Source organism: Onychomys torridus, chromosome 20 (genome assembly GCF_903995425.1).
Source record: "Onychomys torridus chromosome 20, mOncTor1.1, whole genome shotgun sequence".
Classification (NCBI taxonomy): domain Eukaryota; kingdom Metazoa; phylum Chordata; class Mammalia; order Rodentia; family Cricetidae; genus Onychomys; species Onychomys torridus.
In genome coordinates this window covers 22,860,705-22,932,793 of record NC_050462.1, presented here as the reverse complement: position 1 = coordinate 22,932,793, position 72,089 = coordinate 22,860,705, and positions in this window count along the sequence as shown.

Here is a 72,089-nt window from a genome sequence, read left to right as displayed (position 1 = left end):
ACAATAACCACTTTGCATGTATACATTTATGATACACATATGCATTTATACATTTAGATGTATATGGGTACACTTGTTCAGGAACACCTGTGTGTGTACATGTGAAGATGGAGAGTGAGGCTGACAATGAGTGTTTTCCTCTATCATTCTTCATGTTTTTTATCCAGTCAGAATACCTTGCTGAACACGGAGCTTTCTATCTAGCCCTGGCGATCTCCCATCTTTGCCTCTAACGCACTGAGATTATAGGAGGTCACTATATCAGGCTTTTATATGAGTTCTGGGGATTCAAATTGCAGTCCTCACATTTGGACAGCAAGTACTTTATCCACTGAAACTATCCCCTCAGCGTGAACTGAATTAATTTAAGTGAAAGAAGTGGATGGACAGCACAGTCATTTATAAAACCAGAATGTTGACTCTGTGTCAAGAAATGTCTTAAAAACTGTGGCTGATGCAGAAAGGATTAGTTAGACATTACTCCTATCCTAAGTAAATTTGTAGTTCAAATATTATCGCGTAAGTTTGAAAGCCAGTCTGATGTGGTGTTAAAAAACCTGTGTTCCTGGGGATAGATCATGCTTTAATAATTCATATTCTTTTTTTTATTATCAAGGATACTCCTCATCTTTTAGAAACTTGATGTAGCTATGTAGAAACTAAAGTTTCATAAATATATGTGAGTTGTTACAGAATAACTGTTCAACACTAATAGCAGTTATTTGAAAGTAGATCTCAAAGTTGCATGTGTGTGTACTTGTGTGCATGTGTATGTCTGTGATTATATATGTGCATGTATTATGTGAAACTACTCCTGGGGAGAGATTAACAAATGACTACTCACCACAGATAAGGAGCCAATGAGGAACCAAAGTAAGACTACCACTGAAGTCTAACTTAATGAAATGATGAGTTTTATTGGTATTAATTTTAGAAGTATGGGTGAGGGTTGCTTATAGGAGCAGAAATAAGTCAGACAGTTGCATCACCAAAAGCCTATGCAAGCATGGGTGCCAGCCAGAAACAGATCACTCAGCACAATTTGCAGGCATATCAATAGACTGGAGGGATGTTATTTTCTAGGCAGCTCTGTTGGTCTGAGTCTTTTCCAGGCAGCTTGTCTGTGTGAGAGTGTCTCTTGGCCAGGCGGTGGTGGTGCACGCCTTTAATCCCAGCACTCGGGAGGCAGAAGCAGGCAGATCTCTGTGAGTTCGAGGACAGCCTGGACTACAGAGTGAGTTCCAGGAAAGAAGCAAAGCTACACAGAGGAAACACCGTCTCGGGGCGGGGGTGGGTGGGGAGAGTATCTCTCAGCAGTCCTTACTCTTATATGCTTGGAGAAGGTGGAACCTAGTGCATTTGGTTAGTTTGAATGATGTCCTGAAGCTGTTAGGTTATTTACTTCTTTAACCTTGAGGAGGCACACTGTAGAACGAATGTTTCACCTCACTACAAAATTTTCTTTGCTTTAAAGAGCTTCCCTCCAAGAAGAAATCCTTCATCTCAGAAGAAACTGTAACACAGCAGTATACTAAACTCATGCAAGGGAAAGAGAGCAGCATTATTTTGAAAGTAAAAAAAAAAATGGTCCTGCTTATTTTATGGAAACCATGATAAGGGAAAATTTTTCCAACTTGGAATAGAAATTTAACCTGTTATAATGACCTGATCTATATGCTAGTCATTCATGAAAAATACATTCAGCACGGCACCGGAACACAGTACTCTTTCTAAATGCAAAATAAATCTATTCTAATTGCAATTTTGTTTTTAATGTTATATGGCACAATCCATAGCTCATTTCTGCTTAAGACTGCTTATGACTGATACATATGCTTAAGTCACATGTTTGCTCAAAATTCTTCCATATTTTCATATACTTTGGATAAGTTATCTTTTTGCAGCATGTTTAACAATGTCTTCCATGACCTGGTACATGCTACCATCTTTAAACCTATCACCTGATGCATTAGCTGGGGTCAATTTTTTTTTGTACCATATCCTCCAAATCCTACTTTGGTTTTGAATTTTTCATCTATTATCCTTGATGAGAAAACAAATATTTTCTCACTCTCTCTAATGGTCTTTCTATCTATCAAGTTCAACTTGAAATTCAATTGTTTCATGACTCTGTGTTCACACTGACTTCTGTTGTTATGCCCAGTACCTGCCTAGTACATTTTGTCATATTATAGTATAATCACCAAAGAACATAGGGAACAGCTTTGTTTTGTTCAAAGAATATGGAATAGAGAAAAAAAGTAATGTTTTGTCTTTCCTTCTTTCATTCATATTCATATTGACAAGCACAGGGTACCACAAACTCTGGTTTTCAGTTAAAGAATAAGAAATATTCCTATATGCTGATCCTGTTTAGAATGACTCTAGAGCGTTGGTTATTAGCCTATTATTGAGGATATTGACAAATAATATAGCTCACTGCAGCCCACATCATTTCATGTTGTTCAATATCTGGACAGACAGCAAGCTCTGGCTAGTATCCTTCAGTCTCAAAGGATACTAAGAGTGAGACAAAGAGATTCTTTGAGACATCTACATTGTCAAAAGAAGCATTTTACAGCAGACACATGTGGTTTGACTGAGTGTATATCTGCCCAATCACTGGAGAGACTGTTCCACAAATGGACTGACTGCCCCCAAAAGGCCTTATGGCTAAGTGCTTACCATTGTCAAGTTAACTTTCATGGACACATATTAAATTTTAGCAATTTCGCCAAATGAAAGAAACTTAACATTACAAGTATTTATTTTACTGAGAAGTTTTCAACTATAGTAATCTTTTCACAGGTATTCCACTTAAGAGAGAAGACCTTTGCACACTTTAAGGAGAATAAAATGAAAGAAAGCAACTAATATTTGCCACAAGAACCACCCACCTGGAGATTGCATGGCCTGATATGACTCCTATCAGGTCTGAAACTAGCGCTGTACTCTGAATTACTATGCATCTTTGGAATACTACCTCAAGTGACAGACACTGTCCTTGAGTGTGACTCAAAGATGTGAAAATTTGTATTTGTACTTGACCATGAAATAGATCATCTCATAAAGTAAAAATTAATCATTGGAAATCATTTTGTATCAGACAATAAGATTTTATACAAAATGTTAAATAAGAAAATCAAGGAAGTTTCTGAAACTCAGCAATGCGCAGAGGGGACTGCTTAAGGTACTGTAATGGACAAATAGAAACGATAAGGTCAACAGGGCTGAAATAGTCTCAGTAAATACTACCACCTACTCACCTGCATAAATTAGCTGCGTTGCTCTTTTAAACATTATATAAAGAAAGAAAAATAGGAGCTTAGTATGAAATAGCTTCCCTTACATTCATGCTGTTGGCATTTTTGTTTGGTTCATTTTTGTTCAAGGTGTGCACATGCTTCTTAGTGGATGGATGCAACCAGGTTTTAGAGACATTTAATGTGGAGAATCATACCTAACAGACGGGCAAACATAACTCAGTCTTTTCTGGGTTGCAAGAAATCAAAGAAAGCATTTTAGTGATTTAGTACTGTGACCTAAGCTGCCAGCTTCTCCCTCCACTCAACCAGAATGGCAATAGTTTTGCCACCTTGTTCTTGTTGTTCTTGTTCTTGTTGTTCTTGTTCTTGTTGTTCTTGTTCTTGTTCTCCTTCTTCTTCTTCTTCTTCTTCTTCTTCTTCTTCTTCTTCTTCTTCTTCTTCTTCTTCTTCTTCTTCTTTCTGAGGTAGTTTTTCTTTTCCTCCAGTGACTTATACCCACTTCCATGCTCCCTTCTCTGAACTCTTCCTCTCCTCCTTGCTCACGCCCTGCCCACTATCTGTCAAACTTCACTCTATTTATACTCTTGGGTCCTCCAGCTTTCCACTATCCATCCCCTGCCACCTCTCCTAAATTCCCTCCCTTCTACTTACTCCAGCAGGATGCATTTTCTCCCATCTGTTTTCTCCAGAATTATTGTGGAGTAGAAACAAGAACGTGGACACTATGTCATGACCATACTCATGCCTGTCTCTTCTGAGTGCTTTGCCCTCGCCTTATGTGAGATGCAGATACACCTGCACAATAGTTCCTTATGAGTACAAATGGATGTGACTGCTTTGTGTTTCCTATTCACATAAATTACAAAAAAGCCCTTGATTTTTTTCTGACCTGACCAAGTCAGTCAAAGTGTCAAATTAGTAAGTAACTCAATGACATAATTCGTTTGTCTTGTTCACTAAAACCAGCAATGGGTTTCCTGACATTTGAGATAAACTTCAAGTTACATTTTCTTTGAAATCTGCTGCTACTCTTTAAGGAAGATATCTGTGAAATCTCCAGGTTTCACCCTGCTCCCCCACATGAATTGGAACTTGCCAGCCTCTCTAGAATGTTTCGATTACACTTTGATCATTCCCCAATTACTTCAATGCAGCACAGTCAAATGAATGCACAAATGTTCTCCCTGTTAGAATGTGCATTCTTCATAAAGTAGTTTTTGTGTTCTTTTTAGGATGTCATTGAGCTCCTTTTATTTAGTAAATGTTAATGAAAATAGTCTATACATGGTAAATGCTTGCCTCAAAATTGTAAAAAAAGAAAACAAGAAATACATGTTGAATTATCACTATGCAAAATAGACTATGACTAAGAAATGGCAGGAGAAATATGATACCTGATTTCAAACAAAAACATCCTTTGTGCTGTGAATCTTTGATTAGATTATACTAAAAGTTGGAAATAGGTCATCTTTGCTTATTCCTATTCATGACTTTATAAATTTGCAGGAAAAAAATACAGAGGAATTCTTAGGCTTATTTATAGAAAGTGTATTTTTTCATTGAATTTAAACTAATGCATGTTGTTCAGAAGCCAAAATGCTTTGAAGCTTTTACTCAGCCCCAAGCTTATGTAACTTTTAATTGGTAGCATATGCTGTGTGGATGTCCATGTAGATGACTTGTACAAAGTAGACTTCTGAATAAAGGTATAGAAATTGATAAACCTGCTTTTTTAATCTGTTTATATCATTTTAGTTTATAACGTAAAATTTACAGAACCCATATAATTACTATACTGCTCGAAAAATGAAAGCCTTCTGTAAAAATTTATCTATGCATATGTCTACCTGGATACACTTGCAGAGAGAAGAAATAAAAGAACAAGAAGAAAAGAGAGGAGAGAAGTGTGTTTGTGACCAGAGACATTTGTGATGTCACACATCTATGCTTGTGTCTCCTGAGTGAATCTGAATATGTTAGAATAGATGTAAATGGACGTAAATGCCTGTAAATAGATGTAACTACATGTGTATCTTTACACCTCACCTTATTATCTCTTTTATGATGGTTAAATGACATTTATAAAACAATGCTTTTTGTTCATATGTCTTTTTTTGGTAAATGAGTCTATTCATGCCACCCCAAATAGAAATTATTAAAATCAAAATGCCAATATTCATGATGAAAGTATGTAAGATTTAAGGTTTTGAGTTTTAGTGATGAAAGTACAGATATATTAAACAAAATGTTAGTATTAGGAGCTTTATCTCATTGATAATGAATATTTTTAAAAAAGCCACAATGCTCTTGCTATCTATAACATAGGGGTGAGGTATATTATTGGGGTAAACACTCATTTAATTTTGCCATCTGAGTTTTCTCCTTAGAGCCAGTAGGTCAGTGTTTTATGTAATTTAAACTGAATTAACAGCTTAAAGCTTGGAAATTTTTCTTACTTTTATTATTGGTAATTACTTTTGTATGATCTGATCTTATGCTTTATGTGAAAATAATAAACTTGAATATAATTTGGAATGCATAACAGTGAAACTCACTCACACCAACAAAATAGGTGAAAGTTCAAAATAATAAATTACTTAGTAATATAGTTTATTTAAGGAGAGGCCATCATCTTTCTAATTTTTTATTCTTTTTTTAATTAAGAAAAAATTTTCATTCATTTTACACAACAATGAAAGATCCCCCTCTCCCCTCCTCCTGCCCCTAATTTTTAATTCTTAACAAACCTCTGTCTCTCTTGCCAGTCACCCCAACTTGAATTTGCCCATGGAGAATGTTAAATCTCTTCTCTCATCTGGCTCTATGAAGCAGTTGTGATTCTTACAGGCATGTGAGAAAACAGAAAAAATATTTGTTTCTGTACCTATTCTAGCATAAATGATTTATTGATAATATAAATATGGATATTCCAGTTTCTGTAAATTAAATAGAAGCTGCCAGCCTTGGGAAGAGTATAAGGACAGCCTTTGTTGCAAAGAACATAGAAAAAAGGATGCCTATTCAAACCGCGCTAGGTAGCCATCAGCCTAAAACAGATTCATTGCTACAGGTTTTATTCAGATAGCATTTAATGGATGTGAAATACTATATGTCATAAAAAGATAAATAATGGCATATTTGTTTTCTGAGTTTTATTTTAAGACTCGAGAAAGCAATGTTTGACCTAGCTTCATATTGGTGAATAAATTTCTTTTAGCTTTTTCCAAACAAACAAAAAAACATATTTTCAAAAGATTTAGGCAAATAATGTCTTTAATAAACAGAGTTTCTGATGATTTTTTTATGATTTGAAAATCTTCAAGTTTTTATGTCAGGATATGCCTAGATGTAATTATAAGAAAAATATTCACAAACCATGTCCTGTATTACCTATAAGCTAACTATATACCAGCTTTTCTGAGTTTAATTTTCATAGTTTTATTGTTGATTATAATTGTACTGTTTCTTTTGCATTATTTAAATATATAAGTACATTCATTTTATTGTAGAGTCAGAAGACCCAAAGGGAACTGAAATCTGTATTTATTTATTAATTTCTTTTTCTTCCTTCTTTCTTTCCTTCCTTCCATCTTTCGTTTTTATTTTTATTTTTATTTAATATTTCTGGTGAGCAAAAACACAGGAAAATAAAGCTTTCCTTCATTAAAATAAGGAATTGGAATTTTAAAAATATTTAAAAATTTTAAAATGTCAACTAGCTAATATTGTTTACCCCTTAGACAGAATTAAGATCCCAATGAGCACACAGACATATGTAGAATTTTTACCTGCATGGATTATACGTGTATATGGTTCTCATGTCAAAATCTCTCATTCTCAGAATGAGACATCACGGCCTTCCTCACTTCTATAGACCCCTCTCCTCTCCTCCTCTCCTCCCCTCCCCACCCCTCCCCTCCTGAGTCTTCCCTTCCTTCCTTTTCCATTTCTACCCTCTCTTCTTCTTTCAAGGACAACACAGATAAAACAACAAGGATTGTAAAACAGAATAAAAGTTGTAAGGATGACAGGAAGAAAGATGGTCTTCAGAAGTGAGCGACGTGGACAACAATGTGGGACTGAAAACTATAGGAGACTTTTGCTTCATGTCTTTTACCATCACTTCCTTTCTTGAAGACTGTCTGAAATGGGAAAATAAGGATTATCTGTGAGAAGAGAACTCAGTATCTGGAAGCTTTTTTTTTTTTTTAAATGAAAGCTGAGGCATTGAAATATCTTACCATCTAATAAATTATCCCTCCTGGTGATTCATCTATGTGATTCCTTTTCTATGTCTCAATTGTGAACACATGTGATTATCTCAGTTGCTGTTGCTGGTGCATCAATGCATTTAGTTAACCGTTTCCCATTGTATGTAAACACTATACTCTCAGAAGGTATTCGGTACTAAAACATCTTCATAATTTACTTGATTGGAACCAGTAGATCATTGTTGTTGTTTTTTTTTCCCAAAAGGAAACAATGTTGAAAATGATGGCTAAGGTTTTAAGAAAATTCTCAAACTCTCCTTTAGCTTAACTCTACCACCCAGGTACATCTCCTGTGTGTGTTAACAGACACAGGACAAGAAAGAAATTCCACATTTTAGGGGACTGGACCTGCCTGTACTGAATCCACCAGGTTTAAATGAATCACCAGGGGAGTCTTGGCCCTGGAGGAAATGGGAATGGAGGGGAGGGGATGGGGGGAAGGTGAGGGTGGGCGTGGGAGGGGGGAGGACAGGGGAACCCATGGCTGATGTGTAAAATTAAAACACAAATATAATAATAATAATAATAATAATAATAATAATAATAATAACAATAACAATAACAATAACAATAAAAAGAAAAAAAGATCACTTTCTCTTCCTCTTTCCTCTTTCTCACAGCCTGCTACCCTCTCTGTCTTTTAAGATCACAGTTGTGGCCATAGACCTGCCAACACAGGAAGATGATCTTCTCACCTTGAAAAATATACAATGTTCCATAATATATGCCACTTTGTTTGGAAAGAGGTTATTTTTCTATAAATACATAAGATGGTAGAAAAGGACTAAAACTACTTCATTTTATAAATGACAGATTTGTAATGCATGATAAGAATTTTTCTTTCTCCTTGGATTTTCTCAGCAGCTGTGTGTCCTTGTATGTGTTATGTCTAATAAGAGAGCACATAGATTGAATCTGTCTCCACAGAAGGCTATTTTACTGTGTGCATGCTACTAGGCATTCAAGGAACATACGTACTGCAATCACTCAAAGCTCTGTACATTCATGGAGAAGAGGACCATAAATAATTATTCTTAGAGGGTTATTTTTGGAGGGGGAGCATTCTAAACCTGCAGACATTTTTATTCTCTCTTCTGATGCACTTTGTAATTCTTGTATGGCAATGATGATCTGTTTTATGTCTTTAAATTTTAGTCAATTGTATCCTCAATTTAGGTTTGGATACAGTCAGCACACATTTAATATCACATCTCCGATCTAGTCAAGGTTTTTTCCCCCTCAAAACTTAAAGGAAATAGTTGAAAGGAAAAACCCAGAATAAAATATCTTAGGAAGATTTAGACTTGGTCTGGCTATGTTTAGATTTCTTCCAAATTTGGCTCAGTTTTAAACTTTATTGGCAGTCTCATTCAGAACTGTGGCTTTATCCTATTTTTTTCATTTGGCTAATATGATTTGTTAAAACATTCTCTGTTTATTTCTTCTTGCTTAACATTTTTCCACACAGCGGGCATAATGAATTTTTGTTTATGATGGGCAGTGCTGCCTGAATTATGGTATGGAATCTGGGTTTGGTTTCTTTGCAAAGGTACTTTATTGCTCTTTTAGGGAATTTATGCTGCCTCTGGTATTCTATCGCATACGTTCTTCTGAAGTCGGTTGCTAAGGAGGAGTTATTACTAAGGAAAACTGGGCTGTATCTGGTAGTAAATAACCACCACAATTTATTAAAATTAGATTTGCCAGATTTCTTGGTATAAGTGTTATCATATTTCCTTCTAACATATTTTTGCATTTGAATTATGCACAATTCAACAAACACTGTGCATCTTTTAAAGTCAAGATCCTTAAAGCCCTTTAAAATGCCATATGTGTGGGGGCTATGGATGCTGATCAACAGCAGAAAACACATATTAAGATATATTCTCCCTCAAGAACTGGAGAGATCATGTTTCTTTCTACAAAGAATACCACTGTGGGCTATATCCAGAAATGAAAGTAGCTGAAGAAATGGCTATACCTCTTTGAGATGCTTCACTGTCAACTTAAATTGCATACACTCATGTCTAAAGAAACCAAACCACAATTTCCGGGTTAATGTGAAAATTTACCACCGTCTCATGTTAACTGACTTGACAGGTTGGAGCTGTAGCTAGAGCAGAAGATTGAGGAATTCTCTCACATCTTCACTCATTGTCAAACTGCACATTGTATTCTTACCAATGGATTTTTAAAATGCAATGGTTTAGTGTCATTTATTGCACTATTTTTCTTGAGATATAAAAGTTGTTGAAAGAAATCTCATTGACTAAATGGCTTTAAGTTTACTGACTAGCAACAGGACCGTTCCAGTGCCTGCTGTGCCATATAATACAGAACACAGAAATCAAAGCAAGGCTGACCTCATTTGGAAAAACCACTTTTACTTCTAAGTTGCTAACTCTATGCTGAATCTTGGTTTTCTCATCTGTGAAATAAAATTAAGAATGTGCAGTTGAATGGTTGTTGTACAGAGTCTGTGACATGAGGACAAAATGGGCAGACTTATAATATTATGTGTTTGATAGATGATGGCTGGCTCTACATTTTTATTATTATACATGCATGGTTAAGATTAAATTAAAACAGCAAAATTTAAAAAGATGGGCACTTATTACATATTTCTATAAATGCATATGTTATATTTAATAGTTGACAGACAAAATAAGGACCAGCAATGCAGAACTGGTATTTTACAAGGCATTGATTGTATAATGGTGAGGTTCCTCTTAAATTTTGGAACTAGTTGCTCATTATCAAAGAGCCTGATGAGAATTTTCATGGAACAGAAAGTGATAGAAACGAGAAAAAGAAAAACCCAAGGTAAGTGAAATACAAATAATGTTATTATGTAATTTTGTGTCCTTGGGACTAAGGTTGTCATTTTAGGACATTCTTCCTATTATAATAATTAAGAGTGTATCTTCCAGACATGACTCATATTTACTCTGGAAGCTTATAGAAGTTTCATCTATTTCCTTCATTTAATTACCTTGTGTTACCCAACTAGCCTTATTGTAATACCAGATAAAGTGCATCTACTGTTTTATGTTAACACAGAGGAGTGTTGAGAATTGTGCCTATGCATACTACATAGCCAGTTAGAACAGGTAATATACATCATGTCAAGAGAAGAGCTAAGTTTGTATCTCTTCTTGATTATACATACACAGAACAGGGCTGTAAGAAACTTTCCTCATGGAAATGAAACTTTGTCATCATATATAAATATGTTTTTTGTCTGTTTCTTTTTTTTGGGGGGGGGGGGTTTCGAGACAGGGTTTCTCTGTGTAGCTTTGTGCCTTTCCTGGAACTCACTCTGTAGACCAAGCTGGCCTCGAACTCACAGAGATCTGCCGGGCTCTGCCTCCCAAGTGCTGGGATTAAAGGCGTGCACCACCACTGCCTGGCTCTGTTTCTTATAGTGGTGATGAGAATAAAACTAAATGAGAAATTAATGTCAGTATATTCATACTCATGTTTTCTTGTTAATTTAAAAATAGCTTTTAAGATACATCCAGAATAAAAGACAAAACAAATTTTCTTTCCTTGTGTTCAAGATGGTTTCTCTTTATTTTAAATCAGCTTTTATGTAAAGTTTTCTGTTTCTGGAAACACTTTATTGCTTTAAGTTTGATATGTTTGCTCACTTCAATAATTCCAAAATCTGTATCTAAAATTTTAAAGAACATTTCACAACTAACATGGTAGTAAAGCCCAAAGTCGCCAAACTAAAGGTATTACAACATTGATATGAGATAATGTAAGTATATAAGTGTTTCGTATTCTTAATATGCCTGCTTATATATGCTTGGGCTATGATGCAATAAAAAAATGTTCCCAAGTCTAGTAGGACAATAATAAGTCTAGTATGTTTGTATAGGTAGTCAAGAAAGTAGGTTGCTAGCACATCATTCATTTCAAATACTGATGGCTTCCATGCCAGGGAGATATAGAGCCTTCTGAAGAATTTTGCATTCAAAATGAGTAATTAGGAGGCTGAAAAGATGGCTAAGAATATTTCCTGATCTTGCAGAGGACCCAAGTTTGGTTCCCTGGATCCACGTTGGGCAGCTCACAATTTCCTGATATTCATTCCCAGAGAATTTCTGGCCACTGTGGTACACATGTTCACACACACACACACACACACACACACACACACACACACACACACACAAACACACGTAAATAATAAAATAAATAATATTTGAATTGATATCAATGCCATTAGCCATGAGAACTGCTCCCATGCCTTCCTCCAAACCACATGGAGCATAATCCTCCTGTGTGCTTGCTGGGAGAGAGAACTGGAAATATTTGGTAAATGATTACCACATTATGAGTCACTGTAGAAATACTATTATGGTAATTACACGATTCAGTCTCAGAAAACCGTCTGTGCCCTTTGCATGACATATCAGATGTACTATGTTGTTTTTCTATATTCTAAAATAATTTTGGGTGCTAATAAGTCAATTAAGAATAAATAGTATGGTGAATGCTAGTTTCTGTAGAATAATGAGATATGGTTCCTATTTTTATAGCTCATAGTCCAAGACAGGAATAATAGCTGAAGGTTTTCAGTGCATATTCCATGTATTCTACTGGTCATTTGATGAGTGAGACTGTAACACAGATGAAAATGGATAGCCATGCCATGACTAAATATGTTGGTTTCAGGTAGAGATAACATCAATGATGGGAAATTACGCATGGTTATAGGCACTGAAATTATTATGTACATTTCTGATCATTTTAAAGCAGTGTTGGCTACATAAATCTCTTTTCTGATCATAAATTCTATGCACCATTTTTTTCTTTAAAAACAGAATACTTTTATAATTGTTGCAGTTGTTTACTGTTTGAGACTTTCATACATGCATACACTGTGTTTGTACCAAATTCAGTACCCCATCCCTCCTTCCATTTCTTCTCTTTTCCCCATACAACTTTTCCCTCTTAAATTCATGTATCCTTGTTTTAACTGAGTCTGCTCAGTGCTGTTTGTATATGCAAGGATGTGGTACCAAACTAATGGAACATCTGTATTATCTTATTGGACTCATTTTTTAAATAAATGGATTCCCTAGTCCCCAGTGGCCATCATTTGCCAATACTTCATCAATTAGGTATGGGATTTCATGAGCTGCTCCCTCACTCATGCTGGTGTTTTTGCTGGCTTGATCTTTTGCAGGTCTTGTGTATGTATCTCCAGATGCTGTGTGTTGTTATGTGCAATGAATGGCCCTGCCATGTCTGACATGGTGGTATGTGAATGTATGGGACACAGTAAATTTGTGTCTGGCTGTATCATAGAGAATAAGTAAAACCTATGTCTGACAATAAAAACTCCACGCTACACTGGGATGTGTTTCCAGAAGACATAGTAAAGCAGTTTAAATGATATCCCCTGGACAAGAATGGCAGTTATCGTTCTCATACAATAAATAAAAATATATTTAGAAAAACCAAAACAATCTTTCTAAGGTGCAGAGAAAGCTCAGTCAGTTAAGCGTTACCTTGTTTCATAGGCATGAAGACCCAAGTAAAATGCTCCATGTGGTAACAAGCTAAGAATCTTGGTACTTCTGCTGGGTAGGCAGAGACAGAAAGCTGACTGCCTGGCAGCATAACCAACTTTGTAAATTCCAGGCCAATAGATAGCTCTTTCTGATAAACAAGGTAGATATCATCTGGTGAATGACATGTAAGCCTACATTGTCATCTGACCTTCACATACGCTGCGCACACTGGCACACATACATGCAATATATATTACACATGCTCATACACACATACACAAAATCCATTCTGAAACAGAGAAGAAGATACAGGAATGCCAATCTCATCAGAAAGAATTTATAAAAAGTAAATAAAACTCTTCTGGTTTTGCATTTGTCCTTGGTGGTAATGTATTTTCAATACTGAGTTCATAATCAACATTCAGTCTGGTTGGGAACTCTTATGATGAAACGTTTTTGTGCTTGTCCGAGTAAATGGTTACACAGAACTGTTCCTCACATTTGTGCTGAGGTTTAGTTGACTTCAACTTTTCCTTATGTACATTGTAAATCTGTAGTCTCATTTGACACTATATGTATTCTATCAGAATTATTGTACATTATGATTCTTAGGAAATGTGAGTCGAATATGATGGATGAACTTTGCACACAAAGTTGTACAAACACCTCCTTAGAGCAACAGCTGCACTTGCACCAACACTTGTAAAATTGCAGGACAATATGTTAGATGGGAAAAACATGAAGAAGAAAAAGAAAAAAAAAAGAAACCACTTACATTTGCAGAGGAAGCACTTCATTAAGCAAAAGATGTGGAATATTTAAAAATATGGAAGTCTGTTTTTAAATTATATTTTGCTCATTTTATGCAATTGTAGAATTTAAGAAATATATTTTCCAACAGAATTATATATTTCTAAATTATTTAAACTGCTTCAAAGTATGAGTCAACTTACTTATTTTTTGTAACACAGAAAGTATAAAACACATTCCTACAGTTATTTTCCTATATATACTTTTTTGGAATAAAGAAATACATGCCTATGCTTTAATTTCCCTTATTATTGCTTTAAAAGTTATAAACATAGAGGTTAAAAGTGAAAATTAATATCATACAACCGTGGGGGTAACAAGCCAAAATCGCTTTCATTGAGTTGAAGTCAAAATTTTAAAAAGCTTGGTTCCTTCTCTAGGTTATAGGGCAGAATTTATTTCTTTACTTCCCCAACTTCTGCTACTAGCCCTTCATTGTTACTCTTCCTTGTGAGCTGTGCTCCCATCCTTGCCCCATCATTCTCTGTCTCTAATCCACCTGCTACATTCTCCAATAAGGACCTATGCAATTGCATCAAGACTACCTGAAACTGCAAGATAATCTTCCCACCTCAAACTCTAATCTTACCTGCAAAGCCTTTTACTATTTAGGACAGTATGGGGAATCTTCCTATGACATCACTCAACATTCTGGTTGACATTAACAATGTCTCACAGGCATTTCATATTTATGTCAAAAAATAACTCACTGAATTATCTTGTTCCTCGGGTAAATATTCCTTTCTCTTTTTTTTTTTTTGCTCTACTTCTTAGCTGATAGGAAAGCAATTTCTTTATTCACTGAAGTCAGAAATGATACCAGTGACTTTTCCTCTATTGGTTGTATATGGTGAAATGGGACTGCCCACCTTTCGTCTTCGATTTGCATCCTACTAACATTGCCCTATTCAAGTTTAATCTTCCTTTGGGGCCATCATTCTCACCATGGTTCTTCCCATCTAACAATAAAAAGTATTTCTTTCCTTTCTGTCCAAAAGACCTAATATACACATAGAATATATGTGACCACTTAACTGTATCCTAGACAATTGCAAGGGAAGTCAACTAGGTCAAGAAGTGGTTATGAAAACCTATCACAAGCAAACAGCCATGTTCTCCCCTTCTGCTAAAAATCTTGGACTCTATGGACTCCTCATTGATGATGTAACAGATGTAAAATGAAGATATCTTGGTTCCAAGAATCACCACTCTAAGAGGAAATTCCATGAAATAAAAATCATTGATAAAGAGTATGAGTAAAATTCACTTCCAGAATATGTGAGCCAATGCTTATTTGGGAGTTTCTTTGCTCTAATGGGTATTATGATTTTGACCAGTAGAAATAGCCTGCAGAATCAGAACTCTCTGACTGTTCTTCCAGTTTCTTCTGCCTAAAGAGAACTTTCACCCCATGTCATCCTTAATTATTTAGTACAGATAGATATACTACCTCCAAAAAAATGTCATTGGGACCCATAATTGTTGGTGAATGCTTCTTGTTCCCCAGAAATTAGGCTTGATTCTGTCAGTATGTGTCAGCATTAAAATGAAATTATATTCAACTATCTTGTGGACAACCTCTGCAATTAGATTTTTGACTTAATATAGGGTGGACAACAATGAACCTGTACCTTTAACTGGGGACATTTTGCCAACCTAGCCAATACAAATTTATTGTAAAAAATATTGCTATAAGATTGCCAAAAATGTGTGTTGGACAGACCTCAAAACAATTTCCTTACCTATAAAAATAGTTCTATAAGTCAGCCACCATATGGTTGCTATGATGATTAAGTGATGCAGTATATACACAGCACCTGGTGCATAGAAGGGATTAAAAGGTGCTTGAGGAATTTTTCATTTCTTAGCAACTTTGAGTCCTTGTTTCTTCTTTTAATCCTAATTGTCTCCATCCAGGATCACAGTTTGTCTCCAAACTCAGTGATAATGATTTTATGTGTGCATTAGTATTTTCTTCCTTTTCAAGGTTCAAACCTCTACACAACGCCACTCTGTGTCCTTCTTGTTAGCCTCATTGCCTTTGGACAGAGAAAGTGTTCAATATACATGTTGTAAAATGGTTGGGTACTCTCTATATGTGTTCTATTATGCTCCATTAGAGTGACCTCTATGCTGAGGTCTCCATGGAAGAAAAGAGAAATAAAAAAACTTTGGCCAACAAATAAGCCAATGCATAAAACATAATGTCAACTTGGCCTTAATACTAACCCATATAGCTATGTCTCTTTTTAGGGAGTAGAATATTATAAAATGCCAGCGCCATTTTAGTGTGTATGTTGTAGAGGCGAAGCGAGGGATGTGTATGTAGAGAAATTCTGTAAAATTGCTGAATTCATTGGCTATCATTGACACAAGCACACACACACACACACACAAAAAAAAAACATACAAAAATTAGCTACTGTTTGACATAGTATTACCCTACTTTTCATATTCTATGTGTCTCCGAGAATTCACTTCTTCTTAAAATAATCTTTTATAACAACACTAGTTTGCATCAATTCAACTAACACATGGTGCTAGAGTTCAAATAGTAGAGACATTCTGGAAAGTAGTTCCGTAGATGGAGAATAAGAGAAAGAGTGTAAATACAGAGCTGAGATGCTCATTTCAGGAGAACTGTGCCATGGATAAAAAGATGGACCTTGGAATTAAGCCACTGAAGTTGACGTGTGGTATTCCTCCTTAGCGTGTGAGACAACATTGCCTGGGTTTGTTTAACAACTAAAACCTGGTCATTAATTCCCTAACTCATTCCAATCTCTTTATTAGGGGCTCATGAAGGAGTCGTCAATATTCTAGAGAAGTAGCATGCCATAGTTTTTACACCCTAAGTGAAGACCTCAGTAAATAACAATAGCAAGATGTGTATAATGCTATAGAGTGAAATTCTCTAAGGAAAAATGTAGAAAAAAAAGTAGGAAGATGGATAAAAGATAACATGAGAAAATGGATTGGCTCTTCATTGGAGGTGTCCGGAAAGATCTCAATGAGGAAATGGTATTTGAGAGTGATTCTGAAGAAAGAGAGGATTCTACAGAGATGGGAGAAAGTTTTTAAGAGGAGAATAATGGGTGTAAACATTTTTGGAGGGTGCAGAAAGAGCTAGAGTTTATAGGCCTCTTTGGCATTTCTCAGAGTTTTCATTTTACTCTCAGTGATTTGCAAGGCACTGAAAATGTATTGAGCAGAATAGTAGGCTGTTGCAATGTATGTATTCGCCATACTGTTCTGTTTGAAAGGAGAAGTGCAGAGAATAGAAACAGAAGTGTAGTTGGGGCTTTACAAAATCAAATAGTTAAGTTTAATTAAGATAGGGATTGGCAAGTTTGTAGTATTTGTAACAATAATAATGTCAGTATTTATGGAACGAGCCAATAAACGTTGTTTTTGAAGCACTGTGGCAAACAGGAAGATACATTCAAGGGTAACTCAATGACCTCTGGCTTGATTATTGATTAGTTTGATTAGTCACTATTAAACTACAGACAAAATTCTGTAGAGCAAAATTTTGTTAAAAGAGCATAGGAAATATTTTTCTAAGTTTAAAAAACATTCTATACCCAAAGTAATTAGGTAGATGCAGAAACAGAAGGTCAAACCAGAACACTCCAAAATAAAACTAGTTCAGTATCTTGACAACCCTTAAATTCATCAGATTAGATGAGATCAGCACCTGGGTATGTGGAAGTAGAAAATTTCAGATCTTGAAAAGTGTATGTAGTGGGAAGATTGAGCTCAATCACCCATTGACAGCAGTAAGCAAGTTATATATGTAATCTTCTTAGGATACTGTCAGATACATGGCAACATTTCAGAGAATACTACACATGAAGAGTTTGCTTTAAACATGATAGACTTGAGATAGTCTTGCTCAAATATTATGCACCCCAAATTATGTTGTTAAATGAAGATATAATTTGATATGAACACAAATACTTTTCTATGGTTCTATCACATAATAAAGCTAATTGTGTAACATTGGAATTGAAATTGAGGACTGATCTTATTTGTCCTAATTTTTCTTCCATCAGATTCCAGTGTTTGCAAATTGTATTTCTTCTTTTTTTATGCATGCTAACTTGCTACACATCCTTAATCTCGTTTATCCCCATAAATTACGGTTTGTATGTATGTTTTGCTCAACAGACTATGAAAGCCTTTATAATTTCAGACTTAATGCAGAGTGCCCCAGAACTAAAAACTAATAAAATACGTGTTGAGTGACTGAAAAGATGAGTGAATATCATACTTTACTAGGCACACCACTAAGTTGCCTATGCAAATTTATCTTGTAGCAAAGTCTAGTTAGATTAAAATTAGTAATTCTATTCAGAAAATTGAAATGTTTACATACAGAGGTTAATAGATTGCATATGAGTAAGTAAGTCGTGTACTATGGTTATTTTAATACAACCCAGAAACTGTTTGAAACTCATATGTTACTTGTTCTTTCTTGTTGTCCTTTTAAAAATGGTTGCTGCCTTTTAAGCCACAGTTGTCTGAATCAGCAACTACAACTCTGCTGCTACCAGCAGAGTGTAGGATGGCAAAGGCGGTAGCCAGACGGAACAGATTTCCCTCTGGTGCCAACTCTTGCAAAGCTACCAAGGGAAGTAAACTAAACCTCTGTCCCACTAAAGAATTGGAGATTCAAAGGTTAAGGTGGAATTCTGCTCTTCAGAGAGGCTGAATAGCAAGTAGCTCACCTCCTCTCTTTGCTTTGCTCTCATGTTATAAAAGCTAGATCCTAGAAAGGGTGCTTTTGAGTCATATTCAACTTAAATCTCCTGAGTCGTATGTCAAAATCATATAGCATATTCAATAATAGGGACTCTTACTATCAGCTTCAAAGAAAATGGCAGTGGCCTATATTATTATAAGAGTCTGTTGGATGCATCAGAGTAGCAACTCGGAGGGGGCTTTCTCATTTCTGGTATTGAGAGATTTGTTAGATAATCCATGATTCTTGGAGGAGCATTGTGAGCAAACTGGCATAATTTCATTTAAACTCCCTCTCTCTCTCTCTCTCTCTCTCTCTCTCTCTCTCTCCATATATATACGTACGTGTGTGTGTGTGTGTGTGTGTGTGTGTGTGTGTGTGTGTGTGTGTTTTATCTTTTCTCCTTCTACTCATATGGGTCCCGAGTATCATATTCAGGTTATCAAGCTTGGCAGCAAGCATCTTGACACACTGAGCCATATGGCTGGCCTGTAAGGGATATTTTAAAAGATAAGATAGATAGAATGTGTATTATTTTTACAACATATTTCCATATATCATAGGAACATTTTCTTTATTCTTGCTATGTATCTTTTAGTCAATAATGCTGTTTATGAATCATACGCCCTTGAAATAAAATGCCTGGTGATAGACAGAGAACCAGAGTACGTGGATTTTCTTTCTTCTTTCTTTCTTTGCAAGATTTTCTAGAGAGATAGATAGATAAAAACGACTTTAGAGCTGAAATAAAAGTCCAAAACATTATATCACCAGACTATTTCCCATTGTAAAAGTTGGTCTATGGTTTCAAATATTTCCCGAAGATTCTTTAAACAACAGAGTCTTTGCCTACCCTTGGCAATTGCCTTTCTCCGACTGTTACCCACTAACAGTTCTACATATGTGACACAAAACAGAAAGGAAAAAGCACACAATCAGCATTGCAGCCACTGAAATGTTGAAGAATGTTTGCCTGGTGTTTGCTGGCTTCATTTCTATTACTTAAGCATCTCCGTCATCTTCATTCTAAACAATCTGTGTCTTCCTAATCCTGCACATAGTTTAAGATGGAAATCACGTATATGCTTACATTTAAATTTGATAAGATGTGAATTATGTGAATGAAGATTAATTCTGGGTAGAATACAGGTACATCTTGCATCTTATTACAAATTCAGAAACACTAAGCATTGCACGTGCATGTACCTCAAAGTCTGTGGTCTACTATCTGCAGGGACACAGTCCAACACAGTTTTACTTTTATTATGTAAATAAAACAGTATATTTTACTTTCTATTTTTCTATATGGATAATAATTACTTTAAAGAAAGAACATATTAACCAGGCAGTGGCAGTACATGCCTTTAATCCTAGCACTCTGGAGGCAGAGCCAGGCGGTTGTTTGAGTTCGAGGTCAGCCTGGTCTACAGAGCAAGATCTAGGACAGGCACCAAAACTACACAGAGAAACCCTGTCTCGAAAAGAAAGAAAGAAAGAAAGAAAGAAAGAAAGAAAGAAAGAAAGAAAGAAAGAAAGAAAGAACATATTTAATTTTAAATGTGATGTTGCATACTAAATTCTTTCATTGTAAGAAAATATTTTAGTCTGAAACAAGCTCCTAGGTTTAGTTACAGAAAGGAAAACTGAGAAGATTCTAGAACACTGAAGAAATTTCAATGAATTTTCAACCTATGAATCCTGTTGAGATGGGCTTACTGTTTAACTTAAAATATGGGTCTTATTAAAAATAAATTTTATCCATTCCACTATCATAGAAGTCCAGCATGATACTTTTGACCATAGTTTGGAGAAACTGTAAAACTGTGTCCAAATATCACATAATTTCATGAGGATCTAGTGGGTACCTTAAATATTTAAAATAAAATCTCTTTAGGAAAACCCAGTGGAGTCACCTAATAGCTTTCTCTAAACCAGAAAGAGGCTCATGCAATTATAAGAAACACTGGTCGTTGCTCTAATTTATGAACTAGTACATGTTTGTTTGTTTTTTCAATGAGACTGAAAATTATTTACATGAATCTAGCTTTGTGTAACCAGAACATAGTGAATACTCATGAGACTGTGTCATAATTTGTATAAAATATACATAAGGAGTTGTAACCATTCACACACACACACACACACACACACACACACACACACACACACTCACACACATGTGCACCAGAGAGATGGTGAGAGAGAGAAGTAATGCTTTTGAGAGCTGAATGAAAACAAAAGTAAAAATGAGAGAACACACACATTTGTGTCAATGCTGCAAATGATACATTTGTAATCACCCTGAAAATAAAACAAAAGATGCATCATTGTAGGTCTCCACAAATATAACTCCTAATGATTGAACAGAATCATTATTCAATTATTTTTCCCTGAAAATACAAATCTAAGTCATTTTAAATAAGGAAGCCCAAAATATTGCTTTTAAATACATAGCTTTAGATTTTGGTTCAGGCTTTATAACCTGTGTACATTACATGTATTATTTTAAAGTTGTATTTTTTATTTTATGAGCATAAGTGTTCTGCCTATAGGTAATATATGTGCCACATCTGAGCCTGGTACCTGTGGAAGTAAGAAGAGAGATCCCCTGGAACTGGTGTTATGGATGGTTTGAGTCACCATGTGGTTTCTTAAACCAAACCTGGGCGCTTGCAATTGCTCTCTTCTCCCCTTATGTGTATTACTTTTATGTGATTGTTTTAACTAACTCAAAGTAAATGATCTAAATTTTACAGCTGGCATCATAGAATTGCAGAAGCAGTACATACTGTACTGTAACAAATTAGAAAATACAGAAGAAATGGATTAATTTATGGGTCCATATAATCTACCAAGTTGAGCCTAAGAAGACATCAAAAAAAAAACCTTGAACAGACCAATAAACAAATTATAAGACTGTTTCAGTAATAAAATATCCCCCCACAAAGAAAAACACAGGATGGTACAGTAGATTGACTGTTGTATGTTATCAAACTTTTAAAGAAAAACTAACAGCAATGTTCCTGAAAATATGCCATAGAATTGAAAGGATGGAGTCCTTCTAAACTGATTCTGTGAGAACTGCATTACCCTGCTGTGCAAACCTGGCATGTATGGAGATACATGCAAAGATCCATAATGCAATACAACAAATTGTACTGAACACAACAGAAAAATCACACACCATGACTGAGTTGGTTTTACTGCAGGAGTACAGATTGTTCAATATGTGCAATTCAATAAATATTATCCACCAAGTAGGCAGAATGAAGTACAAAAAAAATCATACAATCATGTAAGTGGTCATACATTCGTATAGAGAGTTTCATAAAATTCAGCACCTAGGAGTCTTATGATCTAACTTTTGTCTAAATGAATAATGGAAAGAACTGACTCAAACAGGTCATCCTCTGACCTCCGCATGTACACTGTGACATGCATGTGTACAGGCACCCACATAAAATGTAATTAATATATAAAAATTCAAAAACTGCTCATGATAAAATTTATGAAAAAATAGAGGACTATCCCTTAACATCATGAAGAATTGAAAAAAAAAAAGAAAAAGAAATCATTTCCTCTAAGGTCAGGAATAAAATAAGAACATCCACAAAAGGACAATACATTAATGGGCAATAAACATGAAAAATGTTCAAATTCACCAGTCATCAGGGAAATCTAAATCAAAATTACATTGAGATTCCATCTTCTGTAGTCAGAATGGAAATCATTAAGAAAACAAGTACCAACAATTGCTGGTGAGAATGTGTACAAGACAAACCCTATATATTGCCAGTGGGGAAGCACTCAAGCCAATATGGAAATTGGTTTTGCAGAACACTAGAAATAAATTTTTCATTGTTTACAGATGTACAAGTTCTAGAAATTTGCTTTAAAGAGTCTAAGTCATCCTTTCACAAACAGGCTTGTACCTGTTTTATTTATTTCAGTATTGTTCATGATACATAAATTATCAGATCAAACTAGGTGTCCAACATCACAGCAATGGATAAGAAAAACATAGCATGTATATGCAGACACACACACACACACACACACACACACACACACACACACACACGTCTGTCTGTGTGTGTGTGTGTGTGTGTGTGTGTGTGTGTGTGTTTATAAATGCAACCTGCTAAGATCACAAACACACTATATGTGCACATCCACAAGTAAAATAAAGTACAGAAATAAAAGACATCAATAATAAAACTTAGAAAACATCAATGAGAGAAATTAAGGACACTAAAAGACAGAAACCCTTACCAAATTCATGAATCAGAGGAATTAGTATTCCCAAAATGGCATAGCATTCAGAACAATATGTAGATTCAACGCAATCCCCATCAAAATACAAATGACAGTCTTCATGGAACTCTCATTGACAAATGTTGTAGTTCTCAGAATTCTTTCTTTTCAGATTATTTTAATATTTCAATAGGTAGTTATAACATGAATTTATTAATAAAAATATAATCGTGCATTTACCTGTTTGAAAATATAACTATCCAATCTTATGTGTAAAATGGGAAATTAATCCCGAGAGACATGCACAATCTGATCTTCTCACTGTCCTCCTCTCCTGCCAGGGGCTAATGCATTAGTGAGAGGATGGAAGTCAGATATTGGTTTCAAATTCCCCTTTAAGTAAATTTTGTTTCAAAATTTCTTTGCTGTTTTCTTGTACTTTATTATTTCACTATAATTTTTAGACGATATAATTCAATTTTCTTATATTTGACAAATATGATTGAGGGTCTTGATTCTTTTCTGAAGTCGTTGACCCTTAGGTAGAACATCATCCTTAACCTATGCATAATGGTTTCACAGATGTATATTTCCACCTACTTTCTTTTGGGATTATTCAGATTTGGCAGTGGAAGTAATACCTTTTTAAGTCTCTTATACATAAAAATAATATTTTTTTCTGACTAGAAAGTAGTCTGCAAAGGTTGCTGCAATGAGCGAAAGGTGCAGTAACAGCCACTGTGTCAGTACATAATGAGTCCAGATTATGAGAACTAATGCCGAAATATAATGAGAGTTTTGAAACAGCAACAACAATATGTTTAATTTTGAAACCGGGTTATTCTGACTATTTTTCCTACTGATGAATTATCCATCATGAGTAATATCTGGAATTCTAATTCCAAAATCTTTCCTGTAATATAAAGAAATGTGAAGCGATTATGGACATCTGATTAAGTAAATTTAGTTCCGTAATTTGGAAAACATTGAAAGCAATTTCAACTGCCATGGACTTAAAGTCTGGTAAGACTTTTAAAATGCCAGCTCTGCTGTGTGTCCCCTGCCAACCCTGAGCCCCCATGCTCTGCTTTCTTTTTGTCCTCTGATGAAATGCGTTATGGGGGAGCCCAGGAACCTCCACTAGGCTCAGTACATGATTAGGGTCTGATAGCAGGAAGAAATACCTGACACTTCACACCTAAAGTAATCCTCACAGGGTCCCCAGCAGTTGTAAGGAACTAACTGATTGACTTCCCTGCAAAAAAAACTAATAAAAAAAATTCAAGTTCATTTTTGGGTTACTAACTACAGTCTCAGAAATAAAAGAGAAGGATCAGGTTTTCTTTAAGCCCAAGTCAATAGGGAACAATTTATTTGAATAGATTCAATCTACAACCCTACTTGTCGTTGCTTCCACTTTAGTCGATAGATTAAAAAAAAAAAAAAAACTCATTTAGAAAATAGATTATCTATAATGCAGTAACTTCTTTTCGGAGTTTTAATACATCTCACATGTAAAACCACTTCAGTGAGGCCTCAGGGAGCATAATAGTTGTAATAAGAAATCTAAAATAGTCATTTTCTATAAAAATTATGTCGAGAAATCAATAATACACGTTTTTATACATGGGGTGGTATTTTTCTGATGTGTTATTTTATTTAAAATGTGTGCTTTTCAAATAATTGCTCTGTTATAATCTTGCCTAAAAAAATCCCAAGTCCATTGACTGAAGTAAATTGTAAAGATTTATACTTAGCAAATGTAATTTGACATGATTTTAATAACATAATATATATACACATATATAATTTGATAATATATTTATAAAATATAGGCACTTAAATCTCTGCTGTCCTCTTTCTCCAGGTCTCAGAACATCTATTGTTTGTTTTGCTCTCTGCTACTATTCTCTAATCATTGTGACTGAAATTCATTTCATAGAGAAATGTACACATCAGAATATGGATTTCTTCTTTATTTTTCTATTTCTTAACTATGAATTTTTCCTATGAACAATATTTATATTTATTGCCTCATATCTAGCAGGCATCCAATGACAGGGATGGACTAAAATGAGACATTTGATTAGCATAAGTTAGAAGCACATAAAATTGTTATTAGAAATTTCATAATTACTTGAAATTTTCATATGAAAACAATTTTTGTTGGTCCTTCAAAAAGTATTGCTGGATATCACAGTGTGATAAACTGGATAGTTACAGACTTCCTAATTCTTTTAAATGCCAATAAACTTTGGGTTATCTGTCATTTACATACTTATTTATCATGTCATACCATCAATGCCTATTTACCTACATGTAGCAGAATTGTTAGAAGTTCTTACTAATAAAGTCAAACCTGAGGCCAGTTATTGGGGTGAATGCTGGAAGATCAGAGAAACAGAACAAGCCACAGCTTCCTCACCTAGCCAGTTCCTCAGCTGGTCTTGTTTCCTCAGACTGCAAGCCTCTGAGTCCTCATCCAAATCGATCTCAGCTGAACTGTGCTGCTCTAAAGCCTGAATGCTTAACCAGCCAAATGCTTAACTAGCTCTGGTGCCTGGTTTTCACGACTTATATATCTTTCACACAATACCACCACACCTACATGCTACTTATCTTAATATGTAAAACAACTTGATATAATGATTTCCAAATGATATTTCTCATGATTGTGAGAATAATAACCTAAAGCAAGTTTTCTGAGTTTTGTGTCTACATACACTGAATATTAGTTCATCACAGATTTCTCTCTGTGGTCTTACACGTGGTTGAAAATAATGACAAAAATTTGTAGATAGATTTGCTTTAATGATCTTTAACACATTGAATTCATTGTGGATGATTTGGTAAGGTGGCTGACACTGGTAATTTTAGGTTATGTAAAATAAAGAAATATTTCTGTGATGTGGAGTTGAATTGAATAATATATAAATGGAGATCTTACTATTCCTCAGTGAGAATGGCAAGGATGAGCTTTACCCTATTGTGTCATAATCTTTTTATGTTCTTCCTAATTTTTCCCAAATCTTTTATAAAACTGTGCTTTCCTTGCTTATGAAAAGCATGAAATCTGTATTTAAAAGCCCAAACTTCATAATTAAATTCCAGTGAATGCCCTTTTTATTTTAGGCATTGTAAGGTGTCCCCAGATTCAGTTCACTGTGGGGTGAACATATTTCTTGCAAAATGTTCCCTGGAAGAGGGGGAGGTTTCTGTTTTTGTTTTTTCAAGCTATATTATCTTATGCCGAGTTTCCCATTGTGACTTCTAAGTTCCATGTCAGCCTTTCTGCAGTGCCCATGGTGTGTTCAAACACAAGGTAAACAGCATGGCACTGTATTCACATTCAGTCAGACAACATATGGATGAGCCTGTCTCCTTTAAACTCATGTTAAGCATACAGAGATAGCTGTGAGGAAAAAGAAAACAATTATTTATTTATATATCTAATGAGAGACTAGATACAAGGAATTCTATCATCTCCCAGATAAGCCTCCCAATTAGAAATTAAAGATGGTTTCTATGAAACCTAGTGTCTGATACGATGTGGACATGGACCAATGAACAAGGGATGATAGTAGAAGAGTCTATTGTGAAAGAGGAGGTTAGGGAGTTGTTGAAGTGCTGACTTGTAGCTCAAGTTTTCCTGTGTCCAGCCTGGTCAGCAGCCGCTCAGACCCAAGTAAACACACAGACGCTTATATTAATTAAAACTGCTCAGCCGTTAGCTCAGGCCTACCACTGCCCATTTCTGTTCATCTATATGTTGCCACATGTTCCGTGGCTTTACCTGTGTGCCATTACATGCTGCTACCTGAATGGTGGCTTGGCATCTCCTGACTCAGCCTTCCACTTCCCAGAATTCCCCTTGTTTGTTTATCCTGCCTATACGTCCTGCCTGGCTACTGGCCAATAAGCTTTTTATTTATCAACCAATCAGAGCAACATATTCACAGTATGTAGACCATCCCACTGCACCGCCTATAGGGGTTTGCTCTTTGAACCTTCCTCACTTTTCATAGTATCATGTGTTACTCCTTTTCACAGACAGTTTTGTGTTATCTTTGTTACTTCTACTCTTCTCTAACATTCTGTCTAATGTTACTTTGGGGAATATTATTGTCATTTTATATTATTTGTTCCAATTTAATATGTCACAGACTAGATGATAAGTATATCACCCAAATATAAAGCTGAACACAACAAATGAAATAACCAATTGCTGTACTGTGAATGTAGTTATTCCCATAATCTCATAGGGATTGGCCCTATTAGAAGGTGTGGCTTTGTTGGAGTGGGTATGGCCTTATTGGAAGAAGTGTGTCACTGTCGGGGCGTGCTTTAAGGTTTGCTATGCTCAAGATACCACCAATGTCTCAGTCAACTTCCTGTTGCCTGTAAAATGTAGGACTCTCAGCTACTTCTTCAGCAAGCCGCCATGCTTCCCACCAAGAAGATAATGGACTGAACCTCTGAAACTGTAAGCCAGCCACCCCAATTAAATGTTTCTTTTATAAGAGTTGCCTGAGTTATGGTGACTCTTCACAGCAATAGAATCCCAAATTAAGACATCAATATATTGAAACTTCTCCATAAGCCATTTGATTTGGGCAGGAAATGATAAGGATACTATAATAGTTTTAAAAGAGAACAAACAGGGAGACAAGCAGTTTAACTTCAGAAACCCAACTTGTAGAAGCATAATGATGGACACACAAGAATTAAGGGCTGGAAGTTACTCTTGATAAAGACAAGAAAGCAAGGTGGGCTCTGGGAAGATAGGAAGAAAAGCAGAAAACATGGACAAACTTGGTGAATGAAATGTGATGGGATTAAAGGGCAGTGTTCTCACACATTCTGACTGTAGGAAACAATAATTGTTAAACTACCAAATGTTCTTTTTCAGGGGTATCAAATACCTCAAAAGTCATACTGGTTAAGGACTTATAATAACTAAGAGACAATTATGCCACTTATTCCTTCTCTGAAAAGAGGGACAATGGATTTGCAGGGACAGAAGTCATAGTTTATTTTATTTACTATTAATTAACTAATTAATTAATTTGTTTTTGAGACAGAGTTTCCCTTTGAAACCCTGGCTGTCCTGGAACTCATTCTAAAGCCTAGGCTGGTCTTGAACTCAGAGATTTGCTGCCTCTGACTCCTGTGCACTTGGATTAAAGGCGAATGCCAACACTGCTCAGCTAGAAGCCATATTTAAGAATAATGAAGAGTAGAAGAGATGAAGAGAGTCTGTGCTAATTATGATCTCCATCACAAGAAGTTTACTGGAAACCAAATAGTTCCAGACACAGTTGATGCATTTTGTAACAATGTCTGGGCTGAGAACCATCCCAAGAGGTGCAGTTGGCATTTCCTTTGGGCCATCAACCAGCTGCCAAATAAAGACATGGGGACTTATTATTAATTATGAATGTTTGGCCTTTGATTAGGCTTGTCCTATTACCTCTTTTAACATACGCTAACTTGTTTTTATTTCTCTATGTTTTGCTCAGGATTTTTTTCCTTTTATTTTTTTCCATCCTGTATGTCCTAATTTCCTGCTTCCTCTCTGTCTGTCTGGTTGGCCCCTAGCTTCTCCCTGTTGTCACCCTTTCTTTCTTGAGCCTACATTCCTCTTCCTACTTATCCTCCCTGCCCAGCAGTTCCACCTATAACTCCTTCCTCACTGTTAGCCACTCAGTTTTTGTTACTTTGCAGGCAAGGTAAAATAACAACACATCTTTACATAGTTAAACAAACATTCTGCAACATAAACAGATGCAACAGAGCTTTCTGTAGTTAATCAAATGCAACACATCTCTGCATAGTTAAACAAATATTCTGCGACAAGAATGGAGTTTATAATCCAGTGGAGAAAAAGAGCAATTACTCAGATAACTTGATTTAGCAACTAAGCACATGGTGTCATTGATAATGGAAATCAGTACAGATCAAGAAAGACCTTTCTTGTAAAGACTGTTGTGAGCATGGCAAAGAGTGAATTTATCCAATCACAGATTGATAAAGGAATGCCAGAAAAAAGAAAGAATGCTCCTATCTGCATAGATGAAACGTTAAACTTGATGGGTTGTGTCCATGTGTATGCAACATTTTGCTAAGAGGGTTGAATTTAAGTATGTTTTAACCAAAATTACAAGCATTAAAGAAAAAGTTTAGAAAGAAAATACTGTGGATCAGCAAGATGGCTAATGGATAAGCAGGGTTTTTGTTTTTTAATCAAGCCTAATGATCTGATTTGGTTCCCAGGACCCCTATGGTGGTAGTCAAGATACAAATTCCTTCTGTTATCCTCTGATCTCCACGTGTGCCTTAGCGTATTTGCCAACACAAATAAGTGGAAACATATATCCATATACAAAATAGATCAATGTAATAAAATGTAAAGATGTTATTAATTGGGAAATATGAAATAAGATAGACATAAGAGAGAGCCTCAAAGATTTGATTTGTAAAACATCATAAAAACTTGAGATTTAACTTTAACACACCCATTTATTCTAGAAATAGTTACTAAGGATTTTGTACCCTTCTGTGTTCCTTTTACTGTCATCTTACATTTTACATACATTCACCAATCTATACACCAAATTCTATGTATAAATTCAATATATCCTTACAAAATACATAGATACAATGTATACATAGAAATGTTTATTTAATACAAAACTACTATTATGTACATTGTTGATTGTGCTGCTTTGTGTTAATAAGTACATAGCCGTTTAACTTCACATTTTGCTTCATTTTTTAATTCTCGAATTTTATGTAAATGAGATCGTAATATAGCTTATGAAATTTGTGATTAGCATGATATTTTAAGCCCTAAATGCTACCTTTTATAGATGAGGTAAATTAATGATTGATTTCATTATTGTTATCATCAGTAAGACAAACTTATTTATGCTGCATTTTGTAATTTTAATTGATAGATTTTCTTAATACTTAAGGAATTTGTTGTGTGTGTTCTATGTTCTACAATACTTAAGTGCTGTGTAATAGCAGTTTAAGATATGTTACATTTGTTTGTACTGTGGAATATTTGTTTAATGATGCAAAGATGTGTTTCATTCTTTTATTCTGGATTTGGTTAACTCTGTAAAGCTGTGTTACTTTGTCTGCCTAAAATACTTGATTGGTCTAATAAAGAGCTAAATGGCCAATAGTGAGGCAAGAGCAGGAAATAGGCAGGACTGGCAGGCAGAAAGAATAAATAGGAGGAGAAATCTAGACTAAAGAAGAACAAGAAGAGAGAGGAGCAAGAAAAGGAGAGGAGGATGCCAGGGGCCAGCCACCCAGTCTCACAGACAGCCACAGAGTAAGAAGTAAAGAAAGATGTATAGATTAAAGAAAGGTAAAGTGCTCAGAGGCAAAACATAGTTAAGAAGAAATGGGTTAATTTAAGTTAGAAAAGCTGAGTAGAAACAAGCCAACCTTAGCCAGGCATTCAAAAGTAAGAATAAGTCTCCCAGATGTGTTTATTTGGGAACTGGGTGGAGAGCCCCCAAAGAGTAAACAAAACAAAACAAAACAAAACAAAAACAAAATGAGAGCAACAAACAAAAAATTCCTACACTCAGTATCTATTATTTTGTCACAGAGAAACTTTTTCTTAAAAAATGTGTATGCATGTGTTCTTTTTAGTTTTAATAATCCTTTGTGGATAAACTCAGTGGGGTTGTTTCCTCTTCCAAATCTCTGAAAATCAATTCTAGTGCTTTGCTTTCTGTGACTATTTGAGGTCAAATAAGCCCCAAACCCTGTATCCTTGACAGCTTTAGTTTTATTGAGAACCCAGGCAGCTAAACATTTACGAAACATTGTATCATTTATATGGTATGGTATATGATATATGCAATATCTTTAGCACTCTGCGTGAAAAGTTTTAAATAAAATCATTTTTCTCCTACTATATAGCAACACCTTTCTATCTCATATGAGACCATCAAAATCATATGTGCATTTATGTCTTGTAAAGACTTCCATGTGAGTAGCATATTGAAACCCAACATGACTTTTCCATTGTGGCCAGCTCTAAGGTCATAAGCAACTCTGACCTCAGCTGGAGTGATAACACTTTATTTCTTAAGTTCTTTTAAGAGTGAGAGTTTCCATTTCCTTTATAACCCAGGCCACATCAGAAAGGATGTGTGAATACCAGTTGTAAGAGAGTGTTTTAGCTTCTAGCCCAAACTCCTGAAGTTCCTGTCGATTTTACGTCAGCCCCTCTCCTGTTCTTTGTTTCCCATGGCTTACAAGCAGCCATAATACAATATGAAATAGTATTCTCAAACTTCACTGCCCAGTCCAAATCTGTGCTTGGAAAATAAAAATCATATGACAAAAACAGAAGTTATACAAAACACATCTGTCCAGGTTTCAAATGGAATTTGGAAAGGATCCTGCTATAAACTGAACAGTTATAAATTGGCCTCCCTGAACACGCTGCTGATAACCTGCCTCATCTGTCTTATGTCCAAGGGCTAAGCTCCCCTCAGAAATCAGGCGATCTTTCCAGCTCAGAAGTCAGCATGAGAAGAAACAGTGACAGGATAGGTGGAAGGTGATCTCTATGCCCTTCGACTCCCCTTACCTTCAGCAGACATGCATGGAAGGTTTTCAGTGATCGTTCTGCCCTTCAGATGCACAGTGCTCTTTAACGGGCTTTTCCTTGTAAATCAGTAGATACCCGGCTAAGTGAATCTTATTTACAATAACACGTTAAATAATTTTCAGTGCATGTCATCAGTCATGCCTTTTAGCTCCTGTATGGCTCTAAATGAACCCGATTAAACATTGTTATCTCATTCTCATACTGAAAAGCCTAAAGCTAAAAGTATTTTTAAATAACCTTATCAAATCACATGTTTAATAGATATTTGAGTGGAAGTCTAGGTTTCTGACTCTTTCTGGTGCTTTTTTTTTTTTTCTGTGTGTTTTCTGATACACAGTAGCATAGAAAAGAAACATTGGTTTAATAATCATACCTGGAATCTTGCTCTGACATTTGGTGTTTAATGCCCTTCTTGGTTACAATTATACTTAGATAAGTGTGCTTAAACTTATTCCTCAACTACACAAATGTCTCTATTTGTATTAGTGTAAATCAATAAACTTACCTTACTTTTTGTTGAAAATTTCAAGTTTCAAATGAACTGCTCATTAGTTTTGACCATGCACCCACTGTATTACAACCACAAACACAATCACAGAAGAGATGTGCTGACTGACCATAATCTATGCAATTTTGTTAAGTGTCCTTTTAAAAGGACCAAAGGGAACCAGCCCAGATGTTTTTCCACATCAGCCGTTTGGATGCTGAAATAACTCTGATAAGCAACACTTTTCAAAATCTCACTGACCTTTCCAAGCAGTTTTCATTAAGTCTACTGATGCTAGAATTTTATCCTTCTGTGTACCAAGTGAGCAGGTATCTGATTCTCACAAGTGTACAATATGAAAATGAGCTCCAACCAAAGATTCTCAAAGTACCTAGCAAATGATTTGTAAAGCTTAGTGGCTTTTGCCCTGCAAGGAAGTGAACCTACTCAGTAAATTTTATTGAACAAAACAGGCCTCTGAGTGATGTATAGCTAAAATGAAAGACTGAGGAGAACTCAGGCATACTGCAGAGTCTTCCTGCTTTAGGAGAAGACATGTTTGATATTTTATAATGCCTTCCTTCTCCCCCCCCCCTTCTTCTTCTCTCTCCCTCTCCTCTCCTCCCTTCATTCTTCCTCATACCTTTCATTGACAATGAATAAATTGTTCCAGTTTTGTAAAATTCCAATAGCATTATATAAGCCCATAGCTGCTGCATATTCTGTGACTGTGGACCCTAGGTAGACAAAATTTCATAAATGATCAATTTGGCTTTTCATCTTTAGCTATATTAAGAAATTACCAGGAGGAAACTAGTGATAGACACATCCAGGTATGTCTGTGGTAGCATTTCTATGAATGGTTACACTATAAGATTTCTGATTAGTCAATAGATTGATCCTTGATGGATTCATAATTACCTTAATAGGAGATGGAAAAGGTAGGAGATACTGTCCTTGAAGGAAGTAGGCACCTGGTATCGCTTTCTGGATCTGTACCTTGCCTTGAGCCCTGTGTGCCAACACCACCTCACCCACTCTCCTTCCTTCCTGTCAGGTAGTGAAGTATATCTTCAGCACACGTTTCCACGACCATGAGGTTTTGCCCAAGCACTCATGGAATGAAACTTTTGAAACCATAAGTCAAAATAAACCTTTTCTCCTGCTGCTTATGTCAAAAGATCTGATGCCCTTGTCTAGCCCTGATCGGCCTAACACACACACACACACACACACACACACACACACACACACACAAATAAAAAAAAATTACCTAGTTCTGTAACTACATTTCACTATGAATCAAAACATTTTTTAGCATTCTGAGCATGGTAGTGTATACCTTTTATCTCAGCACCCAGGACATAGAAGCATGTAGATCTCTGTGAGTTTAAGGTCAGCCTGGTCTACATAAGTGAGTTCCAAGACAAGAACACACAGAGTGACCCTGTCCCCCCCCCAAAAAAAAAATCTCAAAAACCAAATCAAACAAGCAAAAAGCTTGTGTCTGATGAATGAAAGGATTGAGGGCACAGTTATCAACTATAAGGATAGAATTGGATAGGTAGGCAACCTTGTAGTAATCAGAAAAATATGGTTAATTACATAACTCAAAAAATTTAGTTGAAAAATTATGAATGTTTCTAAAACAAATGAATGCTAAATTTGTGAGATGATAAATATTGCAATTATCTTTATCTGATCTTGACACTTTGTTTACATGTAGGCACACACAATGGCAGGCATAGTTTCTTTCATGGGTGATGAAAATAGCTCTAACATTTGATAAAAGTGATATTTGTAGAATTAGGAGCATATTAAAAAACATTGAATTACAAACTTTAAATAAGTAAATTCCATGATGCATGAATTATACCCCAAAGGTCTGTTAAAAACAATACAAATACCTAGTTATCATTCTAATTTTGTTATGTGTTCAGACTAAATGAGACAAAATTTACAGTCTATCTAAACAGGATAAACAATGTGAAAAGGGAGCTTCTACATACACTACGTACATTTTTCTGTTTACAAAAGTTCATAAAAAGAGGCAATGTGTTATTATTGTCTTAAGACTTATATTTGACATTTGAATTACAGTCATGTCCCACAGAACAGGATTCCTGTGGTATCATTCTGAGTCTCATGACACGTCTTTGTTGAATCAGGAACCAGAAGCAGCCAAATACTTGTGGCAAGGCTACTGAGAAAGAGTGTTTTTGTGTGTACAAGAAACCTGACTCTTTCTTAGCCCCAGAGCAAATACTGGGTAGTCTTAACCAATCATAACTTCAGCATTCCACTTATGGAATCATGAAGCAAGGACCAATAACCTCAAAAGAACAGACACAAAGGAGCCTAGTCTTCTTGTCTTTGAACCTCTTAGGAACACAAACTGTGTGGGGAGCATGACTACAAAGCTAGATGACAAAGACATATCTAGAATTTCTGGAACTCTCAGATCTGGGGAGAAATTAACAACACTTTTGAGCAGGACAGTAGTTTCCAAAGAGTAATGTCTACACAAATCACTTGTAGATGTTAATAAATTGGCAATAATAATTCAGTTCACCAGATGATGGTCATGCAGCTGGCCCATTACCCCTGTTTTCTATGATAAAATTTAGGCTTCTGTTAGGGTTTGTGTTCCTTGTACCCCCAACACATTATGCATACAAAAGCTGCATAGATGTTGAAATGGAGAGGTTGATGTTCAGTGTCTTACTCAAATGTCTTACCTTATTTTTAAAATTTTTATTTTGTGTGTATGGGTGTTTTGCCTGCATGTCTGCCTATGTACCATAGTGCTTGTGGAGCCAAAGGGTGTCAGACCCAGAGGAACTGGATAGACTTACAGATGGTTTTGAGGTGCCTTGTGGATGCTGCAAATCTAACTCAGGCCCTGGAAGAGTAGCCTGTGCTCTTCACTGTTGAGCCATCTCCCCAGCCCTATCTTAATTTTGAAGATGACTCTCATTGAGCATGTTACTCAACTAGATTGGCCAGCAAATCTCAGAGAACTTCATGTCTCTATTGCCCCTGATTTGGAAATACAGGCATGAGCCAAAGCACTCACTTTTTTTTTTTTTTTTTTTAATACGGGTGCTGGTGATCCAAACTCAAGTCTCTCTGTTTATCCAGCAAGCATTTTATTGAGTAAGCCATTGTTCTTGCCCTATAAAGAGCTTGAAACACAGAAATTATCATTGACTTTTACTCTAAGCTCTTTTCTACGAGAAAGCGATCCAAGAGCTCTATTCTGTAATAACTTTGAAAACTATAAAGAAACAGTAGCTTCTTTCTAACTTTTAGAATTGCCTTTGCGATTTTTTTTTTAAATTCATAAGTCCCAGGAGCCAATCACTGTGAATGCAAAAACACCGATTTACTATTATGTATGCTCATTTGGAAATCCAATCAACCAAGAAACAGATGTGTTAAGTTTTCGGTGCATGTGTGGGGCATCTCAAAAGCAGGACCCATGGTGAACTTGTGTCAAGACACTGGCTTCAACTCCCAGCACCAAAATTAAAGACAAAACGTTTAACTAAATGGACTGTTTGGGTAGATATGTAAACCACTTGTTAATTACTTCTTTGATTTTCAAATTTAATATAATTACCTCATTTTTTCCCTTCCCTTTCCTCCCTCCAAACTCTCCCACAAACCACCCCTTCATCCCTTTTCAAATTCATGATCACTTTTCCATTAGTTGCTATATGCCTATACACATATATTCCTAAATATAACTGGCTCAATCTATATATTGTTAGTTGCGTGTATGATTTCAGGGCTGAGCATTTGGATAACCAAGGTTTTAGAAGCCAGATGAGTTGGCACATACCTTTCATCTTAGTATTTGATAAGCAGGTCTCTATGAATTTGAGTTTAACATAGTCTCCATGGAAAATTCCAGGCCAGCTAGACCTACATAGTGAGACTTTCTCAAAAAAGTCTCTTTTTGATATCTCTTAACATATACTCAACTATATCAGAGCAGAGACAACACACATAAGTCACTGAAGAATAAAAGATGCCTCTCTAAATGCAGACTTTATTTATTTCCATGAGTCTCTATTTCTTAAGAATAATTCTTTAAGAATTTAATATAATATTTTTATCACATTCTTTTCCATACCCCGATTCTGCCCAGGTACTCTCATCTTTCTACTAATCAAGCTACATTTTCTTTCTCTCTCTTAGAACAATATAACAACACCAAAAGTATCAAAACAAAAACAAAGTGGGGAAAAAAAAAGAGTCTAATTTGTGCTGATCAGCTACTCCTGAACATGTATGTATAGGGTCTGCCATAAAGTGTGACTGGTTTACCCAATGTCACTCCATTGCAGAAAACTGACTTTCCCTACCCTAGCAACTATCAATTGGTAACAGCTTGTTGCCTAGTTAGGGGACAATATGACCACCCTGTCTTCTCCATGGTGGGATTTTGTCTGGCTTGAGCCTGTGTAAGGGTTTGTGCACTCTGCCTCAGTCTCTGTGAGTTCATAGGCTCATTAACCTGCTGTTTCTTTATAGCCATCCACTACTGTTGGCTCTTAAAATCTTCCTAGTTCCTCTTCCACATAGATTCTTGAGCTCAGAGGAAAAGGGTATGATAAAGACATCCCATTAAGACCTGAACACTCTGCTGTTTCTCACTCTATGCACATTGTCTGGTTTTGGATCACTGTGCTAATCAGCATTTACTGAAATAAACTTCTCTCATGAGAGTTGAGAAATGCACTGATCTAGGGGTATATCTCTATCATCAGAAGTCACTTCATTGTTCTGTAAAAATGGATTTTAAGTCCAAGCTTTCTCATTCAGGACTTTCGTTTTGATGTACTGTGGCATGGTCTTTCTGAAACAATGCAAATTTTATGAGGACCCCAGAAATGAGGAGAGAGAGAGAAGATAATGGCACTGGTGCCAAAACTGACCTGAGAGAATCTGTGTGTCCTGTTGGGCACTAAAAGTTTGGGTCCCATGGAAAACACAATTTTTAGGTATTTACTTATTATTTGGAGGGAAAGAATATTCTCTGCATGCATTGTGGTATTGTCAGTGCAATGTCACTTATTTACTATGTAAAATACGACTTGAATAATGAAAATAACTGCTACAAAAATATAATTTCATCATGCCATTTTCTGTATTTCCCCAACTGAAGTAAAAGTTATGTTAAAAACCAAAAGTGCATTCTTAGATTCTGAGAATAAATACCTTTCTAGATGAGCAGCCAGTGCAGATACCAGGCCAACCAATGGGTGCTGAATTAAGTTTAGCAGTCCAGGAACATGTTGTTGATTTTGGCCATCCCTCCAGGAATGTTTGCTCATGTATTCAGGGTGGAGCTGCCTGTAGCTTTTCTTTCCCTGAGCAAGATGCTTAAACGAACACTTCTTTTGCAAATCTCCTATGTATAAATGGTTATTCCCCAAAGCGATCATTTTTAAAACTTTAATGAATTTTCTATAAATCCCAACTTTTGATCTAAGAGACATGGAAGCACAATAATTGCTTAGGTTGCAGTAGTTTTAGATGCATCATTATTAAGGGTCTTTTTTTTTTTTTTGCTAGTACTTATAGAATTAATGTTGGTTCAACACTGTATTAAAATTATTTTATGAAGCTCATCCATGGAAGTAGGTAGGCTAGCTGCAGGTCTTCATCTCTGCCTCTATTTCTTAAGGTCCAATTTACCGGTCTAACCCAGATCTGGTACAGACCGCGTGATGTGTACTAAACTTCCCCTCTGCATCATCTCTAAAAAATTACTGTAGACCCTCTCCTCCAATCACCTTTGCCTGCACTCCTTGCTTTATTCTAGTAACTTATTCCAGCCCATATTCTCTGGAAACCCTCTGGCCACTCCCACCAGGGAAACGAGTAGGCTAACTGTGTTCACACCTCCTTTCCTCAGAATCCAATCCCCCAGTCTCATACCTAGCTCTTCAGCCTAATTCCTCCTGCTGTCTTTTCTCCCTACCTGATCTGCATCTCCAATGGACCACACAGGCCTTCTCTTGCTGGCCTTCTTCACCCTGTTCATCTCATTATGCTAACCTCCAAGGGAGCAGACACTCTGTAGGAAACCAGCTTAGGAACTCCAGGAAACTAAGCACCTCACTACCGAATGAAAAATTGGTCAAGACAAAAATAAAGAAATTAAAAACTTTTTAGAAATTAATTAAAAGATATATACAACATACCCAGAATTACAGGACACAATAAAGGAGGCTCTAAGTAAATGCATAACACCAAATACCTACATTTTGAAAAAAAAAATACAGAGAGATCTCATACTAGTAACTTAACTGAACACTTGGAAGCTATAGAACTGGAAGAAAAAAAATTACACCCAAAAGGAGTAGATGGTAAGACGTGATCAAACTCAAGCTTGAAATAAGTGAAACAGAAATAAACCCACATTACAAAAAAAAATCCGTGAAGCAAAAAAAATTGCCTCTTTCAGAGAAATCAAACCCTTATCCAAATTAACTAATTGATAGAGAGACTATACAAAATGAAAAGGGAGACATAACAATAGATACTGAGGAAATCCAGAGAATCACAGTGATATACTTTAAAAACTAGGACAAGAAACTTGGGGGTGGTATAGAAACAATGCAGTGAGGATATTAATAAGTCTTAGCAGGTCATCCTCTTAGACAAGGCTTCCAGTGATGGGCTGGGGTTGCATTCAGTTCATTTGTTGACTGATGGACTCTCATAGAGATGCCCAATTAACCCAGGCTGATGTCAGAACAGAAGGTTGCTCTCTGAAAACTGACATCTGGACCCCATATTCAACATCCTTAGCCATCGGGGAAATGCAAATCAAAACTACTTTCAGATTCCGTCTTACACCTGTCAAAATAGCTAAGATCATTAACACAAGTGACAGCCCATACTGGCAAGGTTATGAAGCAAGGGGAACACTCCTCTATTGCTGGTGAGAGTGCAAACATGGAAAGCTATTATGGAAATCAATATGGCAATTCCTCAGAAGGTAGGAAATTGGTCTACTTCAAGATCCAACTGTACTACTCTTAGTCATATACCCAAAGGCCATTCCAATCTGCCATGAGGACACTTGTTCAATCATGTTCATTACTTTTTTTAAAAATTCAAAATAGCCAGAAACAGGAAACAACCTAGATTTATACAATAGAGTATTACTTAGCTGTTAAAAAAATGACATCAAGAAATTTTCAGACAAATGAATGGAACTAGAAAAGATCATCCTGAATGAGGTAACTCAGACCCAGAGAAGATAAATATGATATGAATTTGCTTATATGTAGATATTAGCCATTAAGTAAGTGATAACCAAGCTACAGTCCATAGACCCAGAAAGGTTAGGTATAGATGAAGGGCCTATGGTGAACACATGGATCTACCTGGGAAGGAGGAATAGAATAGATTTATGGGTGGACTGGGAGCAGATGGGGACAGAAATGAGAGGATCAGGTAGGGAGGAGGGAGGGGAGAAGGTAGAGGGAGAGAATGTGGGGAGAGTCAGCTAGAATTAAGGGGCACTTGAGAGAGGATATGGAACCTAGTGCAGTGGAAGCTTCCTAAAATATATAAACGTGGCACTAATGAAGTCTGCTCATAAAAGGGAATATGGAGTTTCCACTGATCATCACTTGTTACCAAACAAGGCTTCCAGTAGTGGAACTGTATTGCATTCGATTGAGCTGTTTGCCAAGGAGGTCCCATGGAAATCTTCAACCAACCAAGTTATTGCTAAGACTGTGGGTTGCTCTCTGAAAGCTGACAGCTGGGCCTCTTTGCTGAAGACAACACTCACACAACTCATTGAACATGGAGAAATTCAGAAGCGCCTACATGGAGCCTTCACCACTGTGTTTTACTGCCATTGGTGTAGGAAGTTACACTGGAGGCTACCAAAAGAGAAGCAGAAATACCAACTCAGCCTCAGAACCTTTGACCTACAGTCTGTCCTTTCTGCAAGATATGACTGGGCAATGGTGACATAGAAATTATGGAGGAGTCAACAAATGTCTGGTTTGACTTAAGTCTGACTCCATGGGTCAGAACCAATACTTCATACTGTTTGGTTGACTAAGAACCAGAGACCAGATAGTTCAGAGACTTAGTGTAAAACCAAACACTACTGGTCTAAAAAAAGTCTCCTTCATATAACAAATCCTCTATTAATTGAACCAAATACTTTATTGAATGTTAAAGTGGCTGATAAACAGGTGAGAACAGGTCATTTTAATTTAAACCTGTTCAAATATACAGCTGAGATTCAGCCAAATTCAGCAAGCAAAGTTTCTGCTAAGCTTGTTTGTTGTCTCATTACATAATATAATGTAGCGATATAAAAAAATAATCTTTTAAAATTTCCTTATTTTGTTTATGTGTGAGTTTTGTCTGTGTGTATGTATGTGGACCAAGTGTGTGACTGCTGCCTCTGGAGTTTTGAGGAGGGTGTTGGATCCCTAGAACTGGACTTATGATTGGTTGCGAACCATGTTTGCCAAAGCCACAAGTTCTCTTAACTGCTTAGCCATCTCTCTAGCTCCGTTCACCGGAAGGTTCTGAAGGAGGGAGGACCGTGTTTGGAAACAATGAAGTAAGACAGGTGCAGGTGGCCGGTCAGGGTCCCATTTGTATTATGTTCTCTGCTTATTCTTGTCATAGTCACCAAATCATTGACAAGAAGCAATTGAAGTGAAGAAAGATTTATTTGAACATATGGTTTGAGGGGATACAATTCGGCATTGTGAAGGCGTGGCGGTAGATGGCACATGGATTCAGGAGATGCCACATGGCTTCAAGTTCCTGAGACTCCTCACTTCTTTGTCTCTCAGCAGAACCTAGAGCAGACACCAAATAAGCAGTGAGGCTCTTAATTAACCAATGCTGGCTAGCTAAGTTCAAGGCAATGGTCCCCATTGAGAACCACAAGCTCTAACACATGAGCTTCTGAGAGACACTTTACATTTAAGCTGTAGCACCAACTAACACACACAAAATCATATATTTCATCTCCTTTTTATGAATATATACATACATAAAACTCTAGACTTTATTTCTCTGAAATGTTCATTATCATATTAATATGTATTTTTTTAAGAAAACGTGTTAAATACTCAAGATACAACAGTAAACACTTAGAAGAACTAATGTGTGAATGTGTCATATTTCAGAAGCCCCAGGTGATATTTTATTTACAATCAGTCTTTGCTTCCCTCCTACAGTGAAAGCACAAGTGGATAAATCAATTTATGTTTAAGCTTTAAATGATGTTACAGACCATAGTTATACTCCAAGTTACTATTGCATAAAATTATATGCTCCTTATTTCTTTTTATAAAGGAATCAATGAAAGCAATTTTACTTGAGCTGTGATCTTCAAAATTATAAACAACTGCCTCAGATTCCCTGTACAACCAATTCCAAGATGACTACAATGTGACCATCAGAAACGCTTTATCCAAACAAGCTGCTAAAGAAAATGTGTTTAGGCAGCATAGAGAGTTTATATACATTAGCTTTTCTATAATTAAAGAAGCATGCATAATAACTGAGACTGACCTACGTGACAACCCACTTTCTAGAATAGCACCTTTTGTGTTTGGCTGCTTTAATAATGTATCATCAATGTTGGCTTGGAGAGAATGTCTATAATGAAAACTCATATCACACACTGAGTCCTTGCTAGGAAGCAGAGGCGGCACCAAAATCATTGTATGAATCAATCATTTCATAATGCAGCACACTCTGAAATCTAGCTGTTCTTCTGTTGTTTAAAGGTCCAGAAACTGAACCTTTAGATATTTGTATAACTGGCTCAGATGTACATACAGCATTGGCAAGTACTTGTAAAAACACCTGAATCCAAAAATTCGGAATTCGGATTTCAAAATATAGTGTCTACTGTTTGTTGATTGTTTCTATATTCTTCTCATTGTTATCATCATCCCCCGTGTCTCTCTCTCTCTCTCTCTCTCTCTCTCTCTCTCTCTCTCTCTCTCTCTCTCTCTCAATTATTAAGCTAGCCAGTCACACACACACACACACACACACACACACACACACACACCAAAAAAAAAAAAAATCAGCACACAGAAAACCTTAATCTCTCATCAGCTGCTTCTGTTTCCAACCTGGTGTTTTTCCTTCCCAGGGAGCAAACCTCCTCCCACTGTGTAGCAGCAGGAGCTGTAAGCCACTGAATTCTGTCTTTCATCTATCTACCCATCTTCTTTGTGTTGTGCCTTACCATAGCAGCAGTCTTAAATCTTACAAAACACAGGGCCTGCCTCTTCCTCTGTCCTCCCTCCCAACTTGAGAATGCATCATGAAAGTATTTAAGCAGTTACTTATCACCTTAGATCTGTCACTGCCAAAAGCACTAGACCAGGAATATAAATTCTAAGTCAGTTAATCATCTTTTCCATATATATACTAGGTTGGCCTTGGTTCTTATTGCTAGAATTTCTTGCAAGCATTTCACTAAGATCTTTTTTTCCAGTGTAGGAATATAGATCATATTTAAGATAGTATTAAAATTAATAAGGCAAAAAAGGAGGTTATGAAATTAATAAAATGAGCAGGCTTTAAATAACATAGTAGTTTCTGTTATGTTTATAAACAATACCTTGTTAAGCAAACTTATCAGAAAAGTAAAAGGATTATTATTATGTATGAGTAACCAACAGGAAAATATGAAGTCACTAATATGAAATATGAAAAGATAACAATGCCTTCAAGCAGGTTAACTGCACTTCAGCCGGGTTAAATGTATTAGCGATGATTCCCCTTGAGGATGGAGAAGTACATTAGCAGGGTAGCCAGCTGTGAATTTCTTTAGCAGAGTGATAGCAGATTAGAAAACTTTGTGAAGAGACAAATTAGAAATATTTGAAGGATTTGATCCATGAGGTATCTATGCCAGCTATTCCACTCTGACTTTTCCACATACAGATGGTTGTGAACAGTGTGTCTGTATTCTGATAAAGCTCTACAAATAAGAACTGGCTTCAGGTTGGTTGTATACTATGTTATATGTTATATTTTGCTGCTCCTGGTCAAATACCCTGAATTATGACTTTTCATTCTCTTTCATCTATGATACACTGACATTTACATAAAGAACCACATGCCAGCTTAAAAATAAATAAGTAAGACTGGTTTAATTAATCATAGGAATTACCTCTCTTTTAGCAGCTTACTTATTAGTTCTTTGAAAATAGTTTACTTTGATCAAATTTACCTTCCATGCCTCCCCCAATCCTTCCCACATGTAAATCTTCCTTCCAAGCCCTCCCACTTTGTCCTTTTTATTTAATTTTTAAAGATGATACTGTCTCACAGCAGATGTCTTGGTCCTCTGGCTCTTACGCATCAGAACATATAATTTATTCAACTTTATGTGCATAAGGTCTATCACTATGCCCAGTTCCTAGTAGATTCTTATGTTTATAAAATAAGAATAGACATATATTTCAGTCAGCTGGCATCTTGAAACCTTTAAGAACCTGAATCAAGGGGCCCTGCCTAAGGATAAGCTGTATGAGCGGCCCCAAAACTTACAGAACAACTGATGAGCTCTAAATCTTTGGGTGTATTTTGCTTTTGAGCTTACAGCATGGTAAGACACTGTGCAGTTCATTCCTCTGGGTCTGTACTTATTTTCATTGTGAGTTGGCTTGTTCACTCTTGGGCATAAGAAAGCAAGCTGGAAAACAAAGATGATGAAGACAGACTTGTCTGATACCTGCTTGTTTTTGTTTATCACGGTCTGGGAACAGGATGCCTGTAAAGACATGTGTAGATAAGCTACCAAGAATGAAATCCCAATTTAGACTTGGCAGAGAGTGAGTTGAACTGCTCCCCAAATGCCTTTTACAATGTGCTGACTGTAAAACTTTGTAAGAAACCACTGGTAATAACAAGAAATTAGGCCCTGGTTAGAAACATATTATTGCTTTGCCAAATCTTTCTGTGGAATTTAACTACTACATATTTTAGGCTAAAGAAAACGAGATCTTCTGCATTTTGGCCAAATTTGATTTGGGTTTCGAACGATCTCAGAGGAAAATTTTAGCTGATAACTCATTTTATGTGATTTGTTTCACATGTAGACATATTTACAATATGCTTGGGAAATATATATAATTTCTGGTAAAAAAAAAAAAGTTATAAAAGCTCATCTAGTTCTACAAATAACTGATAGTTCCTGGGGGTGGGGATGCTAGTTGTCTTGGGTGGTAATAACAGAAGTACATACATAGAAAGGTTGATGTTTTTGGTTACTGGATTGAGGGGTGAGTACATGCTGGACTAGGCAAGTGGAATAAAGACTACAAAGAAGAACAGAACAAAACAAAACCTCTGCAGTTTCCACAGAAACATCTGGAAACATCTAGAACCTCATTCTAAATTAATACTTCATTCTCTACTACTGACTGAGGTTTCCGGGTATGTTCACTGAGCCTCATATGTGTGACGATTATATTTGACATTTGAAAAAATATTCTGTCGGTTCATTATTTCTATTTAATTTTTTATGGAATGATAAAATATGAAAATAGACATCTAGGATAGATCCCTTGAATGCAGTGAAACAAGGTATAATCTGGAACAAATCTATATTTCTCTAGCAATTTGGAATCTAACACACTGATTCAGTGAACATATTGTGATCACTAATACCCCAGGAAACATTTCATTGGATTCTCATTCTCTCTCTCTCTCTCTCTCTCTCTCTCTCTCTCTCTCTCTCTCTCTCCCCCCCCTCTCTCTCTCTCTCTCCTAGGGAAGTATTTTGTGCCAAGGAGAGACTACAGTGATAACTTACACATTTGACAAATATTATCTGGAGTGCTCACTTTAAAGAAGTAGCTGAGAGTAATTTTAAAACATTCTAATTCCTAGTCCTTTCTCTGGAGGGGCTGAAGCAACTGTAAAAACAATTTACAATTGACGGTTTTCACATGATTTGTTCTAATACAATTTCCCTCCCAAATTCCAAGAAAGAATTATTATTTGTGATAACCCTGAACACTGACTTCTGTAAGTTTTTCCTTTATGGTTGTTAATGTCATTCATTTCAGTTCATGTTTTCTGTATTCTTCCTCAGTTACTTCTTGGCGATTTTGCTAATTACTAAAGCAAAAGTCTCTAAAGTGGATTATCCTGTGTGCTCTAAGCTAATTACCAATCTAAGAGCTTCGAGTGAGCAAAAACAAGCATATTTGCAGCAGCAAATGATTTCATTTTAGCTAATTTAAAGACTCCTGATTTAATAACGATAGTACTGATTGATAGTTCATGGTCACCGCTGGGAATTTTTATTATAAACACTCTTTGTATTTAAGGAATAAATCCATTGCAAGTTTTTATTTATTTATTATATTAAGAAAGCTTAAATATAAACTTTTGTCATAGTAATTCTGATAGTCATTGTGTATTTGTAAGGTCATAATGGTTGCTATAAATGTTTCATCTAAAAAACACAAAAGAGGAGGAAATTTATTTTGAGTCAGAGTTTCAAAGTTTTCAGTCTGCGGTTAGCTGTCTCCCACACCTAAGAGTGCAGGGATGTAATATATTATGGTGGAAAGGTATGAGGGAGCAAGATTGCTCATTGCAGAACAGAAAAGAAGTGTGTGTGTGTGTGTGTGTGTGTGTGTGTGTGTGAGAGAGAGAGAGAGAGAGAGAGAGAGAGAGAGAGAGAGAGAGAGAGAGGGGGGGGGTAGTGGGGCAGGAAGAGAATGAACCCAGCCACAGAATATCCTGCAGTGATATGCTCTCAGCGATTAGACACATAATTCCTTTATCCTGATTCTACCTCCAATTGGGTAATTTAGTATGAACTTAAAATAAATTAATTTGTGGATGATAGGAAGAACTTCAGGATACCATCATCTCTCAATAGAACCACCATCTAGGGAATAAACCTTCAGCATATAAGCCTTTCTGGGGGAAACTCATACCCAAACAACAACATGGCATACTGATATTTCAACAGAAAATGTTTAACTAAAATATATAAGAATAAGTGCACAGAACAAAAATATCTGAATTTTTATAACAATAACTCATATATCATAATAGGTTATATATAGCTGTAAGTGTGAGATTACTTTTTCAAAAACGTAGTAGTGTTGTGTTGATTTTATTTTTCTGGTTTCCACTATTTATTAAGCAAGTGAAGAAACAAGTAGAAATAAGCTACCCATATCCTTACGTTTAATTAAAATTTGTTTACATTTATTTATTTACTTACTAGTGTGACTGTCAGGGGTGGAGATGTCGTAGTACATGTGTGGGGGTCACATGACAGGTGGGGGTGCTGGTTCTCCTCATCTACAACTGGGTTCTTGGAACTGAACGTACATCATCAGACTTGACATAAAGGGCCTTTGCTCACTCAGCCATCTGACTGGTTTGTCTCTATTAATTTATGTTTTTATACGGGAAAAATATTAGCAGTTTTTGATATCTGTATTATAAGGCCTGTATATTATTATATTTGTAGTTATAAAGAAGAAATCTCTCCTGAGCATTAATCATTTTTTTTTTAGATTTCTGTTTACATTTTAGAGTAGATAGCTATTGTGGATAATAAGAAAATATTGTTCATTGGTAACGAGAATGCAACTAATTTGCATAAGATTTGGAACCCATTTAGAATCTAATCTTCCTGTTATCAATAGATTATTTTACCCACAGCATTCAAGACCAATATAGAAAGAATTGTAGTATATGTAATAAACTGTCAGTCATATACATAACCAAATGTATCAATTCATATAAAAACTTATTTGTCTAATTAAAGTATATAGAATTTTCAGGTATAAAATGAAAAATTTCAAACTCCCATCTGGACCAGAGGTGAGTGCCTTGGGTTATAGTCAGAGAGGCAACGGCCCCTGGGTCCCACCCCTGGGCACCAGCCATCCCGGGAGGACCTGCCCAACTTGGCCCCAGTTTCCAGCCAATCAACAGGCCATGCGGGAAGGCTACCCTTTTCCAAGACTGCAGGCAGACCCTGCAATCTCCACACCCGGCCCCCACACCCACTTGTCCGAGACCCCAGCCACTTCCTGAGACTCAGAGACAAGCCCCCAGCTCCCATCTGCCCCAGAACTCCCACCTGGACCAGAGAGACACTCCATTGGACACTACAACCTCAACGCCTTGCCCACACACCCAACTGTCAGAGACCCCAGCCACTTCTGGAGACTCAGAGACCAGCCTCCAGCTCGCATCCTGCCCTGGAACTCCCATCTGGACAAGAGGAGCTCCCATCTGGACAAGATAAGGAGATCCCAGGGACTTCTGGAGACTTGGAGTCCAGTCCCCCAGCTCCTACCTGGCCAGCACTCTCATGTGGACCAGAGCTCTCATGTGGACCAGAGCTCCCATCCGGCCCAGAGCTTCCATCTGGACCAGAAAGAGGCTCCCTGTATCTGTCAGCTCTGTCTGGACCAAGTACACTGATAAGGCCAAGAATTAATCTATAAGGAGATGGGCAGACGTCAAGGCAGAAGTACATACAACAAAATAAAGAGAAATACAGCATCACCAGAACCTTGCCCTTCTCAAACAGCTAGACGTGAACATCACAGAATGGAAGAAGCAGAAGAAAACAACCTTATAAGTGACATCATGAAGAGGCTAGAACCTTATATAGAAGAAATAAAAAATAAAATGGAGGAACGGACAAACAAAAAATGTGAAGAACTCTCTAAAAAACTAGAGGAAAGGACAATTAAAGCAGAAGAAAACAATAAGTCCCTGAAAGAAAATCATGAAAAAGCAATGAAACAGATGAGGGAAACAGTCCAAAACATGAAGAGGGAAATAGAAAAAATGAAGACAATAGCAGAAGGAATGCTGGAAATAGAAAATCTGAGTAAATGAACAGAAACTTCAGATGCAAGTATAACCAACAGAATGCAAGAAAAGGAAGAGAGGATCTCTGGTGTTGAAGATACAGTAGAAGAAATAGATTCATCAGTCAAAGAAAACACCAAAACCAAAAAAGTCATGACCCAAAATGTCCAGAAATTTGGGAACCATGAAAATTCCAAACCTATGAATAATAGGGATAGAGGAAGGAGAAGAATACCAACTCAAAGGCACAGAAAATATATTTAACAAGATCATAGAAGAAAACTTCCCCAACTTAAAGAAGGAAATGCCTATGAAGATACAAGAAGCCTACAGAACACCAAACAGACTAGATCCCCCCAAAAAGTCCCCTTGCCACATAATAATTAAACAACTAAATGTACAGAACAAAGAAAGAATATTAAGGGCAGCAAAGGAAAAAGGCCAAGTGAATTATAAAGGCAAACCCATCAGAATAACACCCGATTTCTCAATGGAGACTTGAAAGCCAGAAGGACCTGGACAGATATAATGCAGACACTAAGAGACCATGGATGCCAGCCTACACTAATATACCCAGCAAAACTTTCAATCATCATAGATGGAGTGAACAAGACCTTCCAAGACAAAACCAGATTTAAACAATACTTATCCACAAACCCAGCCCTACAGAAAGCACTAGAAGGAAAATTCCAACCTAAGGAAGGCAGATACACCCATGAAAACACAGGCAATAGATAACACCACAGCAGTAAACCCCAAAGAAGAGAAGTACACACACACTACCAACAAAAAATAAAAATAACAACAGGAACAAACAATCACTGGTCATTAATATCCCTTAATATCAATGGACTTAATTCACCTATAAAAAGACACAGACCAACAGAATGGATACTAAAACAGGACCCATCTTTCTGCCGCATACAAGAAACACACCTCAAATTCAAAGACAGACACCTCCCAAGAATAAAAGTCTGGGAAAAGACTTTCCAATCAAATGGTCTTAAGAAGCAAGCTGGTGTAGCCATCCTAATATCCAGCAAAATAGACTTCAAACTAAAATCAATCAAAAGAGATGATGAAGGACATTACATACTCATTGCCGGAAAGATCCACCACGGTGAAGTTTCAATTCTGAACATTTATGCCCCAACCACAAGGGCACCCACATATGTAAAAGAAACATTACTAAAACAAAGAGTTGGTTCTTTGAGAAGATCAACAAGATAGACAAACCCTTATCCAAATTAACCAAAAGACAAAGAGAGAGCATCCAAATTAACAAAATCAGAAATGAAAAGGGGGACATAACAACAGACAATGAGGAAATTCAGAGAATCATCAGGTCATAAGTCAAAAACCTGTACTCCACAAAACTGGAAATTCTAAAAGAAATGGATAATTTTCTGGATAGGTACTACATACCTAAGTTAAATCAAGACCAGATAAACAATTTAAATAGTCCAATAACACCTAATACACCAATAACACTTTCTAAATATAACACCAGTAGCACAGACACTGAGAGAAACAATCAATCAATGGGCCCTGTTGAAACTGAGAAGCTTTTGTAGAGCAAAGGACATGGTCAACAAGACAAAGCGACAGCCTACAGAATGGGAAAAGGTCTTCACCAACCCCACATCTGACAGAGGGCTGATATTCAGAATATATAAAGAACTCAAGAAATTAGACATCAAAATGCCCAACAGTCCAATTAAGAAATGGGCTATACAACTAAACAGAGAATTCTCAACAGAAGTTCAAATGGCTGAAAGACATTTAAGGAATTGCTCAACATCCCTAATTATCCAGGAAATGCAAATCAAAACGACTCTGAGATACCAACTTACACCTGTCAGAATGGCTAAGATCAAAAACACAGAAGACAGCTTATGCTGGAGAGGATGTGCAGCAAGGGGAACTCTCCTCCACTTCTGGTGGGAATGCAAGCTTCTACAGCCACATTGGAAATCAATATGGCACTTCCTTAGAAAATTGGGAATCAGTCTCCCCCAAGACCCAGCTGTAGCACTCTTGGGCATATACCCAATGCTCAATCATACCACAAGGGCATTTGCTTAGCTATGTTCATATCAGCATTGTTTATAATAGCCAGAACCTGGAAAAAATCTAGATGCCCTTCAACTGAAGAATGGATAAAGAAAATATGGTACATATACATAATGGAGTACTACTCAGCAGAGAAAAACAATGACCTCATGAGGTTTGTAGGCAAATGGATGGATCTAGAAAAAAATCATCCTGAGTGAGGTAACCCAGACTCAGAAGGACAAACATGGTATGTGCTCACTCATAGGTGAATACTAGATGTAAAACCAAGATGACTAGACTGCTATACAACTCCAGGGAGGCTACCTAGAAAACGGGACCCTAGGAAAGACACAGGGATCACCCAGTGACAGAGAAATGGATGAGATCTACATGAACAACCTGGACAACAGTGGGAGTAATGAAGGGCAAGGTTTGAGGGAAAGAAAGCTTAGGGGAGCAGGAGATCCCAGCTGGATCAAGAACAGAAAGGGAGAACAAAGAATAACAGACCATTATAAATGATGACCACATGAGAACAGGAATAGGCAGAGTGTTGGAGAGGTCCCCAGAAATTCACAATGATATATCTTCTGTAGACTGCTGAAATGGTTGAGAGAAAGCCTGATCTGACCTAGTCTGGTGATCAGTTAGTCAAACACCCTAATGGTGGTGCTGGAACTCTCATCCAATAACTGATGGAAGTGGATACAGAGATCCTCAGCCAGGCCCAGGAGCTCAATTGTCGAGAAAGAGGAGGGACTGTTAGAGCATGAAATGTTGAGACCAAGATTGGAAGGCTGTGGAGCGCCCAACTGGATCAGGCCTTCCGGATAAGTAAGACAATTGAATAGCTTGAACTGTTTGGGAAGCATCCAGGCTGTGGGACCGGGACCTTTTTCTTTCGTGCATGAGCTGGCTGTTTGGAACCTTGAGCTTACACAGGGACACTTTGCTCAGCATGGAAAGAGGGGACTGGACCTGCCTGTACTGAATCCATCAGGTTTAAATGAATCCCCAGGGGAGTCTTGGCCCTGTAGGAGATGGGAATGGAGGGGAGGGGCTGGGGGGAAGCTGGGGGCAAGGTGGGAGGGGGGAGGACAGGGGAACCCATGGCTGATGTGTAAAATTAAAACACAAATATAATAAAAAAAGTTAAAAATAAATAAATAAAATGAAAAATTTCAAAGTTTACAAGGGTATCAAATAACATATCCTAAAAAATGCTGAGATTGGTACCAGAAACATATGTTCCAATTTATATTCTACCACAACATGCGATGTGACACAGGAGAATTGTTTTAGGTCTAAAGCTTTATTTTTTTTATCTCTTCAGTTTCTAACATTCAGCACTTCCTTTTGACTGGAAGTCTAAAGAGATATAAATGATCTGGTTTGAACAACTTCAGTGTATTCAAGAGCTACCTGACATTCATGAGTTCAACATTGTTTGTTTACTTTCTTAGCACAGCCTTTTATGATGATTTCAGTGCTTGTTGTCATTTGACAGATACTTGGTTACATGCTTTGAGTCAGGGAGTATACAAAGCATTAAGAGAAAGAGAAAGCAAAGATTAGCAGTGGTGGCACATGCCTTTAATCCCAACATTCAGGAGGCAGAGGCAGGCAGATCTCTGTGAGTTCCAGGCTAGCCTGGGCTACAGAGTGAGTTCCAGGAAAGGCTCCAAAGCTACAGAGAAACCCTGTTGAGAGAGAGAGAGAGAGAGAGAGAGAGAGAGAGAGAGAGAGAGAGAGAGAGAGAGAGAGAAGAAACAATATAGAAGCATAGGATTTAATACTTACAGGTAGTGCTTTGAAGATAAATAGCTTAGATTGCCAAGCAGCCCCAGGCCCAGTGAGTGTGTGTGAGTGTGTGTTTCTGCCCGTGCACCCTGCATGTGGCCAGAAGAGGGTGTTTACCTTTATTACTCCTCATGTTATTTTCATTTTCCCACAAAGTCTTTCTAGAACTTCTGAACTTATTTTTAGTGAATTTAGGCTTGTTTTTTAAATGTGATTCTATCTTCTCTAAACACTCAGCCTCTCTCCTATTTTCTCCACTTTCTCCTGTTTTGGTCACTTTGAGTTAGAATAGGTTGTTTGCTTACTGCCCTCTGCCTTAACCCATGCCCAGATCCCTCCAGCTCCCAGTTGTGACATCAAACAATGGCCTCCAAATGCATATCTCTAATTTTGTACTCTCCCAGGTCAAGATTTCTTTAAATGCAGTCTACTCCTTTGATGCTGCCAATAAAACTTTCACATTCAACATAAATAGAAGTAAATTTTAAACATCCCTTCTTCCCCAAATGTTTCTTTTCCTCTAATGTTTACTTTTACTACCAGTATACTATATGAATATATACATATACACACACACACACACACACACACACACACACACACACACACACACATATATTTTTCCTTTTCAGTGGCTTTAAGGAAATGCCAGAAATCATTAACATGAAGAAAAAAGACTTAGTTTCGCTCAAAGTTGTAAGGCTCCAGCTTGTGTGTTGCAGGTTCTATTGTGATGGACCTCTGTACATACAGAATGTCATCATCGTATGAGGATGTCGCATAGCAAGTTGCCAGAACGCAGATGAGAGGAGAAGGGAAGGTACCACAATCCCTTTTGAGGATAATTCAATAAACTTCCTTTGGATTATTCAAACTATCGCATGTATTAATTATGTCTGATATTCTTAGCAGGTACGTGGCCGACTGAGCCCTCAGTTACATGATATCATCAGCATTATGGCTTCCTTCTATTACCTGAGCCTCCTTTACTCTCTTTACCTTAATTCTATGACATGGTTGAGGTATAGAGTCTTCAACCTTCTCTTGATTTGGTGATTCTCCTTTATCATTTACAGTCTGTTCTGAGACTAGATTAATCGTTCAGTTGTTCATCCATATGTCAACCCTATGATCTATTCCTGTCGTTTGCATGTTTCTCTACCTCATTAATTTTAATAAGGAGAAAGACAAGGAGAGAGATGCCATGAATGTCATTTTATTTCTAGGGCTTGATATGGAGCTAGTGCATGCATTAAAACTTCATGACTATCAGCTCTTACTTACAATGAGATACTGAACAAGTACAACAAGTGAATAGTTTTAGTCCTTGAGTTCAGTTAAAACCTATCATGCATAGAGCTTTCACAAACAGGGTACGCTGTAATTCTAAAACCATATCCATTAGGTTTGAACTCCTTACTCCATTTTGTTTCAGGAGGAGGAATTCTCTAGATCTGGTTGGAATGCTTCCTGTCCAAATAGGCCCCCTTTGGTTAATCTTTAACCATCACAGGAGGCCAATTAGAAGCCACTTGTTCATGTTTTCTTAGAGAATTAAGAATCTGTGATAAACTATCAGAATAATCCTGCTAGGCAACTCAAGAACTTTCTGTGACTGTTGAGAGCAGCCCCCAGGGACAAATATTTGGCACCTATTTCTTCTCTAGGGTACTCATGATAACACAGAAGGACCTCTCATTAGGTAAGGAAAAGGTTAACACTTACAATACACATCTTATTTTCGTTTGCTGGCATCTAATTGACTTAATCTTTCGAAAGAAAATGATGACACCTCTGCTCCTGTGATTACTTGTTTTGAAAACACCAGACTCAAGGATGCTTACTTCAAATTTGTACATCGATTATGCTACAGTTACACCAAAGGAGTCACTAATATCTTCGGTGGAAGCAACTGCTTTAATTGACTCAGAAAAATCTGCCAGTTTGTTCAATAATAATTTCATTCCCACAATCAAATTTTGATGTGATCATAAATTTATAATCAGAACAACAGTGCAGAACATTGAATAATAGATTTTATTGGACTTGAAAATTAATTGGTGCCTTCTAGAAGTGGCTTTACATACATCTTTCTTTCATAGTTGAATTTCTGAGATACAAAACTCAATTTTTCATGGCTTAGATGCCAGGGGCAGTTACTTTCAAATGAATAAGGATTTGTGCATAAATGCCTCAGTCATCATTACTAATTTTAGTTTAATCGAATGACCCATTCTGTGTATTACTCAATTGGAATATAGTCACTGTGTCTACTGAAGTTATTGCTATTCAGTTTTCATTGTAGAATCTCTTCTTGTTGTTTATGAACTGATTATTCACTAAATTATGTGTTTCTTCTGGTGTCCATGTGTGTGTTTCATGAATGTGTGTCTATATGCACCCCTGTATGCATTTGTATTTTTAATGTTTTTTCAATCAAAAGGAAATAATAAGTAAATGAGTGCAAAAGTATACATATAATTTATCCCCTTTTGTTTTATATATATACATACACAAAATGGAGCAAGTCGTGTACACTGTCCCATACATGCATACACAGATCATGGATTTCTTTTCACATTAATATTTAGAAGCAGTTTTTGTTTTGTTTGTTTGGGTTTTGTTTGTTTGTTTGTTTTATTTTTTTTTAAAGACAGAATTTGTCTGTGTAATGCTCCTGGCGGTCCTAGAACCTGCTTTGTAGATCAAACTTTCATAGATCTGCCTGCCTCTGGAATTAAATTGCTGGAATTAAAGGCATGTGCCACCATTGTCAAGTGTAGAAGCTGTTTTTGTTCATTTGTTTCTAGCTCATAATATCATATTGAGTAGAAGCATTATGGTTTATCTTATCACTCCCCATAATTTAGATATAGAGATTATTTTGATACTATTTAATGATGGGTGCTACAATGAACAAGTATTTATACACATTGTTTCAAAGATATGCTAGCTAGCATGTATATGGGACCAGGTATTTGTAGGTGAAAGAGTAAATATACTTGAACTTCATTGGAAAGTACAAACTTGTTCTCTGTAGTTAGTCAGATTCTGTATCCAGTGTCCTACTTCACTAGAGCCTTGAAAATCAAATGTGTTTTACAATTTAAATTCTGTTAATGTTAGGATGAAAAAGTAATAATTGAGCTGATAATTTTTCAAACTCTGGTTAAGAGTAAGTAGAGCTTACATATTTAAAAGTCATTGGATCTATTTTTCTATGAATAATCTGCTTTGCTGGCTTCTCTCAGACTTGTCTTTATTAATGGCAGGGGACTTCCGTATGTGAGAAGAAACTTGATTTGCCATCTAGTTACTAATTTTATATCTGATAACACTTGGCAGACCTAAATTATTGACATTTTTATACAATAGTAGTAAGCCTTTTTTTTTTTGTTTTTGTAATTTTTGTGTTCTTGTTATGGGACACTACATTCTTAAATGATTAAAAGATGTTTCAGTCTACGCTTTAGTTTCACTGCCTTAGCCACACTATCTCATTTAGTTTATTAGTCTGGTGGAATTAGTGGGTCTGCCACAAGTCCATGATACTGATTGACGTAAACAATGAAAGTTTGTTTTTTCCCTATTTTGGAGCCCAGAAATCAGAGATCAAGGAGGTGGTGGAATGGGTTGCTTTGGGGCCTATCATCTTGATGGATGCTCCTGTCTCTCTCTATACCCGACATTATCTTTCCTCTCTGTGCACATTGTATCCTACTCTTCTCTTCTTATGAGGGACTAATATTGGATTAACTTTGAGCCTAATGACCTAATTAACATTTATTTCTCAGCATAAAAAGGCCACATTTAAATATTGTACTTTCTGTGATCTAGTACATGAATTTGGGGATGGGTACAATTTGCCTGTATACCAGTGACTGAGGATTTTCTTGCTAGAAGTAAAACCCCTTTCCTAGCTTTAAATCTGAATGAAGCTTTTGACTGCCTCAACCAGTGAATTAAAGGCATCCAAGAACAGGTCCTAAAATTGTATTAGTTTCTACTTGGCCTATCTAAATTTTTTTTGGTAAATGCTATCTATCTCTAAAAAATAGGTAGCCATTACTTCACAGGAGAAAACCAAACTACCACCTGAGTAGAACTACTACCCAGAGATAGAAATCATCATCAGTGTCAATGGGAGAAAAAAAAAAAAAAAAACAAAAAACAAAACAAAACAAAAAAAAAACTAGTTCCCTGAGCTCAGGTCTTCATGTGCTGTGTCAGATGCATACAGCCTGTACTTCTGTGCCCTCTAAATTCATGGCAACAAACCTTATGGTTATAGTCAAGATTTAAACCACTGTGTCTTATATAGATACTATACAACTATAGTTAATCATATAAAGGGGTTTAGTATTCCAGTTTTATAAATAAATCCACATACAGTTTCTTACAGTATAGTGTTCTTTTTCCATTTTTAATGTTGTTTGAGGATTGAAAGCCATTTGGAATTTATCCTGAATCACATAGTGTGGTGTGGATCAAATTTATCTCCTGACATTATGAATTGGAAACCTTGAATCTATCCAGGTTTTCAGATGCAACCCTCATAATAAAAGAAAAATAGACGGTGTATTGGATCACCTTTCAGGTCTCTGTTCTGCCCTTTGTCTTATCTCACTGTTTATACTCCAAACCACGTTATTTCAGCCAACAAAGTGCTGGTTGGTTTGTTGCCTTCTTTGTAGGGTTGGCCTTTCTATACTGTTTCTTATTTGGAGTTTCACTCTGCATTTTTATTTAGTTATTTTTCTTTCTGAATTTCATAATAAACACATATGTTTCTTCCAGAACAAAACCACAATGAAACCTATAGGAACCTGTTTAACAAGTACATTAAATGTGTTCATTTATCCTTTCTTTTGGCATTGTTTAGAAGGACTTCCCTTCCATTATGTTTTAACTCAGTAACACAATTTATATTGGTGATATGTCTATACAATTATAAAATCACTGTGTGTTGAGTTATATTAATATTGGAGTAGATTATAGCTCAAAGTTTTCATTATTCCAAATGATTAGTAATTTAATTCATGATCATGAAATATTTATTATTTATATACCACTATTTATTCCTCTAATTGATTTCTATATTTGCTATTATCTCCAAAAGTATAAGATAAACTTTGAATGATGAAGTTGTTTATTATTTTTTTCTTTTTAGAGACAGGGTCTATCTGTCTTGGAACTTAATATGTAGACCAGTCTGTCCTACAACTCACAGAGATCCTCCAACCTTTGCATCCAGGGTGCTGGCTTAGTGTTAGTGATTTTTATTAAATTTGATGTTTTATCTTAGCTAGAGTAGTCAGAAAAAGCATAACTCTATCATTATTTTTTCATTTCTCCAGACATTCTCTTCTGGAAATCTTCATGGTAAAATCTTGGTCTTGTTAATGGATGTAGTATTCAGTTTCTTTATGTCACTGCAATGCCCCCTCCTTTTTTTTTTAGATCAGATGAGTATTCAGCAATCAAAGCCCATTTGTTTATTGAAACTTGAATGGAAAGCCACCCTTTGTTGGCTTCTCTACAAGTGCCATGACTGCTATAGTTTGGATATAGGTGTTCAATGAAGTGGTATGTGTTGTAGATAATACTGGCAAGTAGTAGGATCTTTAGGAGGTGGGTATCATAGAGGGAAGTTAGGGTGGGGTGTTTGTGAGGAGGATTGTAGGATTCTCCTTCTTGTTTCTCTGCCACCATAAGGGATGTAGCTTTATTCCATCATTCTTTCCCTCCATGATAGCCTGCCTTTTACAGACCTAAAAGGAAGACAGGACACCATAGGATACCTCTGAAACAGGAGCCAAAACAAATATGCTTGGGATGGGGATCAGCAGTAAAGTGCATGCCTACCATGAGTAAGATCCTGGGCTCATTCTCCAGAACTGAAAAATGAAAGAAAACAAACAACATAACAAAACAAAAAGAAATACCTTTTTTTTTTATTTAGGTGGCTTTACCTTAGATATTGTGTTACAGTGGCAGAAAGTTACTTAACACTATACCTTCAGGTTCAAAGTGATTTTCTTTATCTTTGAAACTTAAAGGAACAATTAAAAATGTGAAGGAGAGCCAGGCAATGGTGGGGCGTAACTTGAATCCCAGCACTTGGGAGGCAGAGCCAGGTGGATCTCTGTGTGTTTGAGGCCAGCCTGGGCTACAGAGTGAGATCCAGGACAGGCACCAAAACTAGATAGAGAAACCCTGTCTCAAAGACAAACAAACAAACAAAAATGTCAAGGAGAGTAATGTGGAATGCTTTATGCAATGCTGCCTTTCTCCCATACGTGATGTATGGCTTTCATTCTTTAACTGAATGGGTAGAGATTTTTTTCAAATGAATACCTTATTTTCCTGGGCAAATGTGATTTGTAATGTGATCATTCAATATGGAAGAGATTTAGCTGTAGTTCAGAATGCTTTCTTAACAGCATAGATGTAACATGAATCTTAAAAGGTCTTATTAATAACAACAAACCCAGAGCCAGGGTGAATGCTGAAAGATCAGAGAAACAGAACAAGCCACAGCTAACCTCACCTTGCCAGTTCCTCAGCTGATCTTGTTTCCTCAAACCAGAAGCCTCTGAGTCCTCATCTGAATGCATCTCCGCTGAACTGTGCTGCTCAAAGCTTAAAAGCTTAGAAAGGCTCTAGTTCCTGGTCCTCATTCTTTATATACCTTTCTGCTTCCTGCCATCACTTCCTGAGATTAAAGGTGTGTGTCACTATGCCTGGCTGTTTCCAGTGTGGCTTTGAACTCAAAGTGATCCGGATGGATCTCTGCCTCCAGAATGCAAGGATTAAAGGTGTGTGTGTGCCACCATTTTCTGGCCTCTATGTCTGTCTAGTGGCTGTTCTGTTCTCTGACCCCCCAATAAGTTTATTATGGTACACAATATATTGGGGGACACAATGTCACGACACAGATATTTTCATTTTGTCTAATTTGTTTCTTTTTAACTTATATCCATACTGATTCAAATTTCCCCATCTTTCAGACTCATTACTTTGTTTCCTCTTGCTTTCTGAAATGTAAGTGGTATTTCTGAAATTGTTTTATTTGTATTTCCTTTTTGGCTTCTCCCAGTTATCCTTGCTATCTGGTTGAGTGCTCATCTCCTACTGCAGCCTATACAACTATGCAGAATCCTTATCACTCTCGTCGTTTATTTCACTGGAAACTGCTGCATTAACGTATTGGCTGCTGTTATTTTAGGTGGTGGTGTGAATATTGCAACACTGGAGGATGTTTATTCTTGTAAGATTTAGCGAGCTTTTTCTCTTACAACATATTTATATATTTTTTAACTTTTTCTATAATATTGTGAAATTTCCTTAAAATTATTTGTATATAAAAGATGGATTTTTCTGGATTAGCTGCTAGCGATTGCTAAGTATTTATGAGATGGGTCTAGAGACAAGGATAAAGGATGCAGATTACTTGCAAATTAACAGTCAGATCTCCTTTCCTCTCTAGCTCTGCAGGAATCTGTAACTCTTTCAAATTCTCTGTCTTTTATGTGACTATGTTTACAACAATAATCTGCTGTGAAGAAATCAAACACTGCATTGGTTAACTAGCAGTCACATGGTGTATGACAATTATCATTTCAGTGTGCTGTAGCAGTTAGAAAATGACTGATTTTTGGGTTGGGGATTTAGCTCAGTGGTAGAGCGCTTACCTAGCAAGTGCAAGGCCCTGGGTTCGATCCTCAGCTCAAAAAAATAAAGAAAGAAAGAAAGAAAATGATTGATTTTTTATCATAGCATGCAGGGAAACATTCAAAACAAATATTTATAATTATAAAAATAAATGTGTATAAAAATATAATTATAATCAAATAATACATGAGGATATATAAATAGTAAAAACCTTGCCTAGATATCTCTGAACATTTTTGGGGGCATTAGACTCCTTGTCTGTGATAAAAAGCAGAGATATCCATAGGCTTGTACAGAGATTTCCTGTAGGCCTGTACTACAGGAAACTATTTGATACCTGTGTCTGATCTAAGCAAATGCTGGGCTACAGGCTGTTTGATATAGACATAGACCCACTGCTTCCCAGAGACGGCAGTAAGCATGGCTCCTAGAGCTGGCAGTAAACATACCTCCACCATGTTAAAAAGCTGAGGGGCCAGAGCCAGCAGCCAAGGCTGCTGCTTTTGTTCTAGCCTCACAGCTTAGCAGTTTAAAATCTCTCCTGGTCAAAAAAATGATTACAGATAAACAGAAGGACAGATTCAATGGAAAAAAGCTCTACGTGTTTTACAATATGTATAAAAATATACATAGGCTTGGGAGAGTAAAAAGAAGGCATAGAAAGTCATAAAGAAGAAATACATAATTTTAAAATAATAAAATAAAGTCCTTAGAAGAGGGAGTGAAGTAATATAAAGAAAATGAGCCACATGAAGATGGAAATTACACAGAGGGTCTGGATTGTGTATATTGTGTTTCCTTTAAAAATTATTACTGTTAATGAGCTAAGTGTTGAAAGACATTTGATTGTAAAGGCTGATAAGTTAAACCAATACATTTATTTTAAAAGTGTCTTTACTTCAAAGTTTGGATCTAAGGATTTGCTGTTTTGGAAAGGAGGCTCTACTGTTTTTTCTGTAGGAAGCAAGAGGCTGTGGATTTTTTTCCAAGTTAAGATGGATCAGATTTGATCAACTGAGATCTCCTGAACCTTGACAGATGTTATGTATCAACAAAGGTTGTAGTCAGTCTTTTCAGGACTTGACCATTATTTTGAATTTTCTTAGAATCCCCATAAGACTGTCAGTGCCCCCAATCATCAGGAAGTAGTATGAAAAGCTATGGACAAATTCTAAAAATAATGTTTATAAATGTTTCTTTTTATTTAAAGGGATTTGATTATAAATGTAATCTCTTCCTAAAGAATAAAAGGGGATATAGATATGATAGGATAAAAAGGTAGGTTATTGAATCTACTTTTAAAAAGCAACAACTCTTTTGAAATATTTTTCATTGCTATAGATTTTAGTTTATTGATACATATTTAATTTTGTTATAGTATATGTATATTTCTACTTTTGTTTAAGATATTATGTTTATGCAACTCATTTAAAATTGTAATATATAATTAAGAAAGAAAGATTAATAGTTATCTTTGAAAATCAAACTTATAGTCATGTTAGTTAAGTTTTTTAGGTACACAAAGTCATATTTCAATTAGGTAGGTAATCTTCAAACATTTCAAAGACTATAGAATATGGCATTTAAAATGTTTTAAGAACTTAGGCTTTTCTGGACATTGAGACATGTCTGCTTCTGACAGCATAGATTTACTTCAGAGAAGATAATAGGCACTGAAGAAACTCTGCATGGAGTTTGCTTTCTTTATGGCAAAAGTTAGCCATTTGGGCAAGAAACTGCTCTTGCCTGGACTGCTTGACAATATGTTGTATAAACTGGACATACAGGATCCATAGGAAAGTGATCACTGTATATTGTCAAAACAAGGCGAGGTGGTCCTTCTGGTTCCCACTTCACAGAAGGTACTGCCAGATATTCTGCAGGACACAAAGGAAAGTAACTGATAAACTTTGCCAATAGGCAAGACAATCCTTCAAAATTCCTGCTTCAGTAAAAAGTCTGCAAGACACGCTAAGCCTGTAGGCTAAAGATCGATGCTCCAACATTACAGAAGAACTTTGGGTGACTGTCCAGACAGTCAGATGTCTCTGTCATTTCTAGAATTTTTGAAGTTGCTTACAATGAACTTTCTGTTTACTTAGGTAATATATCCTTCTGGAGTCTTTGATGGAGTTGAAGACTAGAAAGTTAAAATTATAGTTTTCCTTAGTCATGATAAAAGATAAATTAGATATAAAACTTTAGACTCACAAAAATAGGATAGACAATTGAATATTTTATAATTTTGCCAAATACAAATAGACTAGATATGGTAACTGTCATTCCTGCTTGATAACTGTTTTGTTATATGTAGTTTTACTATGTTAAAGTTAAAACCTTCCTTTTTGATTAAACAGGGAGTGATGTGGGAATGCCTGTATGCTGTAAATATGTGTTGTACCATTATCTAATAAATAAAGCTTTTTTGGCCTATGGCAAGAAAGCTTACAGCCAGGCAGGAAATCTAAGACAGAAAGAGAGAGAAGAAAGGTGGAGTTAGGGGAGGCATGATCCAGCCACTCAAGAAGGAAGATGTGAAAGTACCAGTAAGCCAGGAAGCCACGTGGCAAACATAGATTAATAGGAATGGGTTGAATTAAGTTGAAAGAGCTAGCTAATATAAGTCGGAGCCATAGGCCATACAGTCTGTAATTAATATAAACCTCTGTGTAATTATTTTATAAGCAGTTGTGGGACCACAAGAAGGAGAGATTTGTCAGGACCATGGGGCTGGGTGGGACTGAGAAACTTCCATCTACATGCGTATACATATATATGCATATAACAACAATTAGTGACAAAAGAGGCCATGAATTTGAAAGAGAGCAAGACATGTAGGAGAGTTTGAAGGGAAGAAAGGGAAGAGAAATATGATATAACTATATTATAATCACAAAAATAAAAGAATAAAAAGGAAACTAAAACTTTTTAAAAAAATGCACATGGAAAGGATCAGAGACCTTTTAACCATACAGGTATTTGAAAGTCTCTGGAAGCAAGTTCAGCAGATGAGAGAGTATAGAAGTTCCCCCTTCACTTCCTTTACACCTCACCCTGGCCTCTTTCTGGCTGTAGTCTTTATAATAAATCAATAAGCATGTCTCGTGTGTTCTGTGTACTTTTCAAGGATATCAATCAAACCAAATCAGGGGCATTGCACAACCTTGGTTTATATGAGGTTGGCCAGAAGTATAGGTAAAACAACTTGTGACTTGTGTCTGGCTGATCAAATGGAGGGAGAGTCTTAGGGACTGTGTCCTTCACCTGTGAATTCTGCAGTTACCTTTAGGTAGATAAAATCAGAAAGGAGTAGGATTCCCTTTGCTGTTACTGCAGAAGTAACTTCTTCACTACCATGTGTGGTTGTGTATACTGCAGAGAGGGTTCCTTACATTTTTATTGTCAGAGAAGTCTCCATGTTTTACTGTTTTGGCTTGAGAACAGGAAACGTGAGCAGTTAATTTTTCCAGCAGAAATATTGTCCTAAGTGGGCATAGCTCTGTATTTCTCTTATCTTGTCTTCACACAGCGTCTCTTTTTTAGTCCACGCTGGCTTTGAACTCCGTATACTCCTGCTTCAACAGCCTGAAAGCAGGGAATGCAGATGTCAGCCATCATGCCTGGCTTGGATATAGATTTCTCGAAGAAAGGAATTATGTCTTCTTTGTCTTCATAAACCAGGGGGCAACTTCCAAAGCTCAGAGCCACGCACTCAGATGTTTCACATAATGTTACTTAAATAATGGAATTCTCATGTCTCTGTGTTCCCTGAACTGCTAAGTGGGGCTGAAGGCATTGTTACCACTCAATAAATAGTTGTTGATTGATTGATATGTTAGTGGAACATAAAAACTAAAAGTAGTTGAAAATCAGACTAATATTTTATTGAAATGCAATAAAACTATCTTCAGTTTTTAAGCATTTAATGCTTTCAACTGTTGTTTCATCTTCCTATCACAGCAAAATTTTTATGCAATGTCATGAGACTGTTGTCTGTTCAAATTTATAAGATCCTTAAAAATGCTCAAGCCCCATAGTGATGCTGGGGTCTAGGAAATCTGCAGTCATTTATGATTAATGATGCTCTGTGTTTTATGAGGCATTATTGAAAACAGAAGCCTATGACTTCACTGTTTCTGACGATAACTTTGAACACAGGGTCAGTCCTTCAATTTTAACATTTCTTTGTAAGATTAATAGAAAGGAAAAACAATCGCATTTGGGAGCTTCACCCAGATGGGAAAAAGTGGGAGACACAAGTTTTCAATCTGTTTCTGCCAATGAAACGTCACCTCATTTCATAGACTATTGATGATGAGCAAATGTTACTGAAGGGCAAATCTAGTCATCAGGAAAACATAGAGTTCAGGACTCTATTGGGCAGCAAATAGGGAATTCATGGAAGATGTTAACCCGGAGACTGGAGAACAGTGCAAGAGCTGACTCACAACACATGCAGAGAAACATTTCTATCACTCTCCATATGAATAATTGGAAAAAGGATGACCACACTTTTGAAAAAAAAATTCAAGGTTATTTTAAAAATGCAAACAATTACTGGATGTTTTCTCAAAAACAGGTATATAATATGTGGATAATTTTATTCAGTTACTTAAAAAATTATGTGCTCCCACAAAAGAGAGATAGAACATATAGTTGGCACCTGAATGAAAATGTTAGGTTCCAAAGCACATATACCTCTCTTTCCTTCACAGTTTATTATAAATATGTCTAAATAAATTTATATAGGAAACTATAGATGCTTCTAAAAGGAAGAGATGCTTATACAAAAAGTATGATTCAAACATGTCACCTCTGCCCATTAACAGGCCTTTCCAGTGCATAGGAAATAAAACCTGATGTCTCATAAGGTTCAGTACAGCTTACAATAAAAAGCATCACACCAAACAAATTCCATTTCTCCTGCCTTCTTTAATCTGTCTCTTAGCTGTCAGGTAACAGGTATAGATCATTCAAAATAGCCACTTGTGTGCAACTTTGTCTATGGAACAGGAGCCTCTGAGGTTGCTAAACCACAGCCTGACCTTAAATTTGTATGAAAAATTAAGTGGAAGGTCCACAGTCAAGTTGTGGTTTTTCTCAGTGTAATGTGATTGCCCTGGAGTCTGGCAAGAGGAGGAAAAAAACAAAACAGCTACTTGATAGGAATTGTCACTTTCCACCCTTCAAATGCATAGCACTGAAAAGAATTTAGCTGGAGCCCACTTCCAGCCTACCCCTCCTCCTGAAAAATGTCATGATGTGAAGACAGACAGGCCTAAAGGCAGCAATACTCCAAAATTATCCCCTCAATGTATTTCCGAAAGTTAAATTTGGGCTTAAAATAAAGGGTCTGCCTGGCTTGATTGCTTCAAAGTAGTAAACTGATCTGTCAAAAACAACCCCTAGTTAATAAGTTCAGAACTACCAAGTCATGTTTCCAGTGGTTACAGGAGCCCCCAAAGAAGGGAACCCAACAAGAACTATTGGAGAAAGGACATCCATTCATAACTTTGCAGGTCTCAAGCTCCTTTTCTAGATAATTGAATGGGATTTGTGAACTAGGGGGTGCTTTCCACATGTGCTGAAATCAAACTCTGCAGTTAATACCACACAGGAAATCAATCACAGCTTCTACAGTACAATGTTTTCTTTTTAAGTAACAGTCGTTGAGGTATTGTTGTTTCCGCCAGTGAAAATGCAGGACTCAAGGTATGGATTTAAGGCATGTTCTTTCCTTTACTGAGCTTATGCTGACTTCCACATCTTTAGTATTTACCCAATTATTTAACAAAATACAATAATAATGCTATGCTTTTCTAAATAGTTCTGAAAGTTGTGAGTGTGGATCTCTAAAAGGGTTGGATAAATTCCAAAAATGTAATATTATATATAATTGGCTCTAAATTATTTTTGCCAGAATTTCTTTTTATGTTTCATAGGCCAAACACACTAGAAGCAAATGAATAAAAATATAAAGTAATTTGATGTGGTTTGATAAATCCTCCTAGACACATAGAATTAATGAGCATGAGAGCCCCATCCCCTACAAGGGCATTAAATTTTAGAGAGGGTACTTAAGCATTTGTTACTTTCTTACTTTCCCTTCCTCCTGCAGCGAATGTTTATTCAGCAACCACCCTGATGAAATATTATGCTAGACTCAATGATACAACTATAAGGAAGGCAACTAAACTATCATTTAGTGAGGTAAGGATGTAAAAATGACTATAAATATATCCTACAGAAGTTTTACAATCTACTGATATAAAAATAAGTATAAATAAGAAAAAAATTAAAATAATAAAACTTTCAAGACACAATACATTCTTACTGTGGAGGGGACTTTTAGATGATATATAAAGACAAAAATATAAAAAGTTATTTGAGTATATTGATAAAAATTCCAGAGGGCACCAATGCCCTGGCAGGGAACACTTGGTGTTCCAGTGTGAGTGTGTAGGGAGACTTATGAGAAGGGAGCAGAGGAAAGCCTATACAACTCTATAGGCTTCTACAGAGTTAGAGTAAGCATTCAGAACGGAAGCTGTGACGCTTCTTCTAGATTTTACATGTGCAGTACTGAAGGAATTTTATGCATTTATCCACCACCCCCAAGAAAAATTCCATGACAGAATTTTTTCCACAACTAGAAAAATGATTAGTTTTTTATACAGTTCTATAACATGTCAATTACCTGCATTCAGTCCTTCCTACCCCCTTATATTTAGACTTTCTTATTCTTTTTTATTCATGTTATAAAATGCTCCTAATTACAGATGTAGTTCACACAACACATACACACACACACACATACACACTCACACACACATATATGGCTAAATTCTAAGTCTGTCTGATTTTTTTCAAAATTTTAACTTCATCTTTCTTTAGTCTTGGAAAGGGTTTATATGTATATGTATATGTATACACACACACACATATATATATGTGTGTAGGTATATATATATATTTGTTGATGGATAATTATTTTGATTCCAATTAATTATTATGAACAATAAAAGCAGCCATAAATATTGGGTTTCAAACACCAAGAAAGCACTTAGGAAGATATTCCATCAAAATAATGCCCCCAAATTAAGTATTTATGAATTTATCTACCTAAAAAAGTGAAAGACCTCTGTCAGAAAAAATGTCAAGATATTGAAAAAGGAAATCACAGAGGTATTAGGTGGTAGAAAAACACTCTGTGTTACTGGATAGGCATAAAAAACATTGTGAAATGTCTATACTACCAAAATTAATTTAATGAATCATTGGAATATGTGCCAAAATTATCTGTTTTATATTTTCCATGTTTGTGAAAAAACAGCAACAAAACATTTCATATGGAAGCACAAAAGACCACAAATAGCCCAAACAATCCTAAAGAGTAAGAACACTGGAGGTGGTATTACAATATCTGATATATTGAGAAATGTTTTCCTCTGAAAGTTCCAGTGTTTAGAGTTTTAAATTGTGATCCTTGAGCCATTTTGAACTGATTTTCATATAAGGTGAAAGATAGAAATTAATTTAATTCATTGGTAGCTAAAAATCTTGCCAGCACCATTTATTGAGTAGGTTGTCCTTTTCCCCCAAAATATATCATTGCCTCTTTTGTCAAAAATTAAGTAGGGATAGATTTAATGTTTTATTTCTGGGTCCTACATTCAATTTCATTTTTTTTCTTCTTGTATTGTTTATGCTAGTACCTTGCTGTCTTTATTACTATAACTCTATTGTATGAAGAAGTCAGATATTGTAATACCCCCTACAGTGTTCTTACTATTTAGAGATTAAAGACTTGCTTTTAAAGCACTTTCCCCCTTGCTTGAAAAGAACAACATTTCCAAAGGGGTTGATTTCCCCCTCCCCCCATCAAAGAGATGTCTTGCACCGATGTAAGTAGGGAGGGGCACTAGCATTTAGTGGGTAGAGAACGAGAGAGGGTGTTTACTCTCATTGACTGTGCACCCCAATCCTCTGTCACAAAGAATCAGCCTTTTTTACTTAGTGACAGGGCTAGTGCTGAGAAAATGTTAAGTAGGAAGTCATTCAAGTACCGTAATCCTGGAGATCACATTAACCATAGGATAAAAATTTAAACTATTAGCTTCTTCAGACACTAGATGATAGCCAGGGTGATCGGCCATCCCATCACCAGAGCAGGTCAGCTCAGGCACTCTTTCGACCATTGATTGCCAGTAGTTTACAGTGGAGGAAGCAGATGCAGAGATCCATGACCCAGCACCGGAGCACAATCGGGGAGAGAGGAGCCCCCATGAAACTGGACCGGGAGGCCCCCAGGCAGTGGAGCTGGAACCTGTCCTTGGTGCATGGACTGGCATTTTGGAACCTGAGGCCTATGGTGAGACACTTTGCTCAGCCTTGGTGTAGGGAGGAGGGGACTGGACCTGCCTAGGCTGACTCTACCAGGCTGGGTTGACTCTCCAGGGAAGACCCAGGTGGGGATTGGAGGGGAGGGCTGTGGGGTGGGAGGAGGGAGGACAGGGGAATCCGCGGCTGATATGTGAAATAAAGTTAATTATAAAATAAAAAAATATATACCTATTAAAAAAGAAAAAATCAACTATTAGAAAAGTCTTTCTGGATAATGTTCATATCTTACATATAACATAGGCAAATATTTATGGTATAAATATATTAATAAAGTGGCAGGGTATAGACAATTTACCTCACTGTAATTGTTTAGATTATTATATAAATATATGTATAGCTATACACACATACACATATATGTATATTTTATATATATATGTGTGTGTGTGTGTGTGTGTAATATGTGCATATGTGTGTTTTGAAAAGACTCAGGTAACACAGAAAGGAAGTTAGCAGCCATTGCTGTATATATCTCTGTAGTGTATAGGAAGTATTTTTAGGATTACATTCAGCCTATCCTTCAGAATGTGTGCAAATAAGCAAGCAGTCCAAATACATTTCAACTCCTTCTAGGGTATGGGACATATTAAGATGGATTTGATAGAACATACATGTAGCCACTTTATTATACTGTGAAATTACTGCTCAGTCCTATGGAACAATAAAACTTGTGGAAAAGGCTCCTTTACAATTTTTAGTCATAAATGATAGATTTTTATATACCCCAGACAGTAATATTACTGATAAATTTGCACCATACATCACTTTAATTTAATCTTTTTTTTTCCCTTTATTAAGGCAACTGATTGAGTCAGACCACATGCTGTACATTTTGCTTAGGGAACTCTCTTGTGTGCCACAAGAATTGTTCCTATTTAATGAGGTTACTGAAGACAATGGGGCCGGATTGCAGGACGTATACATACAGTATAATGAAAACCCTCTGCTGAGCCTCCAAAGGCTGTGCTAAGATTTTCACAGTTTTGTGGATTTCCTCATATTAAGAGAAAAAAAAAGTTGAAATTTCTAAAAGAATAGGTGGATGATAAGGATTCAAATGTTTCTTAAGTAGGGTATTTCACTGAAAATTAGTAAAGAAAATATCTTGGTCCTTTGAGGAATGAGTGGAGGGAAGAAAGGGGATTGATTTTAAAAGTATTTCTCAAAATGTATCATGTAGAATGTTTCTGTTTAAACCATACATCTAGACTCTGCACCTTTTTAAAAAAAATTAAAATATAATTACATAATTTGCCTCATTTCCTCCATCTCTAACATATCCCATGTCACCTCTCTCAAATTCATGGTTTCTCTTTATTTAATTATTATCGTTACATACACATTTATGCATAAATATATAAATACAGCCTGTTGAGTCAGTTTGTTTTTACCAGTATATATGTGACTTCAGGGCTGGCAACAGGGTTGACTTTTGCCCTGGCCTCCTAAGTGTCTTTGGCTCACAATCTCTCTTCTAACTGGCCCATTCTTCAGAATTTCATCTGTTTGCTTTCAAATGCACAGATCTGGAAATGTTTGTCTCCAACCTCCAGATCTTCAGTCCTCTTAATGAAACAGCATTTCTCTTACTGTGTGCTCTCTGTTCATGCCAATCACAATGCCCTTCCCCATGCTTCAACCCACAGATCTTCCCTTGTTCTACAAATGCTCTGAGCTTTTGTGCTTTGTATCTTAGCCTTGTCTTTTCTAGCTAGATAATATCAAATTATTGGACAATGCAAGTCTTTAAAAATTCTCTTCAATTTCCCTTTGATGTCACTGTACTGTCTTCCTGAATATGAATATTTATCTTCTCATGAACCATCAAGTCTGTAGATGCAGAGGAACAATTTTTCATGTATTTCAAAATTATTAGAGAATTCTGATGTTTCCCAGCACATAGAATAAATATAAAAGAAATGGTTATTATTCTGATGTGGTCATTATTCTCATGTGAAATGTGTGTATTATATCTTCTATATACAAATATTGTATGTCATTAAAACAGTAAAATCTTGTATAAACAATCTACAAAATATACTATATAATAGGAAGTAAACATGGGGTTCTGGAGTGTAGAGTGCATCATGAAAGGCTGAGGAACAAGTCAGAGAGGAAGGATTAAATGAAGTTCTGAAAGGTGTCAGGAGTGATGAATATGTTCAATATATTTTGGCTATGGTTTGATGAATATGAACATATATAAAATTTATTAAGTTGTGTACAATAAATATATAGAATTAATTTTAAGAGCTTAACATTTTCAATAAAGATTTCTTGAGAATTAAAAAAAGCTGCCATTGCCATGAAAATATATTTACAAGATAGATACTATTGATTTCAACATGCTCTAGCAGGATAAGCACACATAGTTATTGAAATTATTGATAGTAGATGCTGTTTTTCTTTTTTAAGAGATATTTTAATTCATTTTACATACCAATCACAGATCCCCATCTTCCCTCCTCCCGCCTCTCCAGCCTTCCCCACAACCTATCCCCCATTCCCTTCTACAAGAAGGTAAAGCCTCCCGTAAGAGCTGACATAATTAGATTCTCAATGGTATAAACCAAACACTATCATTCATTTTCAAGTGCCTTTTTTATCCTCTGTGAATTGAATAAATGATGGTTCTATTGAATAAAGGCAATAAGAAGGAAAACTGAACCAAGTATGATTCTGCTAGGATGATTGTATGATCTCTGATCTCATCAACCAATTTAACCTTGTTGGATAAAGCTACATTGCTTTTTAAAGTAATGTAGTTAATGTAGAATGACTCGACCCAGAAATGAAAAGGAATGCTTATAAAATAATTTAGGAAAAGTATTAAAGCTGGTACCTGGCCATCACAGCCTGTCACTGGGTTTTAAAATGGCAAAGTCAAAGAGACTGTGCACAAGTAATTGTCAAGAAGTACCAGGTAGAAGTAGAATGTACAACCAGAAGTTGGTGCCCAAATGCTGCCTGGAGACCTCAGAAGGCTTGTGAAGGACATTTATATGATTCTGAGAAGTGGCCATTGTGGTTTTGTGACTTTTCATAGTCTCAAATGATATTAACTAAGCAGACATTAGAAGGAATACAACATAAGGAGAAACCCACTGAGTGCAGAATTGTCTTTGAGGTATTTGAGTAAACACAATATTGGCAATTCTTTGAGCCTAAGAACATATACTGAATAAAAATGATTGACGATCTTCATTTCTGAAAGTATTTTTTTATATTGCTGAAATGCATTAAAATGTCGTTTTATGAGTAATTCACGGAACCAAGTAATTTTCTAGTCAGCGGTGAAAAATATTGTCTGGTTAAATGAAAATGTAAAGATCAAGATGAGATTTTTAAAATACTCTAAGAATTTCTGTTTATGATCCAACTCACCTTCACTCATAGCTTGGGGTTCATTGTAGAGAAGACTGCAGCAGTGAATGATTTTTAAGAGTGTGGTCATTTGCACAACTTTTTAAAAAAGGCTGTTTTGTTACAGATCTTTGCACATTTGCATATGCAGTGAAAGTGTATTTCCATTCTCTGGAAGATGGTTAAATGACACTTAAAACATTCACAGTATGTGATAATACTGATTATCAAATAAGTGAAATTATCCACTCAGTTTTCTGTCTGATAAGCTATTGTTTCTGTCCCTCTACCTACTACTATTTTCAAAACTATGGGCTTGTTTATTAAAAGGGAGAATTGCCATAGACCACTTACAAGCTCTCAAAAAGGGCAGGGGTATAGGGAGCCAGCATGTGCTCTGGGAAGCTTATCGGCTAAACTGGTGAAATTTGACCCTGGTGATGTCAGCTTTATTTTTTTTAGTGTTACTGTGTAAACAAAAGAAGTCACTAGGAGAATCCAGTTTTGGAGTTTTCACCTCATTTAAATTCTTAATTTGTCTCTTGAGTTTAGAAAAGGGCACCTGAGTGTGGTCCTGATTCCCATTAATGGGCTCCAGGGAAGGATTCATTTAGCCTCACTCAGTCTTTCCAAAACAGACTAACCTTGAATCACACAAACTCTGAGAAAAGGTAAATACTGTATTCTGATTCAAATTAACTTAGACAGAGAAGACAATCCCGGGTTGTTTATTTTATTACAGCCCCAGCATAGAGTCCCAAAAGTTAAAGTCAATAAAATAGAGATCTGCAGTTTGTTGAGCGCTAAAGAGGAGATGCTGCAATCATGGTGCTTCCCTTTCTTTTCTCCTCCATCCCCACTTCCTCCTCTGCCTCCTCCTCCACCTCTTCTCTTCCTCCTCCTCTTTCTTC